The following is a 63,726-nucleotide window of genomic DNA, read 5'->3' on the forward strand; positions in this document are numbered from 1 at the left end:
AAAAAACAAACCAGAGTTATGGGACTTGTGCCAATTATCTAAGATAATCACAGAGAACAAGTGTGTGAAGTTCAATCCATTCCCTTCAGTAGTTATGGAGATACCAGCTTACATAAAGAATTTCTAAGTCGAAAAAGAGGCATTATTATGTGAAAAAGCAAACCAGAGTTATGGGACTTGTACCAATCATCTGAGATAATCACAGAGAATAAGTGTGTGAATTTTCAATCCATTTCCTTCAGTAGTTATGGAGATACCAGCTTACACACAAAAACTTAACCAAGAATTTCTAAGTCGAAAAAAAGGGCATAATTATGTAAAATAGCAAACCAGAGTGCAATTATGGGACTTGTGCTAATCATGTTAGATAATCACAGAGAACAAGTGTGTGAAGTTTCAATCCACTCCCTTCAGTAGTTATGGAGATATTTGCTTACACGCAAAAACTTAACCACAAGGACGCCAACGCCGACAAATGGGTGACTGCATTAGCTCGATTATTCTGCGAATAGTCGAGCTAAAAACCTTTGGAAAAATATAAAGGCTGTATAAGCAAATGAGTAGACATCTACACTGTTTTATTATTAACCTTGACCCAATTTACCCCTAACTACCTCCAAAGAAAGAAGATTTCTCAATTGTATGTTCCTACCAAATAATAAAGATATCAGTCAATAGAATAAGTTTACTCATGTAAAAGTGTAAAATTCTATTTTTGCGACGGACGCGCCCTCAGGCGCGTTCAGAGCTAAGTCATCTACACATGGGATTTCGTCGGCTACAATCGCGCAAGGTGTCCTCAACCGATTAACAGCCCAAGAAATAGTACATGAATTTGATCCTTTAAAACTCCCATACTTTGTCGGGATATCTTAATGTCTTCCATATTTAGCCTTTTCAATTTCAAATTAAGTTATCCAAGTTAAAATATGAACGTATATGATTGATAAAAACGTTGTAGTCCCGTAGTATTATTGCGCAATATGCAAATTACTGCCGAAACGATTTACCGCTGTCGAAAAAGTAGGACAGCAAATTATACTATAATAAAGGTGTAAGCTCTGAGTTCCAAGAAATTATTAGTAGGAAATATAAATATTTCTACATTATACAAAACATTAATATTAACAAATCAAAAGTTTTTCGTGACTCTAGAATAACTCGCGCATTAATAAAAGAAGAACTATTTTCGTGACTCATACCGCGGGTTTAGCTGAATATTCAGCAGTTATTAATAAATTAGATACAGTACAATGGTTAGTATAAATATCTATTTTTGAAAATGCATGTAACAAGAGAGCTTTTCAACACTTTACCACCATGTAGTCTTTCATGGTTATCTTTATTGAAGGAAGTTATAATATCAGTTCTACTTCCGATTCTTGTGGTTTTGTTTACAAATAAATTTCTAGGTCACGATATGAGTTTAACCTTCGCTAGTCTAAAAATAGATTCTGCTTTACTTATGCTGATTTATGGACAGGCGATTAGTACACATTATACATGTAATAAACCAGCGGATTACATGCAATACAAATGACTTATATTTTATTGTCTATATGCCCACTATGATAACACGAAGCAATTCTAAATAGCATTCTCACATGTATAATGTATTATGCTTGAAGTTTATTTGCATGGTTTTATTTTAGAAATATTTCGTTGTCAGTTTTTTCTTCTATTTACATATCATTTCTAAATCGATAAGGACACTGATTTACAAGTTTGACCAGAGATTTTAGGCATAAATTTCATTCTGTATTTAATGCTTGAAAGTAGAAAATCTGAATTATAACAGTTTGGGACACAAAATATATTGCTCTACAAATCTCGAACTTGTATGGAACAAATTTTCTCTGTTATATATTTTGTGTTTTGTTTTTGTTTTATTAAAAAAAAGCCTGAATGTCTCTCCGGTTGCATGTCCGTCGCATTCAGTGCTGCAGCACTTTGATTGACATTGGTAACTTTGACCCAAATGACCATTAATTGAAACCAAAAGAAGAGGTTCTCCCTTGGCATGTCTATATTATCAAATGGGCCAAGATGGCTCTAGATCGCTCACCTGACCCATAATTTCATTGTAGGTTAAGCGATATAAAAATATCAGAAGTACCATATTGTTTCTAAATTAATGCCCCCCCACCACATTTTGTGGCTCTTACCTAATAGATTTATAATCAATAATAAAAGAACAGTAAAAAATCCAATTATTTTTATTTAAATAACAATTAATGATTCTCCATGATGTAAAATCATTAAAAAATAGTATCCTGTGTTTTATATTAGATCATAATAATGAATATGATTTTTATAATTGAGTTATATCTTTGATAAACATTTTTAAAGCACATTGTAACAGTTCCAATAACAGTTTCCCTCCTTTTGAAAAAATCAACACCCAGGGGCGTTAAACAGAGACAATACAGTATGTCAGCTGATATCAAAATTAATATCAGCATAAAATTACAATCCTGGTCCAAATTTCAAATCTGTATGTCAAACAACAAGAAAGAACCTCAAATGATATCAAACATATCAAAAGTAGGTCAAAAAATATCAAAATTCAATTTAACATCAGAAATTACACCAAACAAAATGAAGAAAGTAGGTCAAATGATATAAATAATATCAAAAGTAGGTCATTTAATATCAAAATTCAATTTGGCATCAGAAATCACATCTAAGGTCCATTTTTCAAGTATGTACATCAAAAAACAACAAGAATTCATTTGTGAAAAAATGCTATGCCACCGCATTAATATTACAGAAGTAGATTTATATTTCAGCATGTCAAATCATTAGACACATGTGCAGATGTGTCTAATGTTAAGATACAAAGGCCATAGTGCTATAGTTGATTCAAACATAAAAGAATTCTTTATTGACAAAAAATGTATAACAGCTGTACTTTGTATTAAACCTTGAAATGCAGGTACAGACTCACTCCCAGCTATTCAATATTTTACATAAAAATGTATAACATGTATCACACATTCCAATGTATGTTGTTTCCTTTCACATGACACAGAAAGATTTTTTTACTAGATGTACATAATGAAAATCAATGACTCCCTAGGGCGGGGCCAATCTTGACCCAAGGGCTTTAATTTGAACAATCTTTGTAGAGGTCTACTACACAATGTTTCATGCCAAATATCTAACCTCTAGCCTTTGTCAATTCAAAGAAGAAAATTTTTTTAAGATTTTTATACATATATGGAAAAAAATATGACCACGGAGCAGAGCCAATTTTGACACAAGAGATGAAATTTGAACAACTTTGGTAGATATATAGACCTATAGATGATATCATATACCAAAAATCAAAGCTCTAAGCCGCTTGTACCTTTAGACAAGAGATTTTTTTAAGTTTTTACTATTTGTACATAGTGAAAATCAATTACCACCGGGGTGAGGCCAATTTTGCCCCCCGGGCTATAATTTAAAATTTCTTGGTAGAGGTCTTCCAGACAGTGCCTTATTCAAAATATCTTAGGTTTGGGCCGTGTGGGTCTTTACAAGAAGATTTTTTAAATTTACTCTTACTATTCCTTTTGGTTGCTATGGCAACCAGATTTCTGCATGGAATTAAATTCTTTGAACAACTTTGGAAGCCCTTCACCCAAGGATCAATCCTGCCAAGTTTGGTTGAAATTAGACTAGTAGTTTTTCACAAGAAGATTTTATAAGTTCACTATAAAATTTATATAACACACGCACACAGGCGCACACACGCACACACACACAGGTGAATCGCTATATGCCATCGCAGATACTGCGGTGGCATAAAAACATTTATTTAACCTCTTTTCTTGTGTCCTGGTGGGTCCGGTTTTTGGAATGTTATCTCTTTTGGCAATGGTCTAATGTCACGTGCCTTTTTTGGCTGCATGTCGGTAAAACTTCTACACTGTGTCATCACCATTCTTTTAACCCCTCCCATGTCTTCTACATCCTCACCTGCGTTGCCGTAGTAATAAATAAATAACTTATTTCATTACTAAGAAAAACATCATAAAAACAAATTCAGCATTAGACTTTTTCTTTCAATTTGCAGCGCTTTCTAATTTAAGTACATGAAAGAATAAACAGTATGTGAAAGTATGAAAATTTAACTTAATTTTGACCTTTAGACAAGAGACTTTTACTATATGTACATAGTGAAAATCTATAAGCAAACTGTAATATATGAGTAAAGTTCATAAATAATAATAAAGCAGTTAAGCAGATAATGAAAATGTTACCATCTTCTTTTATGATTATTTTCTGCATTACTGTACCACAAATCATTTCTCCGCCACTTCTTTTCGTTGATTTTTATATTTTTTAAAATTGGGGAATCCCTTTTTTACATGGACACATTTGTCCCGTATAACTCTAGGCAACCCTTTAAAATTCTTGACAAAAGTTTTAAAAATAATAATTGTCTATTATTAAAAAGAAAAAGGGGTTAAAAATCCCTTAAAATATTTTACGGGTTTTAATTTTTCCTGATTTTAAAATCGGAAGTTTTTAAAAAAAGTTTTGGACCGGGTCCCCAAAAATTTGCTCTCCCATTTCCCCAAATTTTCCTTGGGTTATCCCCAAACTCTTAGCTCCCCGGGGGTGGTTATAACAACTTTTAAAATAACTCCTTGGTAAACAAAAAGCTTTTGCCCTGGAAAAATTTGATTTTAAAAAAAATTTAAAAATGAAAAAAAACTTTAAACCCCGCTGAGAAAAAATAAAGTTAAAAAGCCCTTGGAAAAATCAAATTTTTCAAAACCCCCCTTTGAAAAAAACGTCGTCGAACACTCCCTGTGTAAGACAAATTGTGTGCTTTAAACAGATAAGCAGGAATGTCTTGCTCTTATGTAACTGTTTAGCGGAAACTCGGCAGACCCTTGTTACAGCTGTAAACAGTTACCCTCGAGCAAGATATTCCGGTCTGTACTAGATTCTTATAGTCTTTGCCACCTGTATAGAGCCCGGCCAGCCGGCACATTCTTGTAGTCCTGTACTGTTTGGTAGCTCAATTTTTATATTTTTAAAATGAAATCATTAAATATTTGAATTGACTTTTCCAAATTCAAAGCAGGGCAAAATCCATTTTCACAAATTCAGCAGGATGAAGCTTACAAAATTATTTTGTTTGAACAACGTAAAGACTTTTAGAGCATCATTTAAGAGCTGATTTTAATCAATGATAAAGCAAATTTTCCTTTTTTACGGAAAAAAGAGAGAATTCTTCATAAATTTTCAACAGCCGGGTATGTAAAACTATATAAAACTTTCATGATTATCCAATGAAAATCCACATTATAAACACGAAATATTGCAATAAATGTACCAAGTTACTAAAAACGGATAATTCAAAACTCAAAACGGAGAAAAAACAAGTAAGATTGTCGAATGGTAAAGGTAAAGCTGAAAATTAATAATTGAGCTGCCGTCATGACAAAACCAACATAATGGGTTTGCGACCAGCATGGATCCAGACCAGCCTGCTCATCCGCGCAGTCTGATCAGGATCCATGCTGATAGCTATCAGTTTCACTAATTGTTATAGGGTTTGTTAGCGGATTTATAAAATACAAACATCTGTGCCATACTTTTGAGTCCATGCTATCCATGTGACATCTCCATCATGCCATACTTTCTTCACAATAGCGTCTTGTTTTTCCATGTAAATTTTCGCTCCCATACCGTATGTAACAACATCAGTTTTCATCACGTCATCATTATCCGGCACTAGGTAATACTCGAGATGGTAGTAATTCTGGGCCTTCGGTGCCTCGTACACTCGCTTCTTCTTCTTTATAAGATCGTGGATATCAGGCTGATCTTCATCATCAACTGATTAGTGAAAATATGAAAAATATCTCATTCCAAACCCTTCGAGACTTGATCGCAAATATTATAAAGTTTAACTTGCATTATAAAACTAAAATGACCATACAGTTGGCTTTTCAATTAAGTATTTTTATATTGAAACGCCTACAATTAACAATGGATTGTTCCAAATTTAAAACAGGGAAAGTTCATTGTTCAAATATAGCAGAAAAAAATTAAATATAATTTTTTTATTTTTTATTTAAATATTGCAATGCCTTCAATTTACAATGGATTGTTCCAAATTTAAAGCATGAAAGTTCATTGTTCAAATATAGCATAAAAAATTTCAATATAATTTTAAATATTTTATAGCAAAATTTCTACATATAAAGGGCAATCAGTGTTCAAATTTTTAAATCTTTACTTCTGTACAATGCAGTATGTCTCAATCAAAAATGTGTTAAAAGTTTGAACAAACAAAATGTTGTATAAAATTGTTAATTTTTCCTTTTTAATTCATTTTCAAAATATTTTGTTAAATTATAATTGTTCCTTTTTTATCAATGGGAAAAGCATCCTTAGTAATATACATGTATACCCACACTACCTCAAATAATGTTGTAAAAAGATACATGTAATAAGTTAATAGTAAATGATTAGTTGATAATGTAAATACTAGGTAGTACCTGTAATGCAATTAGTAACTTTTATTTATAAAAGGTTCTGTTTCAAAATTTACATGGGATAAAAACTATATAACATTTTTAATACAATGCTACTCTGTATAAAATCTGTGTAAATCTTTGTAAATTTATGTAAGTCTGTTTAAATCTGTGTAAATCTATGTAAAATTATGCAAGTCTGTTTAAATCTGTGTAAATCTATGTAAATCTGTGTAAATATTTTATTTTAGTTTAGTTAAAGCAGCTGTTTCAACAGAAAGAATAAATTTTGATTTAAATAGAAGAAAATGAGAAAATTTCTTTGAGCAAAGATAAGATGTGAAAGCTGAACAATTCTGTGACATCTATTTTATGACATCTATTTTGTGACATCTATTTATAACATATATTTGTGACATCTATTTATCTCAACATACAATATAAAACAGAATCAATCACACAAGAGAGAATTCATAAAAAACTTAAAATCTAGATTGGGAAAACATCTTTATATTTCATTATCTGCTTTCACCCTAAGTTGAATTCAAATATACCTGTAAATTAAACAATCATTTCAAACCTTGAAATGTGTTCCGGAATTCTGTCACACACTTTTTCTAATATTCAATACTAAAGTCAATGGTACTAAGATTATGACAGTTGTTCTTGTCAATTTAGAAAATTGGCTACACCAATAGAAATACCTCCATGTCTCTATGTCAAAGTTGAAACATAGGCATAACTATGAGGGAAAGTGGAAAAATCTATTTTTAATCTTGGTAACCTTGACATTGACCCAACTGACCAAAGATTATTTGAAACCTCCTACGGAAGGTTCAAAATTACCAGATAAAATATCAGTTCAAAAATGGTAGGCAAATGTGACATAAGTATAAATAGGCAACTTCCTGTGTATGCTTCACCAAAAATATTTCTGTAATCATAAATTAAAATTGATTTTCTTTTCACTGAATTTACACTTTCCCACAAAAAGAAATTAATCTTATAAATAATTACTATTATCAATGTTCTGTTATGTTATGACATTGTTATATTGCTTAGCCATTAATAAATGATATAAATGTATATTGTATATTATAATATGGACAATATATATAAACAATACAAAAGTTATTTTGTTATTTAATTATTTTGTTAATGTTTTGAGAGAATAAATTATAGCTAGCATCGCAGTTAGTAATTGACGCTGATATAAGCTCTTGGTTATTAGGTGCTTCCGTAGCTATTTATATACATACTCTCATATCTATACGAAGCCTCATTAAAATTTTACTCTAATATTTGTAAATTTGTAATATTTTTCGTGTTCCTTGCTGTTGTTTTCTGTTTATTGTAATATGCATATTGCATAAATACCATTTTACACGACTTGCAAAATAATTAGTTTTTAACATCAAGTGTTAAGATATTTTTTGCCTTTTAACGATAATAAATTTACACCACAAGAAAATGAAGAGAAATGATGATATGATGTGTAAAAAAATCATAAATGATGAGAATATCCAAATCTACATGGAACAAAAATAAATCTGCCACACAGGGATATTTGCAACAAGAAACTAGAACTATCGCAGAATGCGATTCATACCCCCACCAATGTCCTTGACAGAAGACGACTTGGAAAGGTGGTTAAGGGAATAACATAAGTGGCACAAATACATAAATAAAAATTATCTCTGGTGAAAAAAAGACTAATTATACAGGTAATAGTATAAATATCTATTATCAAATCATGTTCGAAACAGTTACAAATACCCTTTCATTTTCCCAATATACTTAACTTTTTATAAGTCAATTTTTGACCTTCAAGTGTGGCCTTGACCTTAAGCTGGCACAAGGGTAAGATGGGTTCTGCACATCGCCCAATTTGGGTGAACATTTGAGTAAAGTTTAAAGAAAATCCTTCCATTAGTATAGAATTTATAGAGCGGACACAACATATTGTCTAGTATTAATTGTATGTAAATTTAAAGACTTAAAAAGGGGCATAACTTTGTCAAAATGCAATACAGAGTTATGAAACTTGATCTGCATATCGTAATTGTGGCACCTCATATATTTTTTAAGTTTCAAGCAAATACCTGTGCTATTTTCAGAAATATTCAAGTACATGTTAGAATTTAAGAACATTTTCAAAGTCAATATTTGACCTTCAAGTGTGACCTTGACCTTTAGCCTGCACAAAGGTGACATGGATTCTGCACATAACCTTGTTTAGGTGAACATTTGAGTAAAGTTTGAAGAAAATTCTTCCATCAGTATAGGATTTATAGAGCGGACAAGACATATTGTCTAATATGTGATTGTATGTAAATTTGAAGATTAAAAAGGGGCATAACTTTGTTAAAATGCAATACAGAGTTATGAAACTTGACCAGGATATCTTAATTGTGACACTTCATATATATTTTAAGTTTCAAGCAAATACCTTTCCTAGATTCAGAAATATTCAGATATATGTTAAAATTTAAGAACATTTTCTAAGTCAATTTTTGACCTTCAATTGTGACCTTGACCTTGAGCTGACACATGGGCTACATGGGTTCTGCACATCCTCTTGTTGAAGTGAACATTTGAGCCAAGTTTGAAGAAAATCTTTCAATAAGTGTAGGACTTACAGAGCGGACACGACATATTGTGTAATATTTGATTGTTTGATATTTGACCTTCAATTGTGACCTTGACCTTAAAATGACACATGAGCAACATGAGTTCTGCACATCCCCTTGTTGAGGTGAACATTTGAGCCAAGTTTGAAGAAAATCTTTAAATTATTGTAGGGCTTACAGAGCAGACACGACATACTGTCTAATATATGATATTTGACCTTCAATTGTGACCTTGACCTTGAGCTGACACATGGGCAACATGGGTTCTGCACATCCCTTTGCAGAGGTGAACATTTGAGCCAAGTTTGAAGAAAATCCTTCAAGTGGTATAGGAGTTATAGAGCGGACACGAAAATGGAGACGGACGGACCGATTGACCGACCGACCGACGCGACAATACGAATCCATTATAGCCCCCCCCCCCCCCCAAATTTTGTGGTGGGGGTATAAAAAAAGCAAGAATAAAAATTAAAACAGAAAAAAAAGCGGACAAGAAAAAAAAATATTTTGCAAGCCACGTATTTCAGCCAGATATACTAACTAATTGACAGATCCTCGTCCACTGTAAATGTGAAAGAAATAGAGAACATACATTTAATTATAACAACATTATATTGGAAAAAAACTGTATAAGTGGTTAATTTTGCTATGTGGAAATATTTACGATTTTTGTGAACTGAAATTATTCGTAAATATTTGATTGCAGAAAAACTATTTCTTTTTAGGCCAATTTTCTTCTATCTTTTAAAAACACGTTTTGTGTCAGGTCCTTTATCAAACTAACAAAGTATATTTCAAACAATTATATACTATAAATAATAAAGGTATTAAAGAACTGAATAGAATGATTACAATAACGGCATATTTTTAACATGTACCTGCTTAATTAATGATATCACAAAAACAGTATTAAATTCAAGAAACCATATTTTCGCAAATATTTCCGCACCCAAAAAGTCCACTTTTTGACGTTCGCAAAATTTTTGTGACGCATATATATCCACTTATACAGTATACGGATCCTGAAATTCTATGGTGTACATAATGATCTAAATAACTGTTTCATATAACTATGATGTCCTGTAAAGCACTTAAGCAACCTCATTAAATTTTATCATTGTACTATAAAATATGTAATTTCACTTTTCTAAAAGTTATTTCCCTTTCAAATGAAAACTGATAAATAAATAATTTCATAAATCTTTAATTCCATTATCATAATTAAATTACTACATTTTCATCAGTTTCCAATTCAAGAAATAATCACATATTTTTTAGGAAAAAAAACAACAAAAACTACAAAAATCCTTCTAATAACACTTGCCTTATTTTTACTAAAAACCGATAGTGCTGACTCAACTTTTTTTAATCGCCCCCTCCACCCCCACAGCTCCTAATCCCCCAAAATATTCAGTTGTAAATCATAATTGAAAGTTTCTACTCTTTTTCTATTCAGAACTAAAAACTTTAAATTATTAAAACCTGTGAAATATAACAGTTCTCCATGTCAAAACTACTTTTATTGCTAACTACTGCTGATAAAAGTTTGAATCAGGAAGTAAAACAATAGATTCTACAACACAAACAAGGAAAATGCAATCTCAATACAACTTTTTATCAATCATATACATGTGCACATGCATTCTGTAACGGTTTGACAGTAAGAAAAAAAAGTTTGTAAAATGGGTCAAACCGTTCACGCCAAATTAATTAGGCTATATCCCATTGTGAAAATCAATTGTAAAATTATTTAGTTAACTGAACTGCATGTATACATGTATGAAAATCTACTATCCCATTAAAAAACAATGAAAATGACAAGAATTTTAAAGTCATTTGCAGTGTTACCAGAAACACTATTTACTGTGTTTTTATTCCAGACAGCACTTACTTTAATTCTTTATTTAAACATAATGTTGATTAAAAACTAGAACTGTGTCCAAAGGACACGGATGCCCGCACTGACAACATATATATGGTACCGGGGTATATAGTGAAAAAATCAACAAAGGGCCATAATTCTCTTAAATTTGGTTGCAGCAAAAATTCCTTCCTTTACTTCCATCTACACATTAAGGTTGTTCATCCCTGGAAGTTTAAGCAAAATCTGCCATCCGGTTTAAGAGAAGTTTCGTTCACAAAATTTCTATGTGGTATATAGTGAAAAAATCAACAAAGGGCCATAATTCTCTTAAATTTGGTCGCAGCAAAAATTCCTTCCTTTACTACCATCTACACATTAAGGTTGTTCATCCCTGGAAGTTTAAGCAAAATCTGCCATCCGGTTTAAGAGGAGTTGTGTTCACAAAATTTCTATATGGTATATAGTGAAAAAATCAACAAAGGGCCATAATTCTCTTAAATTTGGTCGCAGCAAAAATTCCTTCCTTTACTACCATCTACACATTAAGGTTGTTCATCCCTGGAAGTTTAAGCAAAATCTGCCATCCGGTTTAAGAGGAGTTGTGTTCACAAAATTTCTACATAGTATATAGTGAAAAAATAAACAAAGGGCCATAATTCTGTTAAATTTGGTCGCAGCAAAAATTCCTTCCTTTACTACCATCTACACATTAAGGTTGTTCATCCCTGGAAGTATAAGCAAAATCTGCCATCCGGTTTAAGAGGAGTTGCGTTCACAAGATTTCGGGACGTACGGACAGACGGACGCCGAAAAGGCGGCGGGGGATAATAAACATTCATTATCAACACCTACATTATATTTTCATCTTTGTTTCTATACATGTTAATGCTATATTTGAAAATTTTTTTTTTTTTTACTTTTCTTCTTTGTGACTATCAAGAGTTATCTCCTCTTTAAGAATTTTGCTTTAAAAATGTTATATTTTGGTATCAGGGATTTATAACAAGAGCTGTCAGAAGGACAGCGCGCTCGACTTTTTTAGTGCTTGCCTATAAAACAAAACTTTGACAGTTAAGGGCACACAAGACTTTAACTAGGAATTTCTAAGTACAAATCAAGAAACATTTTCACAGAGTTATCTTCTCTTGCTTACAGATAGGTCTCATGATGGCACATAAGAACTCCAACTTCCAAAGTAATATCTCAAATGGTTAAGTCAACAAGTGGACAAGAATGAAAATCTTAACTGAGTTTCTAAGTCAAAAAGGGCCATAATTCAAATAAAATCCTTAACAGAATTACCTTCTCCTGCCCATGTTTTGGGACCATGATGGTAAACAAGTATTCCAACTTTCAAATTAATATCTCAAACAGTTCAGTCAAAAAGTGGACTGGTACTAAAAACTTAACCAAGATTCTAAGTCGATAAAAGGCCTTAATTTTTAAAACAAATCCTTGACAGAGTTACCTTCTCTTGCGTACAGATGGGGGTAATGATGTGAAATAGCATTAAAAGTTTCAAAGCAATATCTCAAAGGGTTAAGGCAATAAGTGGATTTTACCCATATTCAATGTATTTTCTAAGTCAAAAAGGGGCATAATTCTGTCAAAAACCTTGACAGAGTTATGTCCTCTTGTCTGTTGATGAAGGTCGTGATGGTAAACAAGTATGGTCAGTTTCAAAGCAATACCTCCAATGGTTTTGAAATAAAGTGAGGTGGTACAAAAAACTTAACCAAGCTCAATACACTTTCTAAGTCAAAAAAGGGCCATAATTCTGTCAAAAACCTTGACAGAGTTATGTACTCTTGTCTGTAGATGGAGGTTATGATGGTGAACAAGTATGGTAAGTTTCAAAGCCATACTTGTAATACTTCTGAAATAAAGTGGGGTGGTACGAAAAACTTAACCAAGGTGTGACGCCAACGCTAACGCCGACGCCGACGCCGACGCCGGGGCGAGTAGGATAGCTCCCCTTTTCATAGAAAAGTCGAGCTAAAAAACAAAAACTTTAGAGTCTCCTTCAGTCTGTATGTATGTCTGTCTGTTCATAAAAACTGTTTCCTGGGATCATTTTTAAAGATTTTTTCCAACAAATTTACTTGAAATAGAGAAAAAGTTGAAACATTAGTTATACTTATTTATCCTGAGAAAATTGGACCTTTTGATTATCTGTTGTATAAACATAATTTCCTTACTAGGCAGGGACTGTTGCTGGGGTTCTAACCGGTAGGGGACTTATGGATTGCTTGCAATATTATGTTAATTGCTTGTTTTTCAAGGACCTCAACAGCTTTTCAAAGCTTACCTGATTGAAATTGAAGAATTTTTAGGAAATTCAGGAATTTCAAGTTTGAAATTTGAAAACTTTTCCAAAACTTTTATAGGTTTTTTAAGGATTTCCATATTTAAATATTAGGTCTTGTATCAAAATTGTATAGTCTTTTCATGGATTTCCAGATTGTAATTTAAAGTGTCATTAAGCTCATTTTTTAGTTAAACTATTCAAAGAATACACAAGTAAATCAAAGGAAGGAGAGAATACACATCAAACATCAGGATGGTTTATAACTGGTTTATTCTAGGATCTACCGGTTTCGGTCTTTCAAGACCTTCATCAGGATACATTTCAAAGAAAATTGATTACTGAAGTACTAAAAATGTGTAAACCAAATGTGACGTATGTTACTATAAATAGACATATAAATGAGTTTATCTGGGCTAAGTGCCAAGTTTTTCTGGGCAAAGTGCCAAGTTGTTTTTCCATATAAAATGTTTCAAGTGTTGGATAACCACAGATCATATCTATGTCAATGACCATTTTACAGCATGGTTCAAGTGTTCATATTCACCAAAATGTTTGTTTTGCATAAATGTAGTTCTAACTCTGTAGTCTTAAGTTGATTTAATAGTTACTGAGGAGAAATTAGCTGGTTTCAAAAAATAGAGAAACCTATTGAACTCGCACATGCGTTGTTGGGTGCCACATTTTAGTTCAGTCTTTGCATGCAAGTTGGTAGAAGGGAACAGGTTGAAAATTTACACAATTATTTGACAGCATAATAGGTGGTCACTATTCAAGGCCAATAACTAACATGAATGATAGAAAACAAACTTTCAGGAAATAAAAAACATCAAAAAATTTTCTCATTTCTTTTTATTTTTGTGAAGGTCAGATAACAAATACTGTATACAATTTTAATAAGTGAATATTAATTATAAAACCAACTCAATACTGATTTTCGGGGACAAAGACAGTTTGCTACAACTCGGGACATTTCATTTTTTTCTCCCGCAGCAATCACATGAAACTTACATACTGTGTAAGAACAAAAATAAAGAGAAAATGTTAAAAAAGTTAAGCATGTATAAGAAGTAAAATAAAATTCTAACCATAGTTAAATTTTCTGAAAATGTGCCATGTTTGGAAAGCAAAAATTGTTTAAAATCATAAAAAGTTAACTGAAAATTAGACAGTTGAATAAAAAATCTTTTATAAATCTTTAACAAAAATAACACCTGCTTCAAGATAAGCTTAGAATATGAGAAAACAAAAACAGAAATTCACATAAAACAAAGGAAAAAAGACACAAATTTCAAATAAATTATCACAGATGTTAAAGCCGACAAAAGGAACAACAACAACAACAATAAATGGACGGAAAAAAACCCTGCATTAACAAAGTATAAAATGGATGTCAACAAATAATGTTGACAACAAATCACAAATATAACATTCTTACATACAATAAACAAATAATGAATTTGAACAAAAAGGGTCTCTCCTGTCATAAAAAATTTCCATCGTTATGCACATACATGGGTTTTTATACAGCTAAACCCGAGTTAAAGACCACCTCTAAATAAAGGCCATCCTGTAGATAAAGGCAATCCTTCATTGATTAAATAGAACATAAGCTTCAAATAAAGACCACTTGTCTATAAAGGTCATGTTTGATCTCTCCTTTGGGTGGCCTTTGTTCACTGGTTTGACTGTTTATTTCTGTTTTATCACACCTGACATAAAACAGTGTAATGCTGATTTATAAAAAGAAATGCACATCTTTATGTTTAAAGGTAAAGGCTATATTGGGCAGTAACTTAACAGTTAGTAGAATTTTTAGTTTTTGCATCTTTCAAAATGACTATCTAAATTGAAAGAAAAATGTCTGAAAATACGAAAATCTTTGATAAAATAGCTCTTGCAAGAATGAATTCATTGCCTAACATTCTAAAAGTAGAAGTGTAATATTTTGTTAGGAAGAGTTTTTTTTTCTGTTTTCTTATAATTCATATGAGACACTTTTTTGACTGAAAATCCTACTGCACGAACATGAAATCTATGTGATTAAGAGTTTTGAAGCTATTACAGTATATGTGGCCTGATATAGCTGTAAGTTGTGTTCAAGGAGCTCCACTGAGGTCAAAAAACCTTAAACATAAAATTTGAAGTTCTTATATAAAATGGACAATCCTGCAAAGGATAATGAATGAATATGCTCAGAATTAAATTGACAATCAGCAAGTGCAATTCTCAGCCCAATTTGGGTGAAAAGGATTTTATTACTTTTTATTTCTGTGTCATTTTCACATTAAAACTGATTATTCTGGGAAAACGGAATGAGGGAATGACCTGAAAATTTGCAAACAAATTATTGGATTAGATCATCATCAAATATTACATAATTTTGGAAGAAAAAAATCCAGGTATGTTATGTCAAAAACACCTCAGTGGAGTCCCTTTAAGGTTACGATAAATTCTTTAAACTACCTAAAATAATGTCCTACATAAAAAACAGTATGTAAAATGGCAGTATGACGTCAAGCAGAATATACATATTTATTCTTCATCAAATATAGACACAAAAAGTTCTAAATTTACATATACACATATAAAAAGGGACAGCATTTTTTAAAGGGAAGAAAAAAAACCCTATTAAAATGTAAAAGAAATTTTTTAAAAAAAAAACCCAAATAAAGCATTTTATATTATGACCCAATACGCGTTTTTTAAATATTTGGAAGACTTTTAAAACTAACTTTACAGCTTTTTCCCCTTTTAAAAAATTACAGCAGTTTTTTTAAACCACAAAAATTTGGTAAATTTCCCATTTAACAGCAAAAGGGGGGTCAAAGGTAAATTTTTTTTTAAAAACTATTACAGTTAAAAGTAATACATTCATGATAAGATTGTGAAAATTCGATATATTTTCACACTAAATAAGTATTTAAAAAAAAATTATACATTCCTAAAATCAGACACATGATATATCTAGTGATAGTTATTTTTAGAACAATTTTTACTCCACGAAAGTGACATATCAATTTGTAATAAATGACAGTTCATTTGCAGTTCCGCAACTCAGAGTATACTATAGCAAGTTTTTTCGAATGATGCCAAAATTTATACAAGTTATTCATGGGGGATATATCTTAGTAAGATAAAGGTCATAGTCCTGTTATAAAAATCCCTGTTCTGTACACATTGGGACAAACTGTCCTTTTTAAAAATGATTTCAATGGCTACACATTCAAGCCAAAAAGTCTCTGCAAGACTTGCAAAATAACCACACTAAACTGTGTCATACCCTCGATTGTGAAATCCTTAAAATAGCTAAGGGTACTGTACTAATAACTTTTAAACTTGACAAACCTACCATGTATTTCAAAATTTTGCCATCGTTAAAATAAAATTACGCCTCAATACAGAGCTACAACTTTTAAGCCTGTCACACATTCTTAGAAAAGTTCCAAAGAGAAAATACAGCCTAACTAATACATTATAAAATCATTATCAATAATTATCACAGATATCAGTACATCCCCATGCCACACATGTAATCTCTACTTGAAAAAATTTCAATGCTAAATTTGGAACATTACATGATAAAACTCACAACATGCACATTTTAGGTTGGACAGAACATACACAAATGTACCTGATCACTTTTTATCAGTTATCGGTTATAATAAATTACCCTATGCAAACATAAACAAAACAGCATTGTTTCATTTCTAACTCCAAACAAAATCACATTAAAAACAATCAAACTGCAGAAAAATTAACACCATTTGGGATATAATCTTCTTTAATAGTGGTTGTTTTTATTTGTATCATAATTTTTTTCTTCACATATAAGAATTACAAAGAAAAGGATGTTTGTTCCCTAGGTAGTGTCATTTGCACTGTGTCCAAAAAAAAAAGTTACATATTTAAAATCTAAGTCATTAACTTCCTAATTGACCAACTGCATTATTTTTGGTGCCTTCATTGGTTGACTTAGTGCCGATTTTTCCATTGTAACTGTTCTGGATGGTTCCGTTGACGTCTGTATCGAGGGATCGTTGAACGATGTTGGTACGGAAAGTGTAGAAGGTTGCGGATCAGTCTTTGATGCATTTACGCTATTTGTTGAAATCTGCGGTTGAGTTACAGATCTTTCTCTAAGATTATTAGATAATTCCGGTAAAACGCGGAATCTCTTTGGATCATCGGGAATTCTAAATAGATGATTATCCCTTTCCTCTTCAGTCAATGGAACTATAGGTCTTCTCCACATTCTTGTTCTCTCTTTATGGTAAACACTGAAAAAATGGGGTATCATTAAGTAGATCTTTTAAAGCTTAACACTATTAAAAAAATAAAATAAAAAATAAATTTATTAAAAATTAATGATTAATCTTTTTTTTTTCTAAAAATTTAAACAGAAAACAAATCCCTTTTGAACATTATTTTACACAATTGTTGTTTTCTTATTGATGATTGTCACAAGGGTCTTGTATAGTTTTACCGGAATTTTTTTTGTGAAAATAAGTTTCCAAGAAATTAGAAATATATTTTAAATGGATTTATCAATCTTTTATTTATAATAAACCATTCATGGAGTTAAGGAAAATTTTCAAATTTATTTACTAACTGACTGAAAACCAAACAATGCAGACCATGATCCTGCAGCACATGTCAGCTTTTTTATGTCTGCCCTTTGTTGCATTTAGTGGGGAAATTTTTTTGCAAATCAAGGGAAACTTTAAGGGGTTTAAAAATGTCAAACTTTTTTAAATTTTAAAAGAAATCCCCTTGATTTAGGAAAAGTTTTCAAATTAATTTACTGACTGAAAACCAAGCAATGCAGACCATGATCACAAAGCACAAGTCAGCTTTTCTATGTCAGCATTTGTCTCAGGGGTGGAAAGAAGGCTCTGGATATAATCAAAGTACACAAAGCACCAAAATTATGACAGTAATTGAATTAAAGCTTGTACCAAAAACCTATTTTTCTTATTTCAAGAATTTTGTCTATCTATGAATTTTGTCTATCTAAAACATTAAACTGGTACTCAGTGTGCCACTAAAAACTTGGCCATTTGATCATATCTGATCAAGATATAAAGATCTTCTCCAATGGATTCAAACATACAAAATGAGCAAATTTTCTGGAAAAAAAATTGCTGTACCATATAGCTTAAGTCATCTGATAAAGGCAATCTATTTAAATAACTTGTCAAACTCTTAGCATAGACAAATAAAATTAATACATTGGGGTGCAGTGGCCGAGTCAATTAGACCCAGAGCACTGTCAGTTTTGGGTCCTACAACGTTTGCTCATATGATATCAGTATTGGTTAATTCTAAGAAGCCAAGGCTTAAAGACGTTCAAAGTAAGCTCTGCCTTCCTTACATTATTTAAGATAAACATATATTTGTAAACAAAAATTCACTGCGCATCTGCATACCTATGGAAATACTGCCGCGTATCTTCAACAACAATTTTAGATTCCCAACTTGCAAAATCTTTGCTTTTTGCCTCCAGTTTTTCCTGCCTGAGTTTTTCTCCTGCCAGGTGTATTGTTCCATGTTCCGGAATTCCGAAGTTGATTTCCGGTACCTTGTAAAGTTCCATATCTTTATCTCTAATGTCCCACGGGTAACGATCTCTGTCCAATGGGGCTTGCAGTAAACCAACATGTAGCATATTTTCCCGCCATTTCTGAAACATTTACAATGTATATGGACTTTTTAGAACAACTTCAAAGAGGAAACCAAGTCATTTTACTCATAGTATCCATGCTGAGCGCCAGCATTCTTAAAACAAAAACAAAAAGATTAAAAGAATGATATTTTTGTTTTTTGGTGTGGTTTTTACACCACTTTCAATACAATTTTAGTCATAGTTTGGCGTTGACCAGTCAACCTAATTGGCTTTCCTGGATAACTAACCAGTAATTACCAATTTCTCATTGTGGACAAACTGTGCAATATAAAGTTACAGTACTGCTTTGCTTTTTAATTTCTTTGATTACCCCGAATGCTGTGGGTGCAAATCCTGCCAGAACCTTCAGACAGTTATCCAGCTAGCTCACAAAAGGTTGCTGGTGATCACTCAAGTGATCACTTGTGTCTAAAATAGGGGTACTACAGGATTTCTTCAACCTATATAGTTCGAAAGCTGTTTTCAAAAAGTAAACTTAAAAATCAGAAAATATAAATAAAGATTACTCTAGACATGCTAGCAGTAATAATGCTTTGTCTATACTATCAGCAGATAGCCAGGTCAGCTTGCATACTTGTACTGTCTGATTTTGGTTTATACTGTTAGCTTCTCAATTTTATCATTTCAATATAAAAATCCCTTAAATTCACAATGGACAGTGCCAAATTCCAATACGGACAAGTCTATTACACAGTCAGCAGGGTAAGTGTTTTAACTATATATAAATCTCATCATTTATACCTCTTGTAGTTCATCAACTCTGGCTGTATGAGGATGTTTCGGATGCTCGTTGGCTTCCAGGGTGGATTTCATGCCCGGATATATCCAGCCTTCCTCGGTCTTCCATCTCGCCTCGGAATCTAATTTCTCCTGCTTCTTCAGAGCTTCAACATTAACAGGTACAACTGTCATAGAGTGGAGATAATCTTGACAGTATGTGTATCTTGTATCAGGATCCTGTCAATATAAAATAAGTTATATTATATCCTACAATTTTTGCAATGAAAATAGTCAGACATCATCATACGACGCTAATCTTTATGATGTAATTCAAATCTTAAAGGAACTCCACTGAGGTTTTTTTTACATTTTAAGTGAGTCAGTGGATCTATGCAAGAATTTTAAACCTCACTGGAGCTCCTTTAATATGCCTTTATACATCTACATGTTTATAGAAATGGAAACCAAAATTCTATATTCAGCTCTGTTCAAACTGGACAATGAACTATGACATAATCTTACTGACATATTTATATATATACATGTATACCATTGAAAAACAGAGTCAGGCAATAAAACAGTATGACTGCATTAACACAGCTACAAATATAAAAGACATCAAGGCAGGTTGAAAGTTCTAATCTAAATTCATTTTTATAAACTTAATTTACTGTTGCATTTGTGTTTTATACATTCTGGACTTGAACACCTGGATCTCCAAACATTATTTAGAGTCATTAAAGAGCATTTGACCCGGGCCATGACAAAACCAACATAGTGCATTTGCGATTGCGACCAGCATGGATCCAGACCAGCCTGTGCATCCGTGCAGTCTGATCAGGATCCATGCTGTTCGCTTACAAACCCTATTACAAGTAGAGAAACTGATAGCGAACAGCATGGATCCTGACCAGTCTGCGCGGATGCGCAGGCTGGTCTGGATCCATGCTGGTCGCAAAAGCACTATGTTCGTTTTGTCATGGCACAGCTCATTTATGTTAAACACCCACACACCTTAGCTAACATCTGTCTGAGTTTCTCTTTAGCAAGATCAGTAGAGTTGAGAGTCTGTGAACTGTAATTGTGAGCAACTGTGACATCAGCTTTAACTGTCAGTGGTTTATTCATTTCTTTCTCCTTCTTAATAATCTCGCTGGCCTTCTTTACCTCTTCCTGTAAAACAAAATAGTGCAGAATTTGTTATAACTGTACAAAATATAGAGAATTTAATATCATTTTATAAAATAGAACAAAATTTGATATCGTTTTACAAAATACAGTAGAATTCCTACTTAAGACACCTACCCGTAATTAAGACCACCCCGCGATTAAAAATTATTTTATTTAAAGGTTGTGAAAAAATAACGTTCCGGAAATGACAAATTTATTACGATATTGGCCGATGTTAGACATAATTTTTGGCGGAAAAGCATTAAGGTTTAGACTACCTTAAACCCACACTGACTGGGTTAAGAGGCAGACACTTCTACCACTAGGCCATCTCTCCCTTAAATGGTCAGGTCCTTGAGATATAAAAATTTGCCAGGATGATTTATAAAACTAGTCAGCAACTTACAAAATTGAGAAAATTCAGTTAATTTCAGAAACTTTTTTTATATCATATCCAGTGCCTTACCTCGTGCAATTTGACAAGGGCATCAAAGCATGGTTTAGGAACCATGTCTCTGACATAGAGAAGTGGTTGTTGAACAATCTGCACTAGCGGCTCGTGTAACTTGACACGACACAAGTCAACATCCAGTGGGCCATACAATCTCTCGCTAAAACTTAGGTTGCTATGATACAGTACAGTGACATCTGAAATAAAAAAATATATTTATCTTAACATGAAACTTGCTTTTAAGGGAAGAAAAAAACCAACACAACCAACATTACTTTTAAATCCTGCACACAATTAAGTTAAAGAGTGTAATAATGTGTAATAAGAAACAAAAGCAGTCAGTAAGAAAGCATGCTTGACTTTTCTCAGTGCTTGACAGTATGAAAAAGGACATAACCGTGTAAAAAGGAACTAAGAGTTATGGGACCTGAGCCGATCATGCAAGGCAATAACAGAACACAAGTATGTGAAGTTTCAACCAATTCTCTTCAGAAGTTTTGGAGATACTTGCACACAAAAACTTAAGCAGTGTGATAGCAACACAAATACCAACATGAGTCTATTTTTCAAAAAGTTGAGCTAAAAATGTCTTTAATTAAACACTGTAATACAATTGATATCTTCCTTTGATTATATGAGGTGAAAAAAAAAGAATTTTGTTCTGAATATGTTCTTAACTCAATCTTTAAATTTTTTTACTTCTTCAAAATAAAAAATCACTTATGGGTATATAGTGGATAATGAATGGATGAATGAAAGAAAGTATTTTTTCAAACAGAAATTAGATTAAGTTTAACAGATAAAGTAAGTAAAATTGTATACCTGAGTTTTCAGGCTGTGGTAATGACTCCCAAACTTCCTTAATTGCTTGTTCCCTTAATCCTTCCAGCACAAATAGATGCATGGAACCATCCAGTACTTGGAAACCAGTGATGATATCTAACGTCCTACTCTGTTGCTGAATCCTGAAACATTTAACACGTATATATCTCTTTAACATATCTCTCTAACATATCTCGACCATGTTATCATTTTAGAAAGCAATTCAATAAAATGCAGAACTGTATCTGCGGAAATACAAATTGATCAAATTTTACCATTTACCGAGAAAAGGCTCTTGGTGTCAGTTGACATTATCGCCATTTGCACTTGATTTATCTGATTGGCAAATATTTGTTTAATCTCCCTTTGAGAATATTGCCATGTAAATGTTAAATTATCAGGAATTAAAATAAATAATGAAGCAAACTCGATAGTATGGCAACAAGTTCTTGATATGCAAATGAAGTTAATAATTTGTGTGCAGAATAATTATCCTATCTTCAGATCTTCACAGCCATTTAGCCACCAGTTCTAAAACAAGCCATTAGCAATTAAGTGAACTTAATTAAACAAGCCATTAGCAATTAAGTAAACTTAATTAAACGAGCCGAATTAGCAAGTAGGTTTCAAGGACATAAAGCAGTTAATGGCTAAACAGTCAGAATCTGTAAAATCACATAAAATCAGATAAAGTAAAAAAAGAAGGTAAAGAAATAAAATACGGAAAAAAAAAACAGTAATGAAATATAAAATTTACCCAGATAGTTTGTAAGTTGAGAGGGCTGCATCCACAACATGCTGAGGCATATCATCTAGCTCGAGAGCACGTGCATTGATCTTCGTGACTAGTGTTTGAAGTTGGTTTAATAACTGTGTATTCTTGTAGTCAAACTTGAAAACGATTCGACCAAATGGACACTGCAACGTACAAATACTTTACATCAATTCAAAGTTAACACTTTCATCATAAAGTAGCCATGAGTTCAAGAATAAAATTCCCTAAAGCAAGTGTATTAAAGTTAATCAAATTTGTCTGGATGACTTAGCCCAAATGAATACTGTCACATGAAAATCAAAATTACATTGTTAGGAAAGTTCAATTTCATTTAAATGACATTTCTTTGTACATCTCAGTTTAACACTATTTTCTAGCTTTACATATAGATTTTGTTTTGTTTGGTTTTACGGCGCACAAACACAATTTAGGTCATATAACACCCAAACAGGAAAGATGACTTTGGCTTACCTTTGGTGTCACAATCTTAAAGCAACACCATGGCTTAAAAGCACCTAAACGGCTGGAGCTAAGAGACATATAAAATTGGTAATTTGACCCCCATTTAGTCGCTTCTTACGATCAGATATGAATAAACGTGTTACAGTGGCCGCAATTTAAATGCCTCAACCCTTAAAGGCAACAATGGGGATTTACTGGTAGAGGAAGATCTAAGGGGTATCCTCTGTGCATTATTTCATGACTATTGGCAGGCACCTGAGTACAACAGTCAATCTTCTATAAACTCACTGTATAGCTTCCTTATATGAAAAAATATACAAAGTCCTCACCAGGACTTGAACCTGCATCAGTAATAGTGGGCAAGTACTTTTAAGTAAAGCGAACTACTTGGCCATGGAGCACCATCCAGTGAAAGAAATTTTTGAGATTAGAGCAATAAAACTTGACATTGTACATAGAGCAATACTTGAAATTGTAAATAGAGCAATAACACTAGAGCAATAAAACTTGACATTGTACATACAAATTTGTCCACAGAGCAGCTGACTTACTGAACAAAATTGAGACCAGATGAGAAAGTGTCCATGGGAAAAGCTCTATTTCAAGACAACATTGCCTTTTGGTAATACGCAATTTTATTTCAGAAATAGAGGATATTGAATGATTGTAGATTTAATACTAAATTTATTAAAAGAGTTGAATAAACTGTTAAAAAGAGTCATTTTTAATTGACGCGCCTATATTGTAACGCTAACATTAGCGCGCTAGTATTGCCTCAGTCAATATATCATCTGCAAGTGAATATCACATCATACTAGTAAATAATTGTATATTATTACTCCTGCGTTGCGGTTTATGTGATAAATTTATATATGAAAATATGAACAAACCTCGTTACTGGACTCAATGTGTGGCTTGCTTGCTACCTCTTGTGGTGTAACTAACGGATGGGTTAGCTCCACTTTAATTTTCAACATTGTATTGTTGGACATGTAATGACCCGCAGGCATTGGACTATCCACTGAAAATAAAATTTTACGACATAAATAAACAATAGAAAATCACCTTTTGCATAAACAAACCCCAACATATTTATTTTTACAAGTTGTAACTTAACACACATAGCAGAAACTGTAAGTAAAATATAAATAACTTACAATAAAAGCACTTGAGTATGAGGTATACTAAAGTATCTTTTTACCCTACCCCCAACCCTCTCCATCCCCCTCCTTCCCATTGATAACAAGATACCAAACATAGCTGTTTTAACAAATACCCCAGTACAGTACAGCTTATTTATTATATACTTTTAAATGAAATATTGAGAAATATTGATGAAATAAATGTGTATTTTCATTTTCCGTATTTTCACTGTAAAATATTTTTCACTGCAGTGAAACATATTTTCTGTATTTTCACTGGTGTCTTGCTGGACTACTTTTTTTAAATTCAGCAAATAGTTATTTTAGCCAATTTTAACCCAGGGACTTTTACTTGAACAAACTTGGTAGACACCCATTTGAAGCTGTTTCATGATAAATATCTAAGTTCTAGCTGTAAGAAGATTTTTTAAGCTTTTAGTATACACATATAGGCAAAAACAATGACCCCCCCCCCTCTGGGTGGGGCCGATTTTGTCCCCAGAGCTTTTATTTGAAGAAACTTGGTAGACACCTACTAGAAGATGTTTCATGCTTAATATCTAAGCTATAGCTCTTAAGGTTTTTTTAAAAGAATATTTTTAAGTTTTTACTACATACATAAAGGAAACTAGAACTCCACGAGTCGGATGTGTCGCCTTGTGAACAATGTAGTTTAGGAGAAATGGCCAGGACAAAAATGAAATATGAAAAATAACAAAGGGCCATAACTCAAAAAATAAGAAATGCAGAGTACCGATTCTTGTGCGCAGCAGTTTCTGTGCACTGCACTTCTTATCAATAAGATCTATCATTCTATGATGTTTCAAGTCCATAGCTTTCATACTTGAGGAGAAATGACCAGGACAAAAATAAAGTAAGAAAATCAACAAAGGGCAATAACTCAAAAAATAAGAAATGCAGAGTATCAGTTCTTATGCACTGCACATTTTCTTAATGAGATCTATCATCCTATGAAGTTTCAAGTCCATAACTTTTATACTTTCGGAGAAATTGCCTGGATAAAAATTAAGTATGAAAATTAACAAAGGGCCATAACTCAAAAAATAAGAAATGCAGAGTACCGATTCTTGTGCACTGCACTTCTTCTTAATGAGACCAATCATCCTATGAAGTTTCAAGACCATGGCTTTTATACATTAGGAGAAATGGCCCGGACAAAAATAAAGTATGAAAATTAACAAAGGGCAATAACTCAAAAAATAAAAAGTGCAGAGTACCGGTTCTTGTGCACTGCACTTCTTCTTAATGAGATCTATCATATTATGAAGTTTCAAGTCCATAGCTTTTTTAGTTGAAGAGAAATGGCCCGGACAAAATTAAAGTATGAAAATTAACAAAGGGCAATAACTCAAAAAATAAGAACTGCAGAGTACCGGTCCTTGTGCACTGCACTTCGGGTTATTGAAAGAAGCATGCATACCAAGTTTGAAGTCAATCAGACTTATAGTGACTGAGTTATGCTCCGGACAAGCTTTAGGGGACCCCGACGCCGACAACAACGCCAACAACGCCGCCGACAAAAGTAACCCCTATATGTCACCTTTTCAAGGCGACACAAAAACAATGACCCCCTGGGGTGGGGCCAATTTTGACCCTAGGGCTTTTATTTGAACACACTTGGTAGACACCCACTAGAAGATGTTTCATGATTAATATCTAAGCTCTAGCTACTTGGGCTTTTTAAAAGAAGATATTTTAAGTTTTTAGTATATACAAATAAGGAAAATCAATGACCCCCCGGGCGGGGCCAATTTTATCCCCAGGGCATTTATTTGAACAAACTTGGTAGACACTGACTAGATGATGTTTCATGCCAAAAATTTAAGCTCTAGCTCTTTCAGTTTTCTAAAAGAAGATATCTTAAGTTTTTTCTTTCGGTTGCCATGGCAACCAGAGTTCTGCTTAAAATTAAATTCTTTGAACAATTTTTAAAGTTGACTACCAAAGAAACATTCCTGTGAAGTTTAGATGAAATTGGCTTAGCGGTTTATGAGGAGATGTCGTTTAAGGTAAAAGTTTACGGACGGACGGACGGACAGACGACAGAAAAGCGATCACAAAAGCTCACCCTGTCACTTTGAGACAGGTGAGCTAAAAATTCAAGTTTTTTCTATAAATACAGGATTTATTTTCATCTTGTAGTATGAAAATTGTATCATATTTCACTCGTGGCTACTGCCACGCATGAAATATTTATTTTCTTTAAAACTTATTTTTTTAATAGGTCTGTCTAGTCACACTGGCTGCTTGGCCTAAAGTATGAATCATTTCCATACATAAATGAAAAGTTAAGAAAATATAAGCAAAATTAAAGCATCTGAACTTGATGGTGGGAAAAAAAGTTGTGCTAAAAACACACTAAAATATCGTAACCAAATACCTGGCCCATCAACTGCGCCTGCAAGGCCCATAACTTTTCCTGACAAAGAGTTGTCTCGGAGACCGAGTAGATCGGGTGGGGGACAATTGTGAACGGGAACCTTAATGTAGAGATATCTATGGCCTAGGAGAAGGTCAGATAGATCAACCTTAGAAACACCATATGGATCCCAAATCTTTGACTTGTCTTTGAATGGATTGTGCAGAGTCCTCCTGCCTGTAAAACAGAGGTAAAAATAATGAGTTGATCTTTATAGTGATTTGATTAAAGAAGTTTATAATTCAGAGAAATGTGGTAAAATAAAACATGATATTTTCATTAACAAACATTTTGTTTAGTTAGTTTTAACATATTTATTTAATTTTATCTCAATGGCAAAACAAGTTTTTGCAACTTATATTAATCACTTTCAAGTCTGCTTCCTGGAACCAACCAGTACTGGTGTCATATGAAGAAACATGGTCGTGACTCTAGTAGGGCTTAAACCCATGTTACATGGGTTGGAAAGCAGACACCTTAACCACTAGGCTACCACTCCCCTTAAATTTAATCCACTTACCTGCTACACTTTGTAAACATGAACATTACTTTCTACAACTATGTGATGAACTATTCATACTACAAATTTCAACAGCTAACAACTTTAAAACCTTTAAAGTTTGTTTGTTTGTTTGTTTCATTTTACGCCTTTTCCCAACAGTATTTCAGTCATATAGGTGGGTAGTTTCCTAACCATCGTTCCTGGAGAGTTACACCAGTACTAGACTACCTTCCACCCTGTTAAACTACCAAAGCATCTCCGGGGAATCGAACCCACGCCAGAGAGGTAAGTGGATTAGAAGTCATCCACTCTAACTCCTAGACCACAGAGGCGGTTAAAACCTTTAAAGTGAACAAACTGAGATAAATTAAAATATAACCTAATTTCTACTATCACTTGACCTCAAACGGACCTTGAATTTGGACAATTCAGACACTAAACTTTACAACTCATGAAATGATAATGAATTGCCTACCAATGTGTCAGCAGTATAACAAGCATGTAAATTACAAGTTTGCAATATCAAAAACCAAAAAGTCATAAATGAAATTCAAAGCTTTAAGTTTTATTCACTTACTTGCCACAGTGCCGACATTACTGATCTTTTCATCTTCAAGGTCATCTCCGAACAGTGAAGCCTTCAACTTCATTTCTTCCAGTTTCCGGTCCCTATCATGCACCTCAATTTCCATTGGCGGGCCATTTAGATACTGCCGGAATTCTGACGGCTCAAATGTCCCTGGAAAGATGATATGTTACATTTTGTATAATACTATTACCGGTATAAATGTTTGCTGTCATAGGTTTAAGAAGTTTAACATTTGGTACTGATTTAATTTGTACCACCCTTTAATGGGTATATATAGTTATATCTTATGAAATATTTTGATCAAATTCATCAACAATCAATTACATTGGTTTGATACTCTTATAGTTGATTCTCGAAAGAGTTGGAACATAGAATGTCTCTGTTATTTAACACTCATGAAAACTTTACAAATTAACAGACTAATATTTTGTTCTGGAAAAATTTATTCTGTTAATTTGTAAAATTAAAAACAATTAACAGAATAAATTTTTCCGGAACAAAATATTATTCTGCCATTAATGATTTTAAGTAGGGTCTTATCCATTTCACAATAATTCTGTGTATGTGCCATTCATTTTTAAGGCAATTTACTACCATATTTATTTCCAACAAGAACAAAACTTTTTGCAGCTGATATATAGCTTTATTACATGCTTATTATATTTGATAATTTTCACTCTAGCAAGACTATATTTGAATGCGAATATAATACTATTTCATAACTAAATGGAATTTTATCAGCAGGAATAAATTCTGTGGTATGTAAATTTTGCTTTTTTTTAGGAGATTAAACAAGTACAATTGCATACAATTGTTGTTAAAAAAGGTAACAAAATTCGAAGAAATTTTACACATTGGTATGAAATGATGTCCATGATGTGATGAACATTCATGAAGAAGAATGCAATGACATTACGCAGCGAAACCAAAGTAAAAATGATTTAATAATCATTTAAAAGAACATGAAATAAATAGAAAATTTTTGTTTGTTTTGCATGTAAGATCAAATTTAAATATTAACTGAAGTGGGACACAAGATGCAATTATACACTTTTAATACCTCATTAATGGTTTTCTCAATGTGGTCAACTTGTATGACCAATCAGCTATCATCGATATTTTACCAGTTAAAGAACATGTTCTTGAAAATAAGTTTTTTTTCAATCAAATAGCATTAAAATAAATAATGTTTACAGTGATTAAGAATGCCTTAGCCCTTTGACACAAATATCAAAAAAAGAAAATGCTAAATTAGTTTCATTATTAAATTTGCCGATTTATTTACAATTTTAGGAATTATTTTTTTACCTGCCAGTATGACGTTAATGTCGTCATAGTACACGTTCGGTGCATGTGGTCGCTTCAACGTCGCATGTGGGGACAGATTGAAGAACGAATATCTACAATATACTGGCATACATCTGAAATACAATAAATTAAATGTTTAACATCAACCTGCTGATTTTTTCAAATAGATTTGTCCAGCAACTTCAATTTGGAACAGTCCATTCTTAGTTTAGGGGATTTCAAAATCAAAATGCTATAACAGTATATAATTATAGAGACTGACTAAACTGCAAAATCTTCTGGTCGGTCTAGCTCTCTTACTGGTGACATAGCCTATTAAGCAAATCATTATTGATGGTGTAACTTTAACAGTTAGTCGTATAATGTACTTTTTATATTAGATCAAATAAATTTCCTGAGTTTTCATTGGTTCCACTCTAAACTGCACTGTCTACAATTTATCAACAAAAAAGTGCTGCTTTCCTTAGTATGTAGGTAAGTGCCTCCAACCTTATGTCCTGTCAAAAACTTATATAACTAAAAAAAAACACACCCACTACTTGTTACAAGAGAATCTTGGCAAAATATATGGGGGCATTTTGCCTGTCAGATGATGATCCATAGAACATTAGGCAAAAGTCAAGATGGAATATTTATATTTAAACAGTGGGTGTAAACACATGACGTTGCTGTTTTCAAAGTGGAACAACAAATATCACAGTCGATACAATCCCTAATAGTTTATAAAAAATTCTATCTTAAAAAGCTGCGTATTTCTTTTATCTTAAGTCAATAGGGACTCCAACATATAATTTGAATATAAAATGACAAAATTCAAAACATCACGACAAAGTACAAAATACGACAAAACAAATCCTAATACAAGTCATTTATCTTAAATGCATGCACGAGAGTCTGTTGCAAAAGTGTGTACACATAAAAAAGACAACAGAAAACAAATACAACAAAGAACCTCAAAGAATGTGTCGTAACACATAAAAAAAGCAAAAAAACAAAAACAACAAAGACGTAACCTCATAGAATAATGAATTTAATTTTCAAATTTCAATTGTCTAAGATAAAACAAGAAAAAGCTCCGAAACAGAAAACTCAATATATCACATAAAGCGATCAAGCCTTTCGACAGAGAGGCGCCTGGTTGGCGTGTATCTAAAATATCACTGACATTTTGTCTAATACAAAACGTTCATCAATACTCCCGATATGATAACGGTCTTTCCTAACTCAAAACAAAATAACGAGATATATCTCCGACTATAATTGCTTCGATTCCTTTGAGATATAAGAAATAATATTGTATTATTTGTAATTATAGTTAGGCCAGACAAAACTGGTAAGAAAATTGTCACATCCAGACACAACCATGCGACATAATAACAACACTGATCGCTCATCTTTTAGTCACCCTGGCACCAAGTTTCTCTTAAAAAAAACATCAAAGTTTAAAATTTCTCAAGTTATCTAACAATGCAGGAAGCTGAGACTTAGTGACTACGGAAATTTTCTTAAATTTCACCGAGGACATTTACCATTATATTGTGCAACTGGAATCAAGACTGAAAATTCATGCAAAACTGAAAATATACACATGCTGACTGGACAGCACCATTTTGATAATCTGGTTAGAATTTACTATCAAGATTCTTTAAGATTAAGTACTTGAATCCTTTATTGAGTGATTTCTGCCCTCACAAACCTTTGTTTTGTTTAATAAATAACTCTACAAATGAGAAATTAATGTCAGGAACCAAAGATAAGTCAATTTCACTGTTTGCACTCATGTTTGCTAACAGCTTATACTGGCTTTATAGAAATCAGCTTGCCACCTTTTAGCCTGGTTTGGTTCATTTTCTAAAATAGCTGTAGAATATTAAGAATGATCAATTGTCGCTTTATAGCGTTCTACTTCCATAACACAATCCTTTGAATAGTAACATCTTAACCCTTACGAAACTTATTTTAATGTAACACGAAACTTATTTTATGTAACACACTTTACCCCAGTTACATACCATGCTGTACATTATGAGTAAGAGGGATTTACCCTAACCAAAGTAAATATTTTAAATGGACTTGTCCATCCTTTAATCTGGACAAAACCACTATCATTTTAGGGCAATTTTCAAAGCAGATACTGATTAATAAAGTAATAAACAGTACAGACAGATCATACTCAGACAGCATGGATTTAATCTGGCTGATTTTGGATCGTGGACTGTACTGGTTGCATGGGTAGATTCATTTGCCGCCACAGGCTTAGATTTAATAAATTTTAACCCACATGTAAGTTGATTGCCGATCAATATTCTCCAATAATAAGATGTATTATAAACTAATTCATCAAATGATCTAAATTAATATAGCATACTGGTATAATAAATCCATGCCACATAATAATCTGACTTAATACGCTGCATACTGGTATTATAAATTCATGGCAGACAATAATCTAACTTATTATTATATATTCATAAATGAAATGTTGAAAAATATTGATGAAATAAAATGCATATTTTCATTTTCCCTATTTTCGCTGTAAAAATTTCTTTTTTCACTGCAGTGAAACATTATTTTCTAAATTTAAGGGGGTGTCTTTCAAATTGTAATGTCTAAAGAGAAAAATGTATGTAACAGAAAAATTCACATTTTTTTCAATAAATACAGGATTTATTATCATCTAGTGGTATGAAAATTATCATATCTGATAGTGGTTGCTGCAACTTAAGAAATATTTATTTTCATACTAAAATTTCAACTTTGACGAAAAATTTTAATGTTTTGTCTTATTTCTAAATAGAAGTAACAGGCTATTTTATATATAATAATGACCATACACATTTTAAAAAACCTTGTGTGTAAGACAGTTTTTTCAGTTTTTTTAAATCTTAAATTCCTAAAAATGCTAAATTATATTTTTCTCAATTTTACCAGAAGCCTTTTCCCAAAATAGCTGAAAAAGGCCCTTGGAAGTGAAACAGGTATAAATACATCAAAATCTTCCCATACACCTAATTAATTTTATACACAAGTCATGTCTAAAAATACAGATATTAGTAAAAGAGTCAGACACCATAACAAGGGTTTTACCGCAAAACTGCAGTAACTCATATCAAGTAAAGAAGGACTTACAACAGTCTTGCAGCAAACCTCGAATTATACTTTTTCCCTATAAATTATCTTTATTTATCAATTTAAAAGAAAGATCACAAAAGACAATATTTTGACCTAGTCATGTAGCTGTTTGGAACAGAATTAAAGTTATGCAGCTTTTAAATATTTTGACGAAAGTACTAAAGAAAAAATTCTTATTTGATTTCTATTAGCAGCAAACATTACCTAAAACGAAATACATGTATTATTTATGATCAAAAAAGTTTTAAAAAATAAAAATTCACCAAGAGTATTAGGAGGTATGTAAAGTAGTGTATGTTCATGTATCTATCTGTTATGAAAATTCATAATTATATATTAATAACATTTGACAAGACTTAGTATTACAGACATGTGCATAACATACTTTTTATTATTACACATAATACAAAAATGTACGTTTTAAAATTTGAAAAAGAAAAAAACATATCGAAAATGTTTTTGTTTTTTAATACAAAATTGCTACAAGTACATACTTTTGAAACTTCAATATTCCAACAGTTGTTACCACTTTTCCACACGTAAAAGTTCATGATGAAAAAAAAATATAAAAAAATTAGGCGACTTTGCTCTCCGAAATCAAGTGGAATTCTGCCAAAATATTCAAATCGTCTCCGGGAACTCAATCAAGATCTCTAAACAATTGTGACGGGGAGAAGTGGATTTGCATATTGACGACTTCATGACATTAACGTTCTTCCTCCACGGTAAAGTAAAGCCGATCAAGAGTGGTTTTCTCGTTATCAGAAGAAATGATGGAAAAGTTCATTACAAACAACAAGTGCTTGGCTTCAGATAATCTGGACACCCAGCGAGGAAATTAACAGTGAGAGATATCGTAATTTACGAGAAAATCAAGTGCTCACTTATATGGCTTGCATTTCTTAAAGCTTCCCATTCCACTAGTTTAGACAAATTAAGGATATATATCAACTTCAACAGAACGTTCTACATTTAGATTTTAAGTGTGAGCAGCAAAAAATATTATCACTATCTTCAGATAAATATGCATAAATGAATATAATATATATACATAGACAGTAAAATCACACAAAAAATCGGGACATCGCAGCCCGGAGTCGAACCACGGGTCTCTGGATTGCCGGTCCAGTCTACTAACCACTACACCACTATGGCTGTTGTGTGTACATATATTTACATGTATATAAATTCTGAGAAGAAAGCAATGTTCATTATCCATTCTGGAAATATCCAAAGATGAAAATTAAAGGCTGTTAAGTCGGTCAACTGTACAGAAACTGGGCATACTGTATAAATGTTAAGGCTAGCCTGTCCTTAATCACTGGTGACAAAGACTAAACTTTTACGTCCCAGTAGAATAAGGGTTTAATGCTTTGTCTATGTAATACTATGCTATTAATGGTATTAAAAATATAGTATCAAAAAAATTGTTCTAGATCAATAATTGCTAGGATCTATACAACAATATATAGGACAGTACAGAATGGTTTGATACTGCTATCACGCTTAGTGCTTTTATGATGATTGTTTTTATAGATAAGCTATGAAAGCTATGCTATGTGAGACTAAAGTCACTATACTAACTTTACTAAGACTAATTTTACAAATTTGAACATCAAATTCAGATCAGTGATGGTCAAATATTCTCATTCTTCAATTAACTTCGGAGCCTATTGAGATAAAAGATCCAATTTTTGCGTCCAATCTGAGACATAGCCTTTTATAAGACTATCTTACATAAACAGTTAAATGTAAAATCAAGAATTTTATTATGAAGAGCCAATAATGTCAAATTTCAGAAATTATTCAATATTGTCGTGCAGATTCACTGACTTTGTTATCCTATGAAAATAAAACAAATTCTTTATCAACCAAACAATAAATTTTTCCCGCTACATCTAAAAATGTGCTGTAATTAAATTGCTTCCAGTAATCGAAAGCAAATTTTACTGCGCCCAATAGAATAATTTTCTCAAGATGAACTGCTTTTAAAAGTTTATCAAGAAAGAGAAATTGTTCTTCGGAAAAACCAAAATCAATCCCGTATTGATAAAAAGGGGAGAAAACTTAGGATAAGCGTTTCATGGAATATTGAATATCCTAAACTAGTTATAACTTGATGGATGCAATTACTTTGAGGACATTTATTCTCGTTCCATTAATCACATCAATCGGGTCTTCCTGTGGAGAACGGATATTGATATTTTTGGCGGGGGACTTTCCTCGGCTGCGGGGGTCAATAGAATATTTACAGGAAGTAACAGGTTGTTTAATGGATATGAAATTTCGATTTCACTTAAAGGATGGTTCTCTCATTTCATGCGATTATAAACAATTACTTTATATTCCAGTCATGCATGTTAACCGTTACACAGAAAATGGCCAATTATGTACATGTACTATCATATGATATCTGCGAGCATCTGCCAACTTCTTCACACATCATTGTTGTCAATGATTTCATGTTTTAATAAGATATTGCTGTAGTCTATATGCCTAAACCCTAAAAGCCCATATGCACATTTTATAAGCTTCTCAAAATTGGAAAGATATTAAATATACATGCATAAAAAATAGCCCAGTAAAAAAAGCTACATCCTTTTCTATAAATCTTCACAAGTAAATCCATAGATAAACAAATTATGTTAAAATTCAAATTCTTCAAAACTTTATTGAGAAAATATTGTAAAAATAACCAAATATTCTTTGCCCTAAAGTAAGGATAGCTATTTCGAGAACATTTTTTTTCGCACCATTTCATCAGCAAAGTGTCAATTTGTTACACGTCAGTTCCTTCTACGTTAATTCTAAACTCAAATTCCAATTCATTACTAACAAGCTGGATATTCTATAAATACAAGACTACCGTAGTTCTTCTGAAAAAACACCAGACCCAATTATTTATATTTGTTCTTAAAGCAATAACAAATATTTTAATGACATACAGTCACATGGCATTCAGTTTTGAACGTCTATAATTGACAATATGTTCACTGAAGCAGGCCCTGATTTATCAGATAATGTAACATGATGTTTGAATCAATAACAGTAAAATCAGATTTTAGTTCTGCGGGTCGGACAATAAATTCCAAATAGAATTGCTTCAGCACCATCCCCAACACTTAACTTTAAATGACACTAGGTTAAATATCTTTAGTGGGCTTTCAATCTGAACAAAGCCATTCTTCATTTTTAGGGAAAATTTCAAAACTGGCTGAATAGTGAACAGTGCAAACCAGCTAAATACGTTCAAGTTAAAGGCACATTATGCCTCAGAAACGAATATTTTTTTCTTTTTTAGAAAAGGAAAACATGACTTTTATAATGTTTAAGAATGTTTGATATTCATTATAACTGAACAAGCAGTAATGTGTCATAAAAGAAGCAAAATGTTAACAACTTCAGGTCTCAACACTAACTTTTTCAGAAGGTGGTATGCCGGACCACTGGAAAATTCAGGTGGTCCTTTCTGTACACAGGTGGTCCATCTTTTTTTTTACTCATTTGTTTTTAAGGAAACTTCAGATTTAGAAGAACTACTCTTTAAATTGGTGACAGAGACATATTTATTATTAGATTTATAACAACTGAAGAAAACATGTATTTTTTCTATTTCTATCTAATCAGATAGTTAGTCATTGTAATCGTATTTAGCATTTATTATCTCATTGAAAAATACAAAATACATGACAGTACTCATACTTTGGTTAAGTGACTTCTTCCGCAACTCAAGTTAGGGAATAGTAAAACCATTTGTGAATGACTCATTTCCTTACTGTTATTCAAATACTCATTGCTGTTTCCTGGTACATCTTATAAGAATAATAATTGCTTTTTATAGATTCACATTTTTAATTAAACTATTAAGTTATTATATTCTTGTCTTTGGAACAATGAAATATTAATGATAAACAGAAAAATTCCTACATTATAATAAATTATTGAGCTTATCTTCCTCACAGATTTATTATACATGCTTGTTTGTTGAAATGTATTTATTTTTGACAAAGTATTTATAACCTTTTAAAGTACTTTAAATAAGAAAAAAATGGACCTCTGATCGTTTAAAAAAGTAGCCAAAGATTACTAGATATTTAATTTTTCCTTTGCCTTTGTTTGCACCATTATTCATGTGTTTATCCGATATCCCATAGTGATACAATGTTATAAATTCAATGCAGTACTAGAGACATTTGAATGAATTTTATACTTTAATCATTAAAATAATTTTCTACTTTTTTAACTACACTGTTAGCGATATACGTCAGTTAATAAAAAGTTATGGATGTCTTAAGATCTTTTTGAACTAATGAGATGAATGAACATGTACCTGTACATCGGAGAAATGGTTTTAAACAACAATTAAAGAACACGTTTTTCGACCAAATAACCATTCTCCCAGATGAGCCCTGCACCATTTGGAAAATTCAAGTGGTCTAAAGTTTATGGTTCAAAACCTCACTATAAAGTTTATTTTTGAACCATAAACGTTTACCATTCATATAGACAATGTTATCTCCGCTTTTCCGCAAAAGTAGTCTCCCCTGAAAAATACTCTTCAATCTCCTCGTCCGCCATTACGGGAGTGAAAAACACAATTTAACCAAAATATCAAATATTTTGATAAAAGCGAGTGATTATGCCTTATCAACGAGGTGGTGGTAGGCAGTGTGCTGTAGTAAATTGTAATAATAACCAGAAAAAGCTGTACGACTGGGAAAACTCGCCATGTACACTGCATAATGATATAAAAGGGAAAAAAGCTTTCAAATATAAATCAAATATTATGAAATGAAATCTTTCTATCAGTCTTTGAAAAAATGTTAATAATTTCATCTGCTCACTAAAAAGAATCTCAAATATTGGATCTTAACTGAATATATACGGTAGCTTCAGTTATTTATTCTTGTGACGAGTTCTCGACAACTAGATCACCAAATTAGTATACAGTTCAAAGAATTTTGTCACCATCTTCTACGAAAATCCAAAAATCGAACAACACTAATAGGGCAATAATTCACATCCTCAGAGTTTTATAGGCATTTAACTTTTCTGAGTCTCCGAATAAATTTTTTATTCAAAATGAATTGCGATATATGTTTCAAAACTGCTATATTTCTAAGGACATTGTATACTGTATAAATATATAGCTTACTGTTATTGTAATCAATAAGATTCTCTAATCAATAAGATTCTCTAAAATCCCTGCTTTAGCTTTACATCTAAATTCCATTAAAAAAAATATATATATATAATTCTGACCTCAACAACCACTGTTTTAACTTATCTTTTATTTCTAATACTTCTGTTATACAATAACTTATAATTGAGCCGCGCCATGACAAAACCAACATAATGCGTTTGCAACCAGCATGGATCCAGACAAGCCAGCATATCTGCGCAGTCTGATCAGGATCCATGCTGTTTACTAACAAACCGTATTACAAGTAGAGAAACTGATAGCGAACAGCATGGATCCTGATCAGACTGTGCGGATGCGCAGGTTGGTCTGGATCCATGCTGGTCGCAAACGCATTATGTTGGTTTTGTCATGGCACGGCTCATATGATCTTTATAATCCCTTATTTTAGTTATAAAATTACTTCCCAAAAATCACTGACTTACAGGTCTCTATCTTTGCAGTCAACAAAAAGAGACACAAATCTGGTAAAAACAATGTGTATGTCCAAACATGTACATGTAAAATTTTGATTTGATCAAAATTAACATAAAGCATAATGTTGAAGTGTATATCAAATATGCTAAAACATCTTACAACACGTAAAAGAACCATAAAAAACTTTCGAATAAACTTTAAAAAATATGTGTATGAAAATACGAGACCAACAAAATTTAAAGGTACTCAGCAAAACTGGCTTAACTTTCTCTTTAATTTATTTTTTTACAGTTTTGCATGGAGCCCTCATAAACAGTTAATCATGCACAGTATGTGACCATTACAAACGTTCGGAGCAAGTTTCACTATACTCTCACATGTGATCTTACAATATATACATGTAATATTCTTACCACGCGGCTAAATAGAAACAATCAAGATTACATATTCGCAAAATTATACAAAACATCAAATTATGTTTTATAACTTAAAGTCTACAAATATCATTTGATTACTCATATTTTTACAATTTTCTTTGGCAAATAAGATTGTTTTTTTTAACAGTTACTATGGCATCTGTAAAAAGTCTAGCTTAAAATTCATCTTCAATGTTTTTTAATGGATAAGTGAAAGATTTAGCCTTAAAGCAATACTTAAATAGTTTTTAATTGTTGTTTTTCAAAGAAAATTTAACGATAATTAAAAAAAATGTAAACTTAAATTAAAACTTTTAACAGTTTTGTCCTATACTGTTTATGTTCTTTAACTAGAGAAAATTTAGGCTTAAATTAAAACTTAAATTAGATTTGTCACATATTGTAACTGTTCTAATTCTATAAACATTTAAAAATTTATCGAAGAATTGAACTAATTATTAAATAAGAAATCATTAAGACTGTAAGGCAAGATTTTATCGTCGGGAAACTAAAGATTAAATATATTAGACACCTTTGTTAAAGTAACTGACCTGTCTTTCAGCTGTTCATGGGTCATCGGTGACGCGGGCATGTTGGTAACAGAGTGAATATTGATGATCATTGGGTTCAACTCCTGTTTCTGTTTCTCGTTCAGTAACGGTTTGTTAAGCTGTAAGGTAACAAACATATCCTCGAGGCCTGGCACCGGGGTATCCAACCGGTTTGTAATCGTTTCTACACCTGGGAAGTCAAAAAATAGTTCTACATGTCTTGGAAGTCTGGTGACAATATTAACATATTATGGTCTTGTTTAAAAAAACAACAAAAAAAGCAGTATTTACTTGAACTCTCTTCTTACAACTAGGCAATACATGAACATGGATCTTACAAAGTTTTTCAACCATTCAAACATACATAGTAGGACATCATTGAATTTTGAGAAGAATTATTAAAATTATCTACTAAAGTCAGATCATAACATTTCTGTACATACAAATCATCACCTTAGTGCAGTATCAGGTTAACTCCTTATGTATTTTAATAGGAGTTAACCCGTTTCTGCACTAACAAAATTTTCATAAATAGATAACTCACAAGTGTTGCAACGCTTTTCAATTTTGGGTATTTTATACAATAATAATACTTATTCTGATAAACAGAGTTAGTGAATGATCTGAAATTTTGCACACAAGTTAATTGTCCAGACCTACATCAAATGAAACATTAATATCCAAAATTTATTTAAAGTCCTGTCATGTCAAAAAACCACAGTGGAGTCCCTTTAAGTGAACATACCAGAGAAGAGGACAGCCATTCTGATTGGTACCATACAGATACCATTCCTCTTTACATGCTCTGCGGCAGTCTGGGCCGCTAATTCTGCCTTACGATTTCGCCTTCGAGGCTGAAACGAGCCCTGGTTTGAGGCTTGAATAGCTTTGCTTGATCCTGTAATTACAATGAATAATAAAGTTCATGCATATGAAATAAAGCTGATTATCTAATCAAAACATTTTCTACCAAATTTGAAGGGTGAGCAGCGAAAAGATGTGGTGGAGGCATAATAATAAAACTTTCTTTCCTTAAACAAGAGGGCCATGATGGCCCTGAAGTCGCTCACCTGTATATATGCCCCCCGAAGCGGGCCAGTTTAAACCCCAGGGCTTTTATTTGAACAAACTTGGTAGACACCCATAAGAACATGTTTCATGCTAAACATCTAAGGTCTAGCTCGTTGGGTTTTTTAAAAGAAGATTTTTTAAGTTCTTCAAAGAAGATTTTTAAAGTTTTTTCTTTACACATATAGTTAAAAACAATGACACCCCTGGGGCAGGGCCAGTTTTGACCCCAGGGCTTTTATTTGAACAGTCTTTGTAGACACTTACTAGAAAATGTTTCATGCTTAATATCTAAACTCTAGCTATTCGGGTTTTTTCGAAGAAGATTTTTAAATTTTTGCCATACACATATAAGGAAAATCAATGTCTCCCGGGGCGGGGCCAAATTTGACCCAAGGGCTTTTATTTGAACAAACTTTGTAGACACTCACTAGAAGATGTTTCATGCTAAATATCTAAACTCTAGCTATTTGGTTTTTTTCAAAGAATATTTTTTAAGTTTTTGCTATACACATATATGGAAAATCAATGACCCCCGGACGGGGCCAATTTTGACCCCGGGGCTCTTATTTGAACAAACTTGGTAGACATCCTTTAGAACATGTTTCATGCTTAATATCTTAGCTCTAGCTCTTTGGGTTCTTTAAAAGAAGATTTTATAAGTTTTTACTATATGCATATAGCGAAAATCAATGACCCCCTTGGGCGGGGCCAATTTTGACCCCAGGGCTTTTATTTGAACAAACTTGATAGACATCCATTAGAACATGTTTCATGCTAAATATCTTAGCTCTAGCTCTTTGGGTTCTTTAAAAGAAGATTTTTTAAGTTTTTGCTATATGCAAATAGGGAAAATCAATGACCCCCTGGGGCCGGGCCAATTTTGACCCCAGGGCTTTTATTTGAACAAACTTGGTAAACACTCACTAGAAGATGTTTCATGCTAAATATCTAAGCTAAATACTTCTTTGCGTTTTTTAGAAGAAGATATTTAAAGTTTTTTTCTTTTGGTTGCCATGGTAACCAGAGTTCTGCATGGAATCAAATTCTTTGAACAGTTTTCAAAGGTGACCACCAAATGAACATTCCTGTGAAGTTTGGATGAAATTGGCTTAGTGGTTTATGAGGAGATGTCATTTAAAGTGAAAGTTTATGGATGACGGACGGATGCCGGACAAAAAGTGATCACAAAAGCTCACCCTGTCACTTTGTGACAGGTGAGCTAAAAAGGAGAGTAATTAGTAATTTATACAAATTTATTTTAGTTTGATTGTGTTGGAAGACATAGCTTATTGAAACACTCTCAAATCTGTTCCTGGAACCAACCAGTATTAAGCAATGAATGTAAAGTTTCTTGCTCAAGGAAACAACGGCTTTGAACCCACACAGTCAGCAATCCCTAGATTACTAGTCTGTTGGTTAACCACTCGGCCACGCGGCAACAAGGGGAATAATTCAGTACCAATTCAGGCTACTGTTACAGATCTTTGAAGCATTTAAACATGAGTCAACATGAATATCTTCAGTGGCTTGCATAATGATGTTATCAGGAATTCTTACCTAAGCACGGATTTTTAATAAAAAGTTGTTATTTGAAACTCAACAAATATGGCTTTTTCCAAGCTTATCTCCCTAATACAAACAAATTTTACCATTAAAGCTTCAGAGTGAATGATGGTTCACAATAAATTTGTTAACCTGTAGCGATTATTTTCCAAGCTGTAACTGTAAAGTTTGTTTGTATCCCCCCCACCCCCAATTAGCTTGAAAAAAACAAAATATTCTCTATTCAGGAGTAAGTTTAGTCTATTCATTAAGCTCTCAAAGGAGTATGTACATGTGTAACTAACAAAAATCCACATAGAGAACAACATTACCAGAGGAACCAGCAGATTTTGCACCTTGTCTTGCTTTACTATTAGGGGTGCTGGCCTGTTCTGTACGGGTCTTTGAGGCCTGGGAGACTGTGCGTGACTTCTTTGAGCTGACTTTACTGGCACGAGAATCATGTCTCTCAGGTGGAGCATCATCATGGTCGGCTAGACGACCTAGTCTACTGAACGATGACCTATATATAAAACATTATAAACAATGCAAATAAATTTCGTAACTTTTTGTTTCATATTTCATTTTTTGTCACCTTAGAGCAATAATAGGAAAAAGTCCTTCTAAATATAATTGGAGTTAACCACTTATTGCTCTAAGGTGACGATGTACATTTTAAGATTTATCCACAAAAAGCCAGTGACGCCTCCAGTCATTGATCACACTCTGGCTATATTCTCTCATATATCCTAGTCTACTGAAGGGTGACCTATATATGATATATTCAGTGCAAATTAATCTCTTGAATCTTAATCGGTAGACATGTTCTTTATCTAATCTTATCTATATAATAATAATAATAATAATAATAATAATAAAGACTTTATTTAAAGAGGCAACATAGTTAGGCAAGCCCAGTCTTCCCTATGAGCCTCTATTAAAATGTACATATATATACAGTTACAGACAGAAGATTTATATAAACAAAAAATGAAAAAGAAAACTTAATGTATACAAGCTATACAACATAGAAAAGTAGAGTTATTGAAAAATGCAATAAGAAAATGAATATAAACATTTGAAAGTATGAAAGTGTACATTTTATGAGACATACATGTATATATGTGATATTAAAACAATAGCTAGATTATTTGATGCCCACCAGAGAACCACCATTTTAGTTTTTAATGTTTGTAAGTTGGAAGAATTTCTTATGTTTAAAGGGAGGGAGTTCCAAAATTTTGAGCCTGAGTATGATAGGGATTTTCTAGAGAATTCAATATATAAGATTTATCATCTGAAAAGCAACCCCCTTAGGGCAAAGATATCTCTTAAAAAGCTGCCAATAAGGTCAAAGAAATCATTCTGACTATATTCTCTTATATATCCCATCAGCAAACTTTATAACTACATGTTATAATATAGGGACGATAATATATTATTAAATACATACTCTCCACAAATCCTTTTTTTTAATCATTCAGAACAGGTCTTTTTAACATACTGGTTGACCATGTCTAAATATTCTCATAAGATTTTGTTGTTCCACTTTTAATATATACTTAAACATGCATTTTCTAAACACAAGATATTAATTTCATGGCACAACATCAATATAATTAGGTGTACTCACCTTCCATCAAAATCATCATCTCTCTTAACCACACCAACTAAAGTATGAGGGGTTGGGGATGATGCCCCCTGCCCTCCAGCCAGTTTATCCCCACTGGCTCGAGACCCAGGTTTCTCAACAGCAGGTGTTGGGTCTGTAAACAAAATTTGAAATTTAACTTACAACATCAGTACTGATAAAAAATATAAAACCATCTTCTTTAGTAAGAATTTTGTGTGGCCTTTAACATGTATTTATATGAGTTACAGTTTGACAGCAGACTGGTTTGTTTATTACCTTTTTCTAAAAAAAAACCAACTTTAAAGCCCAATTTTCTAAAAAAAAAAGCCCCATTTTCTAAAAACAACAACTTTAAAGCCCCATTTTCTAAAAAAAATAAAATTGATATATGTTTCATTGGTTAGCTTCATTTAGAGTGAAACAAAGTTTGTTTCCCAAAATTTGACTTAGAAACTAAGATATATGCATCTGAACATTGAAGTGACAATCAGTTTATTAATAGCTTTAGCAATATAGTTCTCATTAGTAGTACAGGAATATTTTTTTCTTTAACAGTTGATGAGAGGTGGGCCACAAAGGGTAAACGCAAATATAAATAAACATTTGTATGAGCACCTAATTATGCATAGAGTTGTTCAGAACCTATTTAGGTATTTTTTCTTTAAAGTTTTTAGGAAATCAATATAAAACAGTTTATTTAATTTTCTGTTAAATACAAAAATCATCAGACAATTTCAGAATTGCTTATTTTGTTAAGCTGAATTGCTTGAACTTTTCTGATTTTTCCCCTTTTATGATAAACACAACAATATAACTTTAATAGGTTAATATAAATACAACAGATCGGACATCAAGGCTACAGTCAATGAATTTAAGATTTTGAATTTACTAGCCCAAATTCCAGTTTTGTTCTTATTCTACTATACATGTATATTTAAATAATTTTCTTAAAATTTTCAATGGCCCAAACTATTTTCACTGGCCATGGGCCACCAGGCCAGTGCTAAATTCGATAACTGCCAAGCTAAGTTCCGGGCCAGTGCTAAATTCGATAACAGTTGTCAAGCTATGTTAAGATTTGGTTCTCTCAAACTTTTATGGGAATTAAAAACAAATGAACTATGAAAAATCTGCAGTGAAAAAAGGGTACATCAGTTACTTAAAATTGTTTTCAATTCTGAACAGTTTTGGCAGACTGCCAATTTTATATTTTTACACATTATATCTTGGGCAGTTGTGACAAAATGCTATATCACCGCATTAATATAACAAAAGTAGATTATTTTTGTTTCTATGCAATTGAACTTTGCCACAATGAACTAGTGACTTTGGTGGGTCAGCATGTCGCATGAAAGACAATTTGAGCCGCGTCATGACAAAACAAACATAATGGGTTTGCGACCAGCATGGATCCAGACCATCCTGCGCATCCGCGCAGTCCGATCAGGATCCATGCTGTTCGCTTACCAACTCTATTACAAGTAGAGAAACTGATAGCGAACAGCATGGATCCTGATCAGACTGCGTGGATGCGCAGGCTGGTCTGGATCCATGCTGGTCGCAAACGCATTACGTTGGTTATGTCATGACGCGGCTCATTTGCAGATGTGTCTAATGTAAAGATACAAAGACCATACTGTGCAAAAATTTATTTAAAAAAAATAAAACAAGGAAGTAAGTGACACTTTGTCAAAATCTAGGTTAGCTATCAATTTTACATCTCAAACTGTGCAATTATGGTCCATTTCATAGTTGTACTATCAAAGGACAAGAAAGTAGGTTACTGTCACCCACTCGGCAGGGCATAATTTGACCCAAAGACTTTAATTAAAACAATCTTGATACAGGTTCACCAGACAATGTTTCATGTCCAATATCTAAGCTCTAGCTTTTTCTATTTCAGAAAATAGTTTTTGTTTCTGATTTTACTATCTGTGCATAATGAAAATCAATGACCCCCAGGGTGGGACCAATTCAGAACCAAGGGCTATTATTTGAACAATCTTGGTAGAGGTCCACTACACTATGTTTCATGCCAAATATATAATCTTTAGTCTATGTCAATTAAAACCCCTGTCACACTAAGGCAGTGTTCTCACAGCATCCATACACAAGATGGCCAAGATGGCCCTAGATCACTCACCTGACTAATCAAACTCATCCAAGCAATTTGCATTAACTAGACAAGCATCCTGACAAAGTTTGATGACAATTGAGTCAAAAATGTGACCACTAGAGTGTTAACAAAGTTATTCCATATTTTTGGGGTGTGTGACCTAGTTTTTGATCCCAGCTGACGTATATTTCAACTTGACCTAGAAATCATCAGAACAAACTTGCACACCAATTTCCAGGATATTTGGATAACAACAGTAGCCACTAGAAAGTTAACAGGGTTTTTCTATTTTTAGCTCCTGTGACCTAGTTTTTCATCCGAAATGACCAATGTTCGAACTCATCCTTGGATTACCTAGACAAGCATCCTAACATGGTTTGATGATGAATGAGTCAAAATGTGACCACTAGAGTGTTAACAAGTTTTGTCCATATTTGTGCAGTGTGACCTAGTTTTTGACCCTAGGTAACCCATATTCGAACTTGACCTAGAAATCATCAGAACAAACTATCAGACCAATTTCCAGGATATTTGGATCACATCAGTCGCCACTTAAAGTGTTAACGAGATTTTTCTATTTTTTCCTGTGACCTAGTTTTTCATCTGAGATGACCCATGTTCGAAATCATCCAAGCAATTACCTAAACAAGCATCATGACAAAGTTTGATGATGATTAAGGCAAAAATGTGACCGCTAGAGTGTTAACGAACAAATGTGGATGGATGACAGACGAGGGACGACAGACGACGGACATTCAACAATCCTAAAAGCTGAGCGTGAGCTAGCTCAGGTGAGCTAAAAATTCAGAACGCCGAGGTGTGCGCAGTAAGATCGCAAATATCACCACAGCATCATAGTGGCATTGCATAGAACGCCAAACGAGGGCACGCATTTTGAGCATGCTCAAAACAAACAAGTAGAAGTAGAACGCAGTCCACACACAGACAATTGAAATTTTAAACGCTGTGGAAGCTCAGTAGCATCAGCATGATCGCCGTGAGGACGCTTTGAAGACGCCGTGAAGTTTCCATGTCATCAGAACAATCCCATTTTTAATGTGATCTCGCGGCGCTTCATTAAATTGAACAATGCCGTGCAAACGCAGTGGTCGCACAGCCTTGTGTGACAGGGCCTTAGAGATTTCTAAAACTTTTACTACATACATATAAGGAAAACATATGACACCCAGAGCGAGGCCAATTTTGACACAAGGGGCAAAATTTGAACAACTTTGGTAGAGCACAAATATATATGATATTTTATAATACTGCACGTTTGTAACATCACTTTTAATTGGATAATTGTGACGATTATAAAGTTTTATATACACAGCTGCTGTCAATTTATGAAGAAATCTCATTTTTATTTTTTTCTTAACAAAAAGAAGTTTGCTGTATTACCAATTGGTTATAAATATTCCTGACAGGTTATATGAACGTATATATATGATTGTTTGCAATATAAACCTCGCCTTGCAGCTCAGGTTATATTTCCAAACAACCATTTATATGATAGGACCATATAACCTGTCAAAAATACTTATAACTAATAATTTACCAAATATCAAAGCTCTAAGCTTGTATTTTCAGACAAGAAGATTTTTTAAAGTTTTTACTATATGTAGATAGTGAAATCAATAACCCCAGGGGTGGGCCAATTTGGACCCCAGGGCTATAATTGAACAATCTTTATAGAGGTTACCAAGACTATGCCATATGCAAAATATCTAAGCTGTAGACATTGTGGGTCTTTACAAAAAGATTTTTTTTAAATTTTCTTAAAATTCCTTTTGGTTGCCATAGCAACCAGATTTCTTCACGGAATCAAATTCTTTGAACAACTTTGAAAGACATTCACCCAAGGAACAATCCTGCCAAGTTTGGTTGAAATTAGACAAGTAGGTTTTCACAAGAAGGTTTTTTTTTAAAGTTCACTACAGTATATCATCTATATAACAGGCAAATATACAAACACACACACACGCAGGTGAATCACTATATGCCACTGCATTACATATGCTGCGGTGGCATAAAAACAAAGTTGGAATAAATTATTGGTGATATTAATGAACTTTTTTTCACATTTTTGTTCTTCTTCTTAGGACTGAATATCCCCTGCCTACTTCTTAATTAAAGCGTTCCTTTTCAGTTGTCACCAACTTTCTTTTTGATAATAATATGCTGCTTGCTTTGAAATTTGTAAGTCTGTCAATAATAACATTGTTACTTTTCTATGCCATCTTTTTAACAATTGCAAAGAGTTTACAAAATTGACATATTTTGTGAGCTTGTCTTCATCATCTGAATGAAAACACAGATAAAGAATTTTTATATAAATATGTCAATTGTACTTTCATCACAAACCAGACATGAATAGAGCATTATAAGAAATCAAAATATTACTGCTACATTTCTTTAATTATAACCACTGAAAATATAAAAGTATTTTTTTTTTAAACCTGTGGTCGAGCTGATCATTATCAGTTTTCATTCTTGTTAAATGATTTTTTCATGGAAAGACATTTATTCTTAAAATTGTTTAGGTTATTTACTTCCTGGTGTTTATTACTTTATAAATATCATAATGTTAAACCAAGCTGATGTAAATACTTAAACCTGTGTATTTAAACAAGGTTGATCATTTGGAAGTTAGAGTAGACTTTACCGATAAAGATACAATCTTTGTAGGGTGAACCTTTGCAAATAACTTAGCAAAATATTGGAGATGATAATTATACATAGAAAGGAATAAGTTAAATATCATTACAGGAGTAAAACTTAAGAACTGTGAATAAATGGTGTTGCTGGAAATTATAATGTTTAAAATGACTGTGAAACGAAATTGGGACAGCTTTATCAGTGAATAGATCAGTTCAGATTACACATTGAATAAAATATCTACAAAATGGCTACTGGTAAACAAATAGATACGGATATTCTTTCCGATGAAATATTTGATGTTTTATGTTCAATGTGTAAAAATAAAGGGAAAAATACTGAAGGTGAAAAATACTGTGTAGACTGTAAGGATTATTTCTGTATAACTTGTGTTCAAGTACATGGTCAAGTGCCTCTGTGTGCTAGTCACAAGGTGCTGGATAAATCTCAAGTTAAGTCAGGAACCAGCAAAGGTCTGCCGAGGGCACCAACAGAGAGATGTGACAGACACAGTCATAAACACATTGATATGTACTGTCAGAACCATGATAATGTTGGATGTTCTACATGTATGACTGTTGATCATAGGTAAAATTTAATAATTAAACATCTATAGATAATAATTTAAATAAAAGTGACATTATTCTAATTTTTTAGCTCACCTGAGCATATGCTCAGGGTGAGCTATTAGGATCACTCTTCGTCCGTCGTCCGTCGTACGTTGTCCGTTCACACTTTTCAAACGACATCTCCTCTGAAACCATAAGGCAGATCATAATGAAACTTCACAGGGATGTTCCTTGTGTGAAGCCTTAACAAAGTTGTTCAAAGAATTCCATTCCATGCAGAACTCTGGTTGCCATGGCAACCAAAAGAAAAAACTTTAAACATCTTCTTCTAGAAAACCCAAAGAGCTAGAGCTTAGATATTTGGCATGAAACATCTTCTAGTAAGTGTCTACCAAGATTGTTCAAATAAAATCCCTGGGGTCAAAATTGGCCCCGCCCCAGGGGGTCATTGATTTTCCCTATATGCATATAGTAAAAACTTAAAAAAATCTTCTTTTAAAGTACCCAAAGAGCTAGAGCTAAGATATTAAGCATGAAACATCTTCTAATGAGTGTCTACCAAGATTGTTCAAATAAAAGCCCTGGGGTCAAAATTTGCCCCGCCCCAGGGGGTCATTGATTTTCCCTATATGCATATAGTAAAAACTTAAAAAATCTTCTTCTAAAAAACCCAAAGAGCTAGAGCTTAGATATTTAGCATGAAACATGTTCTAATGGATGTCTACTAAGTTTGTTCAAATAAAAGCCCTGGGGTCAAAATTAGCCCCGCCCCAGGGGGTCATTGATTTTCCCTATATGCATATAGTAAAAACTTAAAAAAATTTCTTTTAAAGAACCCAAAGAGCAAGAGCTAAGATATTTGGCATGAAACATCTTCTAATAAGTGTCTACCAAGATTGTTCAAATAAAAGCTCTGGGGTCAAAATTGGCCCCGATCCAGGGGGTCATTGATTTTCCCTATATGCATATAGTAAAAACTTAAAAAATCTTCTTCTAAAAAACCCAAAGAGCTAGAGCTTAGATTTTTGGCATGAAACATGTTCTAATGAATGTCGACCAAGTTTGTTCAAATAAAAGCCCTGGGGTCAAAATTGGCCCCGCCCTAGGGGGTCATTGATTTTCCCTATATGCATATAGTAAAAACTTAAAAAAAATTCTTTTAAAGAACCCAAAGAGCTAGAGCTAAGATATTTAGCATGAAACATCTTCTAATGAGTGTCTACCAATTTTATTCAAATAAAAGCCTTTGGGTCAAAATTAGCCCCGCCCCAGGGGGTCATTGATTTTCCCAATATGCATATAGTAAAAACTTAAAAAAATCTTCTTTTAAAGAACCCAAAGAGCTAGAGCTAAGATATTAAGCATGAAACATCTTCTAATGAGTGTCTACCAAGATTGTTCAAATAAAAGCCCTGGGGTCAAAATTGGTCCCGCCCCAGGGTGTCATTGTATTTAACTATATGTGTATAGTAAAAACTTAAAAAAAATGTTCTTTTAAAAAACCCAATGAGCTAGAGCTTAGATGTTCAGCATGAAACATCTTATGGGTGTCTACCAAGTTTGTTCAAATAAAAGCCTTTGGATTAAAATTGGCCCTGCCAGGGGGTGGGGGTGGGAAGGTCATTGTTTTTCATTACATGTGTGTAGTAAAAACTTAACATCATGAAACATCTTCTAATGGGTGTCTTCCAAGTATGTTCAAATAAAAGTCCTGGGGGTTTAAACTGGCCCCGCTCCAGGGGCCTATATACAGGTGAGCGACCTCAGGGCCATCATGGCCCTCTTGTTTTATTGTTAAGTTGAGCTGAATTATTTATTTCACATGATGGACTGTTATAATGGTGATTAATGCAAAAATGATATTAGAAATTGTTCAGGATAAAACATAAATCTATCAGAAATATAAAGACTGCCCCCACTCTCTTTATAAACTGAATGTTACAGGAAATTCTGATGGATATTTATATACTCTTGGATGGACATAATGTCACTTAAATATATGAAATGTTTAATAGGTATTAACAAACCTTACATAATATTCTATCGTAAATACTGATATGTAGAAGAGAATAAAAATATTTAATATTACCTCCTCAGTCATTCCATAGCCTTATATTCACAAACTGTCATAACATATTTTTCAGATTATGCAAGGACACATTCTACATACCAGAATTTATCCAAAACAATACTTTCCAAGTTGCATCCAGAGAAATTCAATCAAAACTGAAAACCTAAATCAAGACACTTGCAGAACAAGCGGATAGATTTAAACATGATAAACAAAGGCTGCTAAAGAGAAAAGCAGAAATACTGTCTGATATCAGAAGATTCCGTCAAGAAATCAATGAATATCTTGACAAGTTGGAGAAAAGTTCTATCGATATGATAGAAAATAAAGTCAAATGTCTTGAGGACAAAATAGAAGATGGTCTCAAACAGCTACAAGCACACAAGTCCAGGGTTACATCAGCTAATGATAAATTAGCATCACCAAAAACCACAGATCAAGCTGAAGAATTTGTTTATGTCAAGATGGGAGAAAATGCTGCAAATAATGCCAACAAATATATAGAAGATGCAAGATGCAAAATTAAAAAGTACTGTGAAAGACGTATATTTTCAACCTGATAGAACAATTCTTACACAGCTAGAACAAATGAAGACCCTAGACACACTATCAGAAAAACCTACAAAAGCTTCTGTTACTTTATTTCAGATTAAAAGACATCAATTATATAATGTAAAAGTTAAGTCTGATAAAGTAAATTGTCATATTGCCAGTGCCTGCTGTATGGAAGATGGTACAATAATTCTAGCTGATTACAGAAACAACAAGCTTAAACGGTTACACAGTCACAACTATACTGTCACAGACTACTACGATCTACCTGGACAGCCACATCAAGTGTGTATGATCAATAACACACAAGTTGCAGTAACTCTTCCATCCCAAAATGAAGTTCATTTCATTTCTCTTAGAGGTAAAATGAAAACAACAAACAAGATTAACACTGATTTTAAATGTCATGGTCTTGCATATGCAAACAATAATTTATATATTTCAGATTGGTACACATCAGTATATATGTATACATTGTCTGGTAGGAAGCTTAATCAGATCACTAAAGATCAATCAGGACATCAGCTGTTCTATAACATACAATGTCTAGCTGTCAGTAAGGATGCTACTAGGATTTATGTCGCTGACTGGTTTAATGGACTGATAGTACTGGACAACAATGGTCAGGTTGTTACATCATTTAATGATGATGAACAATTAAAGAATGCTACATGTTGTTATCTCACTGAAGCAGGTAGTGTGCTGGTATCTGGAGTTGTCTCCAAAAAAGTTTTACAGTTTACATGTGATGGTGAGCTGATAGGAGAGGTTATAAAAGCTGATAGTAGAAAAGAGAACATTAGATCAGTCTGTTGTAATCAACAAATGACAAAGATGTATATAAGCAGATGTGGAAATGACAACATTGAAGTGCATGATATCTAATCTTTTAAGTAAATATATGAACCACTATCAATAAAAATATTATTTAAAGAATATCCTGGTTCATATATAAAATTCAATATTTAAACAGAAAATGTAAAAGAAAAACACAGTCACATAAATAACTTGATTGTGACAAGTACATGACTTTTGTATATTATACATGTTCAATATGTTATGATACTACTTAAGTTTAATTCATTGTGAATATACATGAATTGTGTTGTAGAAATTTATTTGATTTATCATATACATAGTATTCTTGCATTATAATTTATACCAAAATTTATATATTTTTAAAACTGTATGTTGTGTAACTTAGATGGTGTTTATGAGTGAAATAAATGTAGAATTTAAACATATTTTTCATCTATATTGGAATTGTTTCATTTCTATGACTTCAAAAGTTACGTAATTTTATGTGCTTTCCTCCTTTTAAAGTAAATAAACCTCAAAGGCCCAGTACACTAAAAAATAAATGTTATTTTTCAAAAGAGGTTTACCCATTCACTAAGTTATGGAAAGAAAAACTGCCTAAAAAATCTAAACACAGTTACATCACTTAGCCACAGAGGTATGACCTTTTGTTATTGGAAAAATATAAGTTTGTAAGTCATTCCTATGACTTATGGTGAAAAATATTCAACTGACCAATAAAACTTTATCAAATATATTTATGAATACATGTAAATGCAAAACCTTGGCCTTGAAAACTCCATACAAACTTTAAGGACCACCATAGGTATGCTCTTTTAAGACATTGGTGAAAAATACAAAGGCTGTATACAAAAAGTGTAAAAAAATCTATTGCTAGCACAAGTGACCTTGACCTTGTGACTCCCAACACTGGACCATCCAAGGTATGTTCCATCCAAATATGAAAAACATCAGTCTATAAATAAAGGCTGTATAAGCAAATATGTAGAAATCTATTTTTGGCATCCTTGATCTTGACCCACTGACCCCTAACTCAATCCAAAGGCAGAAGTCTATACAAGATATGTTCCTACCAAATATGGAAAACATTTCTCCATTAATACAGGATGTATGGTTAAAAATGTAAATACTTATTTTATTGACCTTGATCAGACTGACCTATAACACAATCCAGAGGAAGTATGAACAAGAACTGTCGGAGGACAGTAACGCTTGACTATTCTAAAAGTTGTCACAAGGGTGTTTCATTGAGTATAATAATGCTTACCTATATGAATACATAAAATTGTCAAAAAAGGTACAAAGGCTTGTTATTAAGATGTTTTATCGAGTTAATCACTGCTTTATTATTATGAATGCATAAAATTGTTCCAAAAAAGGCACAAACCCTTCAATAGTTATGGAGATACCAGCTTACAAGCAGAAACTTTACCTAGAATTTCTAAGTCAAAAAAGGGGCATAATTATGCAAAAAAGCAAATCAAAGTTATGGGACTTGTGCCAATCATCTTAGAAATTCAAAGAGAACAAATGTGTGAAGTTTCAATCCATTCCCTTCAGTAGTTATGGAGATACCAGCTTACAAGCAAAAACTTAAGTTGAAAAAGGGGCATAATTATGTAAAAAAGCAAATCAGAGTTATGGGACTTGTGCCAATCATCTTACATAATCACAGAGAACAAGCGTGTGAAGTTTCAACCAATTCCCTTCAGTAGTTATGGAGATACCAGCTTACACACAAAAACTTAACCAAGAATTTCTAAGTCGAAAAAGGGGCATAATTATGTAAAAAAGCAAACAGAGTTATGGGACTTGTGCCAATCATCTTAGATAATCACAGAGAACAAGTGTGTGAAGTTTTAATCCATTCCCTTCAGTAGGTATGGAGAAACCAGCTTACACGCAAAAACTTAACCACAGGGACGCCAACGCGGACAAATGGGTGACTGCTTTAGCTCGATTATTCTGCGAATACTCGAGCTAAAAACCTTTAGGAAAAATATAAAGGCTGTATAAGCAAATGAGTAGACATCTACACTGTTTTATTATTAACCTTGACCCAATTTACCCCTAACTCCATCCAAAGAAAGAAGATTTTTCAATTGTATGTTCCTACCAAATAATAAAGAAATCAGTTGATAGAATAAGTTTACTCATGTAAAAGTGTAAAATTCTATTTTTGACATTGGTAACCTTGACCAAAATGACCACTAATTGAAACCAAAAGAAGAGGACCTCCCTTGGCATGTCTATATTATCAAATGGGCCAAGATGGCTCTAGATCGCTCACCTGACCCATAATTTCATTGTAGGTTAAGCGATATCAAAAATATCAGAAGTACCATATTGTTTCTAATTAATGCCCCCACCACATTTTGTAGGAAAAAACTCTTACCTAATAGATTTATAATCAATAATAAAAGAACAGTAAAAAAATCCAATTATTTTTATTTAAAATAACAATTAATGACTCTCCATGATGTAAAATCATTGAAAAATATTATCCTGTGTTTTATATTAGATCATAATAATGAATAATGATTTTTATAATTGAGTTATATCTTTGATAAACATTTTTTAAAGCACATTTTAACAGTTCCAATTAGTTTCCCCCCTTTTGAAAAAATCAACGCCCAGGGGCGTTAAACAGAGACAATATGGTATGTCAGCTGATATCAAAATTAATATCAGCATAAAAATTACAATCCTGGTCCAAATTTCAAATCTGTGTGTCAAACAACAAGAAAGAACCTCAAATGAGATCAAAAATATCAAAAGTAGGTCAGATAATATCAAAATTCAAGTTAACATCAGAAATTACACCAAAAAAATCAAGAAAGTAGGTCAAATGATATCAATAATATCAAAAGTAGGTCATTTAATATCAAAATTCAATTTGGCATCAGAAATCACACCTAAGGTCCATTTTTCAAGTCTGTACATCAAAAAACAACAAGAATGCATTTGTGAAACAAGAGCACCGCTAGGCGGAGCATTATATGCCCGAAAGTGTTTTGTTTTTTTTAGTTTTAGTAAGCATTTGTAAGACATGGGAATAAGCTGTTCATCCTATAAAATTTTACAGCTGTAGGTTGATTAATACTTAAGTTATTAACAATGACCTTAACCTTTGACCTTGTGACCCCAAAATCAATAGGGGTCTTCTACCTTATATGGACAATTATCCTAGGAAGTTTGAATATTGTGGGCCAATTGGAACTTTAATTATGCTCTAGAAACTGTTTTCAGTATTAAGGTAAAAGTGACTTTGACCTTTGACCTTGTGACCCCAAAAAATCAATAGCGGTCTTCTACCCAATATGGACAATCATCCTATGAAATTTGAATATAGTGGGCCAAATGGAACTTATGTTATGCTCCGGAAACTGTTTTTGGTTTTAAGGTAATTGTGACCTTGATATTTGACCTAGTGAACCCAAAAATCAATAGGGGTCTTTTGCCCAATATGGACAATCATCCTATGAAGTTTGAATATTGTAGGCCAAATGGAACTATGCTCCGAAAACTGTTTTCAGTTTTAAGGATATAGTGACCTTGACCCTTGACCTTTTGACCCCAAAATCAATAGGGGTCTTCTACCCAATATGGACAATCATCCTATGAAGTTTAAACATTGTGGGCCAAATGGAACTTAAGTTATGCTCCGGAAACTGTTTTCAGTATCAAGGTAATAGTGACCTTGACCTTTGACCTTGTGACTCCAAAATCCAATAGGGGTCTTCTACCCAATATGGACAATCATCCTATGAAGTTTGAACGTTGTGGGTCAAATTGAACTTATGTTATGTTCCGGAAACTGTTTTCAGTATCAAGGTAATAGTGACCTTGACCTTTGACCTTGTGACCCCAAAATCAATAGGGGTCTTCTACCCAATATGGACAATCATCCTATGAAGTTTGAACATTGTGGGTCGAATGGAACTTAAGTTATGCTCCGGAAACTGTTTTCAGTTTTAAGGTCATTGTGACCTTTACCTTTAACCTTTCGACCCCAAAATCGATAGGGGTCTTCTACCCAATATGGACAATCATCCTATGAAGTTTGAACATTGTGGGTCGAATGGAACTTAAGTTATGCTCCGGAAACTGTTTTCAGTTTTAAGGTCATAGTGACCTTGACCTTTGACCCCAAAATCAATAGGAGTCTTCTACCCAATATGGACGATCATCCTATGAAGTTTGAACATAGTGGGCCAAATGGAACTTCAGTTATGCTCCGGAAACCAAATTGCTGATGGACGGACGTACCAATTTTTCAGGTTTATGAGCTATTTCAATTGTTCTTTTCTTTTGTTTTCTTGTGGGCTAACTATTGTTTCCTTATGAGATAACTATTATTTACGGAATGAAGTCCTTTGTTCTCTTTTGTCCCAGTGTACCGTAAATTAGGAGAGTAATAATGTGGCTACTCTATTGTTTTCTCTATTGTTCTTTTTAGCCACACAAAAGAAAATAGCCACATAAAATCATTACGGAATGAATGACATCAAAGAGAAAGAACAGTTACCTATTGTCCCTCTAGCCACATAATTACTGTCCTGTGAGTGCGGACAGACAGACAGACGGACGCCAGGGGGTATAACATAATATGCCATTTCGGGCATATAATAAAAATACTATGCCACCGCATTAATATTACAGAAGTATAATAATATTTCAGCATGTCAAATCATTAGACACATGTGCAGATGTGTCTAATGTTAAGATACAAAGGCCATAGTGCTATAGTTGATTCAAACATAAAAGAATTCTTTATTGACAAAAAATAGGTATTAAGTGTATAACAGCTGTACATTGTATTAAACTTTGAAATGCAGGTACAGACTCACTCCCAGCTATTGAATATTTTACATAAAAATGTATAACATGTATCACACATTCCAATGTATGTTGTTTCCTTTCACATGACACAAAAAGACTTTTTTTCTAGATGTACATAATGAAAATCAATGACTCCCTAGGGCGGGGCCAATCTTGACCCAAGGGCTTTAATTTGAACAATCTTTGTAGAGGTCTACTACACAATGTTTCATGCCAAATATCTAACCTCTAGCCTTTGTCAATTCAAAGAAGAAGATTTTTTAAGATTTTACTATATACATATATGGAAAAAATATGACCCCCGGAGCGGGGCCAATTTTGACACAAGAGATGAAATTTGAACAACTTTGGTAGAGGACCTATAGATGATATCATATACCAAAAATCAAAGCTCTAAGCCGCTTGTACCTTTAGACAAGAGATTTTTTAAAGTTTTTACTATATGTACATAGTGAAAATCAATTACCACCGGGGTGAGGCCAATTTTGACCCCAGGGCTATAATTTGAACAATCTTGGTAGAGGTCTTCCAGACAGTGCCTTATTCAAAATATCTTAGGTCTGGGCCGTGTGGGTCTTTACAAGAAGATTTTTTAAATTTACTCTTATCATTCCTTTTGGTTGCTATGGCAACCAGATTTCTGCATGGAATTAAATTCTTAAAAAAAATTTGAAAGCCCTTCACCCAAGGAACAATCCTGTTTGGTTGAAATTAGACTAGTAGTTTTTCACAAGAAGATTTTTTAAGTTCACTATATAATTTATATAACACACGCACACAGGCGCACACAAACACACACACACACAGGTGAATCGCTATATGCCATCGCAGATACTGCGGTGGCATAAAAACATTTATTTAACCTCTTTTCTTGTGTCCTGGTGGGTCCGGTTTTTGGAATGTTATCTCTTTTGGCAATGGTCGAATGTCACGTGCCTTTTTTGGCTGCATGTCGGTAAAACTTCTACACTGTGTCATCACCATTCCTTTAACCCCTCCCATGTCTTCTACATCCTCACCTGCGTTGCCGTGGTAATAAATAAACAACTTATTTCATTACTAAGAAAAACATCATAAAAAAAAAATTCAGGAAGAATAATAACCATTAGACTTTTTTCTTTCAATTTGCAGCGCTTTCTTAAGTACATGAAAGAATAAACAGTATGTGAAAGTATGAAAATTTTAACTTAAATGATATAAGCAAACTGTATATGAGTAAAGTTCATCAATAATAATAAAGCAGTTAAGCAGATAATGAAAATGTTACCATCTTCTTTTATGATTATTTTCTGCATTACTGTACCACAAATCATTTCTCCGCCACTTCTTTTTGTTGACTTTATACTTCTAAAATTGAATCTTGTTTACATGGACACATTTTGTCCAGTATAACTCTAGCAACCTTAAACTGTCTTGAAAAAGATTTTGAAACTAATAATTGTCTATAGGTTATCTCCTAAAATATATGACGATTTTCATTTACCTGATTTTAAACTCGGAAGTTTAAACAGTTTTGGACGGTCAAACTTAGCCCTCATGCCAACTTTATCCTTGGTATCCCAAACTCTTAGCTCCAGGGTGTGGTTATACAACTTTAATAATACGTCCTTGGTAACAAATAGCTTGTGCCTGAAAATTTGAGAAAGAAACATGACATGAAAATATTAACCTTCTGAAATCGAAAATAATTATCCTTGAATATCAGGCAGGATTATCTAATGTTTACACAGGTGCTAGAAAAACCTGTCGTACACCCCCTGTGTAAGACAAATTGTTTGCCTTAAACAGATAGGCAGGAATGTATTGCTCTTGAGTAACTGTTTAGCGGAAACTTGGCAGACCCTTGTTACAGCTGTAAACAGTTACTCTTGACCAAGATATTCTGGTCTGTACTAGATCCTTATAGCCTTTGCCACCTGTATAGAACCCGGCCAGCCTGCACATCCTTACAGTCCTGTACTGTTTGGTAGCTCAATATTTATATTTTTTAAAATGAAATCCCTTAAACTTTGAATGGACTGTTCCAAATTCAAAGCCGGGCAAATCCATTTTCACAAATTCAGCTGGTTAAGAGTTAAAATTGTGAGCTTACGAAATTATTTAGTCAAACTAATGTAAATAGCATCATTTAGGAGCTGATTTTAATCAGATTGCAAAATAATTCAGACTGTTTAGTTATTAAATTATATCTAACTGAAGAAATCAAATAAATCCTCTTCAAACATGAAACTGAAAACTGTATGAATATTTAAATAATCTATTCATCAAGTCCACTAAAAAGAGTATAACTAGTATTTTTTTGATTGGAGAAAACATTATGCTGTGGCTCTACAGCATGGCTTAGAACTCTTTGAGTGCTAATAAAGACTTGCTGATGGATATCAACAGTGTACGCCCAGACTTGCATAAATCTTGCACTTTAATACTAGTAATGATAGCTGCATAACTTAAATTTGTTGAAATCCCTTATACTAGTATTAGTTAAAAAGATTTTTGGCAGGTTATATGGCCCTATCTAAATGGTTGTTTGGAAATATAACCCCAGCAGCTAGGTTGCAAACACCCATTTATATATGGTCATATAATCTGTCAGGGATATTTATAACAAATTAATAATAAAACAAATTTCATTTTTAGGGAAAAAAGTGAGAATTCTTCATAAATTGACAACAGCCGTGTATATAAAACTTTATAATTCTGCACGTTTGTAACGTCATTTTTCATTGGATAATCGTGACGTTTATATAGTTTTATATACACGGCTGCTGTCGATTCATGAAGAAATCTTCCTTTTTTCTCTAAAAAATGATGCTTGCTGTATTATAAATTTGTTATAAAGATCGTTGACAGATTATATGGTCCTATATAAACGGCTGTTTGCAATATAACCCTCGCCTAACGGCTCGTGTTATATTTACAAATAGCCGTTTATATAGGACCATATAACCTGTCAACGATCTTTATAACTAATAATATAAACTTCAATATCATCCAATGAAAATCCACATTACAAACACGCAATATTACAATAAATTTACAAGTTACTAACAATGGATAATTCAAAACTCAAAACGGAATAAAACAAGTAAGATGTCCGAATGGTAAAGGTAAAGCTGAAAATAATAAATGAGCTGCGCCATGACAAAACCAACATAATGGGTTTGCGACCAGCATGGATCCAGACCAGCCTGCTCATCCGCGCAGTCTGATCAGGATCCATGCTGTTCGCCATCAGTTTCACTAATTGTTATAGGGTTTGTAAGCGGATTTATAAAAATACAAACATCTGTGCCATACTTTTAAGTCCATGCTATGCCATGTGACATCTCCATCATGCCATACTTTCTTCACAATAGCGTCTTGTTTTTCCATGTAAATTTTCGCTCCCATACCATACGTAACAACATCAGTTTTCATAACATCATCATTATCCGGCACAAGGTAATACTCGAAATGGTAGTAATTCTGGGCCTTCGGTGCCTCATACACTCGCTTCTTTTTCTTTATAAGATCTTGGATATCAGGCTGATCGTCATCATCAACTGATTAGTGAAAATATGAAAAATATCTCATTCCAAACCCTTCGAGATTTCCAATAATTATAAAGTTAAACTTGAATTATATGATTAAAATGGCCATGCTAGCTTACTTTGTACTGAGTCTTATGACAGTTTATATTGATATACAGCTGGCTTTTCAATTGAGTATTTTAATATTGAAACGCCTGCAATTAACAATGGATTGTTCCAAATTTAAAACAAGGAAAGTTCATTGTTCAAATATAGCAGAAAAAAATTTAAATAAAATTTTTAAAATTTGGTATTTTAATATTGAAACGCCTACAATAAACAATGGATTGTTCCAAATTTATAGCATGAAAGTTCATTGTTCAAATATAGCAGAAAAAATTTCAATATAATTTTTAATATTTTACAGCAAAATTTCTAAATAAGGGCTGCGAATCAGTTTTCAAATTTTTAAATCTTTACTTCTGTACTAAGCAGTATGTAAACTAATCTTATCTCAATAAGTTTGACAAACAAAATGTTTTGTAAAATTTTTAATTTTTCCTTTTTAATTCATTTTTAAAATATTTTGTTACATTAAAATTGTTCCTTTTTTTCAATGGGAAATCATCCTTAGTAATATACATGTATACCCACACTACCTCAAATAATGTTGTAAAAAGATACATGTAATAAGTTAATAGTACATAATTAGTTAATAAAGTAAATACTGGGTACCTGTAATGAAATTAGTAACTTTTATTTAAAGAAGGTTCTGTTTCAAAATTTACATGGGTAAAAATCTATATGATATTTTTAATACAATGCTACTCTGTATAAAATCTGTGTAAATCTTTGTAAATTTATGTAAGTCTGTTTAAATCTGTGTAAATCTATGTAAAATTATGTAAGTATGTTTAAATCTGTGTAAATCTATGTAAATAGATGTAAATATTTTATTTTAGTTTAGTTATTAAAAGCAGCTGTTTCAAAAGAATGAATAATTTTTTTAATTAAAAAGAAGAAAATGAGAAAAAATTTCTTTGAGCAAAGACAAGATGTGAAAGCTGAACAATTCTGTGACATCTATTTTATGACATCTATTTTGTGACATCTATTTATAACATATATTTGTGACATCTATTTATCTCAACATACAATATAAAACAGAATCAATCACACAAAAGAGAATTCATAAAAAACTTAAAATCTAGATTGGGAAAACATCTTTATATTTCATTATCTGCTTTCACCCTAAGTTGAATTCAAATATACCTGTATTAAAATTAAACAATCATTTCAAACCTTGAAATGTGTTCTGGAATTCTGTCAAAGACTTTTTCTAATATTCAATACTAAAGTTGATGGTACTGAGATTATGACAGTTGTTCTAGTCAATTTAGAACATTGGTAACAACAATAGAAATACCTCCATGTCCCTATGTCAAAGTTTACACATAGGCATAACTATGAGGGAAAGTGGGAAAATCTATTTATAGCTTTGGTAACCTTGACATTGACCCAACTAACCTAAATTTTCACCAGAGTTATTGGAATTCCTCCTATGGAACATACAAACATACCAGATAAATATATAAGAAATCAGTCCAAAAATGGTAGGCAAATGTGACATAAGTACAAATAGGCAACTTAAACATGTGTATGCTTCATCAAATATATTTCTGTAATCATAAATTAAAATAAATTTTCTTTTAGCTAAGTTTTCACTTTCCCGCAAAAAGAAATTAATCTAATCAATAATTACTATTATCAGTGTTCTGTTCTGTTCTGACCTTGTTATATTGCTTTGCCTTTAATATATGATATAAATGTATATTGTATATTTATAATATGGACAATATATATAAACAATACAGAAGTTATTTTGTTATTTAATTATTTTGTTAATGTTTTGAGAGAATGAATTATAGCTAGCATCGCAGTTAGTAATTGACGCTGATATAAGCTCTTGGTTATTAAGTGCTTCCGTAGCTAATTATATTACTCTCGTTTCTACACGAAGCATCATTAAAATTAAGCTAATATTTATAAGTTTGTAATATTTTCTGTGTTCCTTGCTGTTATTTTCTGTTTATTGTAATATGCATAAATACAAATTTACACGACTTGCAAAATAATTAGTTTTTAACATCAAGTGTTAAAATATTTTTTGCCATTTAACGATAATTAATTTACACCACACGAAAATGAAGAGAAATGATGACATGATGTGTACAAAAAATCATAAATGATGAGAAAATCCAAATCTACATGAAACAAAAATAAATCTGCCACACAGGGATATTTGCAACAAGAAAAAAATCAAGAATAAAAATTACTGTAAAACAGAAAAAATTAAAGCGGACAAGAAAAAAAATATTTTGCAAGCCACGTATTTCAGATATATACTAACTAATAGACAGATCCTCGTCCACTGTAAATGTGAAAGAAATAGAGAACATACATTTAATTATAACAATATTATATTGGAAAAAAAACTGTATAAGTGGTTAATTTTGCTATGTGGAAATATTTACGATTTTTGTGAACTGAAATTATTCGTAAATATTTGATTGTAGAAAAACTATTTCTTTTTAGGCCAATTTTTTCCATCTTTTATAAACACGTTTTGTGTCAGGTCTTTTATCAAACTAACAAAGTATATTTCAAACAATTTTATACTATAAATAATAAAGGTATTAAAGAACTGAATAGAATGATTACAATAACGGCATATTTTTAACATGTACCTGCTTAATTAATGATATCACAAAAAACAGTATTAAATTCAAGAAACCATATTTTCGCAAATATTTCCGCACCCAAAAAGTCCACTTTTTGACGTTCGCAAAATTTTTTGTGACGCATATATATCCACTTATACAGTATACGGATCCTGAAATTCTATGGTGTACATAATGATCTAAATAACTGTTCATATAACTATGATGTCCTGTAAAGCACTTAAGCAACCTCATTAAATTTTATCATTGTACTATAAAATATGTAATTTCACTTTTCTACAAGTTATTTCACTTTCAAATGAAAACTGATAAATAAATAATTTCATAACTCTTTAATTCCATTATCATAATTAAATTACTACATTTTCATCAGTTTCCAATTCAAAATATAATCACATATTTTTTAGGAAAAAAAAAAAACTACAAAAATCCTTCTAATAACACTTGCCTTATTTTTACTAAAAACCGATAGTGCTGACTCAACTTTTTTTAATCGCCCCATGGCTCCTAATCCCCACAGCTCCTAATCCCCCAAAATATTC

At 32.6% G+C, this 63,726-nt stretch overlaps 2 protein-coding genes across 2 annotated transcripts; one reads left to right on the forward strand and one right to left on the reverse strand.

The window, feature by feature from the left end:
* Positions 1-16,828: 16,828 nt before the first annotated feature.
* Positions 16,829-60,476, reverse strand: LOC132749729 (uncharacterized; the record flags this gene model as incomplete). Its single annotated transcript, XM_060739627.1, is given in 20 exon segments — positions 16,829-17,587; positions 17,887-17,893; positions 18,708-18,961; positions 19,706-19,921; positions 20,699-20,881; positions 21,321-21,502; positions 22,128-22,270; positions 22,885-23,045; positions 24,255-24,385; positions 26,908-27,123; positions 28,026-28,187; positions 29,346-29,458; positions 39,062-39,251; positions 39,807-39,959; positions 42,007-42,197; positions 43,308-43,440; positions 57,798-57,953; positions 58,418-58,563; positions 60,232-60,248; positions 60,250-60,476. Coding segments are annotated over 20 exon segments (3,359 nt in total), but the record flags the coding sequence as incomplete, so codon positions are not given.
* On the forward strand, positions 47,996-51,238 carry LOC132749730 (transcription intermediary factor 1-alpha-like). Its single transcript, XM_060739628.1, has 2 exons — positions 47,996-48,669; positions 50,795-51,238. Exons 1-2 carry the CDS (start codon positions 48,329-48,331, stop codon positions 50,886-50,888), a joined length of 435 nt encoding a protein of 144 aa, XP_060595611.1. The 5' UTR covers positions 47,996-48,328; the 3' UTR covers positions 50,889-51,238.
* Positions 60,477-63,726: the final 3,250 nt, after the last annotated feature.

The sequence above is a fragment of the Ruditapes philippinarum genome, unplaced genomic scaffold, assembly GCF_026571515.1.
Source record: "Ruditapes philippinarum isolate M1 unplaced genomic scaffold, ASM2657151v2 ctg7943_1_1_1_1, whole genome shotgun sequence".
Taxonomy (NCBI): domain Eukaryota; kingdom Metazoa; phylum Mollusca; class Bivalvia; order Venerida; family Veneridae; genus Ruditapes; species Ruditapes philippinarum.

Coding starts and splice junctions, on each gene's coding strand:
- LOC132749730 (XM_060739628.1), top strand. CDS start 48,329: ATGGCTACTGGTAAACAAATAGATACGGATATTCTTTCCGATGAAATA. Junction 48,670..50,794: donor TGTATGACTGTTGATCATAG/GTAAAATTTAAT, acceptor CATATTTTTCAG/ATTATGCAAGGACACATTCT.